Source organism: Helianthus annuus, chromosome 7 (genome assembly GCF_002127325.2).
Source record: "Helianthus annuus cultivar XRQ/B chromosome 7, HanXRQr2.0-SUNRISE, whole genome shotgun sequence".
In the NCBI taxonomy this organism is placed as follows: domain Eukaryota; kingdom Viridiplantae; phylum Streptophyta; class Magnoliopsida; order Asterales; family Asteraceae; genus Helianthus; species Helianthus annuus.
In genome coordinates this window covers 121,902,539-121,974,627 of record NC_035439.2, presented here as the reverse complement: position 1 = coordinate 121,974,627, position 72,089 = coordinate 121,902,539, and the positions used below count along the sequence as shown (strand labels likewise).

The 72,089-nt window shown below is 36.6% G+C and overlaps 1 protein-coding gene and 2 long non-coding RNA genes across 4 annotated transcripts; 1 reads left to right on the top strand and 2 right to left on the bottom strand.

The window, feature by feature from the left end:
- Positions 1 to 28,052: 28,052 nt before the first annotated feature.
- Positions 28,053 to 29,757, bottom strand: LOC110868381 (parthenolide synthase). Its single transcript, XM_022117531.2, has 2 exons — positions 29,096 to 29,757; positions 28,053 to 28,658 (listed from the first exon to the last, which is right to left on the bottom strand). The coding sequence occupies exons 1-2, from the start codon at positions 29,735 to 29,737 to the stop codon at positions 28,053 to 28,055; spliced, it is 1,248 nt and encodes a 415-aa protein (XP_021973223.2). The 5' UTR covers positions 29,738 to 29,757.
- A 7,474-nt stretch (positions 29,758 to 37,231) lies between these two features.
- On the bottom strand, positions 37,232 to 38,683 carry LOC110867288. Of its 2 annotated transcripts, none has more exons than XR_002551485.2 (3): positions 38,556 to 38,683; positions 38,031 to 38,084; positions 37,232 to 37,517 (listed from the first exon to the last, which is right to left on the bottom strand). It is a non-coding gene; the product is annotated as an uncharacterized LOC110867288 (long non-coding RNA). The 2 variants fall into 2 exon arrangements; XR_002551484.2 differs by having other exon boundaries at positions 38,549 to 38,675.
- A 1,964-nt stretch (positions 38,684 to 40,647) lies between these two features.
- On the top strand, positions 40,648 to 41,072 carry LOC118480408. The gene is made up of 2 exons (XR_004862552.1): positions 40,648 to 40,708; positions 40,784 to 41,072. It is a non-coding gene; the product is annotated as an uncharacterized LOC118480408 (long non-coding RNA).
- The last annotated feature ends 31,017 nt before the right edge of the window (positions 41,073 to 72,089 follow it).

The window sequence follows — 72,089 nt, the reverse complement described above, 5'->3', positions numbered from 1 at the left end:
CACCGTGTTGATCTTCTTTGTAGGGTGCTTCTTCTTTGTTTGCTTTCCTTTCTGGCACGAAACACAGACGTCTTGAAGATGGAAATTTTTGAGGGGAACACCATTCACCAATTCATTTGAAACCAAATGATTCATTTTTCGTAAGTGAATGTGACCCATTCGTCTGTGCCAAGAGATAGTGTCTTTTTCTGTGGCTTTGGAAACGAAACAAGTTGCTTGTGCAGACGTAGTAATAGCCTGGCTCATGTCAAGGACGTACAAGTCATTTATCCTTGGAGCCGACAAGAGAATCCATTCTTTTGGAATTTTGAAGCCGGGTTTCAGCACATAACATCCATTAGCATCAAAGTGTACTGAGAACTGCTTATCACAGATTTGAGAAACACTAAGAAGATTGTGATCAAGTTGTTGCACAAAATTGATCTTGTCAAAGCTGACAATCCCGTTCGATATCATTCCTTCACCCGTTATATATCCACCTTTATCTCCAGCAAAAGCAACATAACCTCCTCTAATAGATTTAACGTCGTAGAGAAGCTTCATGTCGCCTGTCATGTGCCTGGATGCCCCACTATCAACAATCCAATGACTATTGATAGTTCCTCCTGAAGCACCCTGCACATGAACTCAAATTATTACTTGGAGATGGGGACCCAAGCCATTGTGGTCTTGGGTCTTCCATTTTCATCAATGACAATAACTTCTTGTCTTTGATGGTTGGTGAATTGTGATGGTCCCCCTGATTCAGTAACCGATTTAGGTTTCCATGTCTGTTTTGTTTTACCAGAGTCTTTCTTTAAAATTTTAACTTCCTGATTGTTTGAAGTTTTAGAATTTTCTGGTTTTACAGCAACAGATTGTTTTTGAACCTCATCGATTTTAATTGCTTTTTCAATCTTTTTGACCTGTTGGCGTTTCTGTTTCTTTTCCCTTTCTTTTACAAGTCGGGGATCTTGTTTTGTGGAAACAGATGGCTTACGATCAGTCTTGCCATGGGGATCATCAACCTTTCCTTTTTGTTTATGAAGATATGGACAATTACGAATAATATGTCCAATGGTTCCACATTCAAAACATGATCTTCGTTCAACAAACCCCGAAGAATCATGTGATCGTCTAGCCGATGATGTTGAACTTTGTGAACCCGAGGTACTAGGCTTTGAACTACTTGGTTCATTTCTTTTCTCGACAATAGCTTTCTTGACAAAATCTAAGTTAGATTGATTTTCAAACTTTTCAATTTTGTCCGTTCCCGTCGATTTCACAAAGTTAACCTTTTTCTTCTTCTTTTGGTTCGGCTTCTTGTCAGCTTGAGCCGGTGCTTTACCTTTGGGTTTGGTGTGATTTTGCTGTGTTGGCACTGTTGGCAATTTCTTGTTGCCAAATTGCTTTCGGATTTCAGCTTTTGGAATAGGAGGACACTGTGTAACTGTAACTTTAGGTCCTGCCTTTCCCAAGAACTTACTCGTCGAATTCTCAAAGACTTTACAGATTAAGGATTGATTAACATTCTTAATGGGAAAATCTTTGTCTGAGTAAATTTTATCATCACCAACTAGAGTGTACAGCAAATTCACACTCTCCGGCTCTTCTGCAGATGAGGACTCAGTTGCAACAGTCTTAGCGGTTTGTACAGGGGGATCACATAGAATGTGATTCTCAAGAGATATGTCCTCATTTTTGGTTACCGCATCAGACTTTGCTGGGACAGCATCATCAGATTCATCATCAGACGAATCAGCATCCTCAATCACAACTGGAGGATCTTGATTCTGTTCAGCACTCACAAATGTATCTGCTGACACATCTGAATCTGAGGATACTTCCTTTTGGTATCCGAGCCCTGCAGCAAACTCCTTAACATCTAGAGGCACAGAAGGTTCAAAGAATACCCTGCCCTCTTCATCAGGCATGGCGTCATAATTATGTCTCACTGGTGGTGGACACTTCTTGTAGCCTATGCATGTGACATCCCTCTTTTCCTTCTGAACATCAATGATGTGATCTAACACATAGCTAGAGCTCAAATAACTGTCTAGCTTGAGTTGGATCGCATCACTTTCGGTTTTCACACAAGCCATCTCTTTTTGCATAATCTCAAGGCGAGATATATACAAATTAATATCAGTTTGTTTTCTTGAAACCATTTTAGTCAGTTCAGTTTTATCTTTCTTTAATGTTTCAATTACTGACTTAAATTCTTTTTCATGGTTTTCATAAAACATATTGGCTTCTGTGCATTTGGAAAGGTCCACAGTCAATTTCTGATTGTGGAGGAAAGTCACATCATACTTTTCTTGCAAAGCGTCATGCTTACTTTGCAAGTCACTCAAATTCTCATTCACAGTAGTATGTTTGTCTTGCAAGTCAAACAAACTAGCTTGTAAAGCATCATGTTTGCCTTGCAACTCAGACATACTTTTCTCCATTTCAGCACATCTAGCATGTAACCTAGTACATTCATCACAATTAACAGCAGTGGGATCATCGACACATACCTGACTTGATGAACCGTCGACATTAGCCATAAAGGCTGAATGGAGAGAAGACGAAGTATAAGCAGCTTGATCCACCAAAATAGATCTTCTTTGAGTTTCTGCTGCAGCTTCCTCCAAAAGCTCATCAAAGTCAGCATCATCCGAAACATTAGATGTCTCACCCACATGATCATCACCAGAATTGGATGATTCTTCATCAACACTTCTGCTGTACCCAGAAGAGTCTTCATCTTCAGACGATTCACCACCACTGGCAGAAGATTCTCCACCACTGGTGTGAACTAGCTCCTTCACAATCTGAGCAAAGCATGCTGTTCCATCAGGAGCATCACCACCCAACTGGATTGACCAGTCACAACCTTCATCTACCTGAACCGCAAGTGCTCGGTTGGTTTGGTTGTTGACGGGTACCATGGTACGATCATTGTTTCTGTTCTGCCGGTTGCCTTGGTTTCTAAAGGGGTTTTGATTCCCGTGCTGGGCTGGCTTGGTGCATTCCCGTTTAAAGTGACCCCTTTCACCACAGTTGAAGCACTTAACGGCCTGCTTATCGAACCCATACTTGGTGTCTCGCTTACTTTCCAAGCTGGTTCTTCCAGTACTCTCCATCCAATCCTTTGCTCTTCTCACAGCACTCGCAAAGGCCCACTTGATGTCCATCAAGTCCATCTCTTCTTTATCAATCTGCCGGTAATCTTCTTGTGTCAGATTAATGTTGCCAATCTGACCTTCTATCAACCCACAGTACGCGCTCACTACAGTGTTAAGCAGCTCCATGTGTTCCTTAGCTACTTCTACACTGATTTTAGAGAAACTTGACGTGTCGAGCTGTACTGTACTAGATTTTGATTGTTGACCTGCAGATGATGTTCCTCCATAACATGCACGTTGTTGTTGAGCAGCAGGAGGAGGTGGAGGTGGTTGGATTGGATTTCCATACATGTCTGTGGTGGGAGGTGGCTTAACAGGAACTTGTATTGGGTTGCCAAAACAATCTGTGCTTGTGATAAACGATGTTTGAAGTGGAGCATGTGGACCGGTTCTTGCAGACGAAGAATTGGAAGTTCCACAATACATCTCTGGATTTTGTGGCAATGGAACTCTCTTCGCCTTTAATGTTTCCTCCTGATCCTTGTTTTCCAAAAGTTGCACGAATTCGTTGATATTAGTGGTTCTCAACACTCCGTTGTACTTCAGGATTTCCAAGAAACTACTCCATTGAGGAGGCAAAGCATCAGCAAACTTCTTCACAACTTCAGCTTGAGTTGTCACAACACTATAATTATCCAATTCAGTAAGCAGATGATAAAATCGGCTTGTCATATCTCCCAAGGACTCCTTATCCATACAAGTGAAACCTTCGAATTCTTTCTTGAGAAGATCATGACGCATTTGACGTGTTGCTGCATTTCCCACTCCTCTGTTTTTCAATCCGTCCCACAACTTCTTTGTTGTCTTGAAGCTGACAAACTGATGGTAGATATCTTTGCTCAACGCCTGAGTGAGAATAGCGTATGCCTTCTTTTCCAGATCATAGGTTTTCTTTTTATCTTCTGGAAGATCAGCAAACGTAGCAGAATCTGAAGCAGCAACTTCTATGGCTTGATCGAAATCTGTGGTGAAACGTATCCACAGTTCCGTATTTTGACCAAGAACATATGTTTTAAATCTCTCAACCCATCCTGGATATTCATTCAAATGCATCAACTTTGGAGGTCGATTCAAACTTCCTGTTTCACTTTCGCTTAGTAGAATACTTTGAATGCTTGGAGTTTGATTCGATACCAAAGCCCATTGATTTCCCTGAGAAGATGTCGATACTGGCGACTCGGCCCATAAAGGAGATGACCTTGTATTCGTGTATTTTCCATCGTCTGGAGCCGGTGTACCCCACCATGAGGGAGTGACATTTGATCTTGTATATTCACCATTATCTGGAGCCGGATTCCACCAACTCGGATTCATGATAGATAAGCAAAATAAATGCTAAGAGATTAATCCGAAAGATATCACGGCCGAAGGATCCTGTTCCGAAAGATCTGAAATCACAGAAACTTGTTAACAATAACCTGACCACAATCGAAAGATCAACACTTGTTCGAAGGATCAACAGTACTCGAAAGATTACTGTTGAATCTCGAACAATGATGTCGAAAGATTCAAGAACTCGAAGGATTCTCCTTTGAAAGATCCTTATCTTTCGAGTTAAATCCCTATCTTTCGGACACTGTCTTTCGAATAGATTCCTTTATCGAAGGATATGTTTCAGACTTCGAAGGATGGGTCGAAGGATGATAATCTTTCGAGCCTTCCTTGATCGAAAGATGATCTTTCGAAGTCGAAGGATATCTTTCGAGAGGTTCTGACACAACTGACGTTGATGTGATAGGTTGGTGAAAAGGTGATGGGTTGGTGAAGGTCAACTTTCGGCAAAAAGGTATGGTCAGACTGTACTACCTTACCAACCTTGATTTTGAAATAAAATATACCCAAAATAGAAGACCCTTATCCAGAACCAGTCACCGGAATAACAACCGGAGATATGACCGGAAATTACAAAGTCACTTAAAACAAGTTTTCAAGTTACCCAACCCACTTATGAACACTCCCGGTAAGTTTAAAACACGTTTTCCAGTTTAAAAGTGTAGAAAAACCAACAAAAACGGGTGTTAAACCAAGTGTTCAAACACACACCAAGAACTTGAAAAAAACCCGGTTTTAAACAAGGTAAAGAGCCAAGCTCTGATACCACTTGTAGGTCCCTTTTTGTCGGAGGATGACGAACCTCAAACCTTGTTATACTAACCCACTAGCGAGTGCGGAATCCAAGCTAGCGAGCAAACCGGGATTAAGCAAGTATAAACACAAACACACACGGGTTCACCGATTAACACAACTTGTATTAATGCAAATGAAGGTTTCGGTTACAAGCACAATGTTTACAAATCTAACATGTAAACTCTCAAAGTGTGTGTGTGAGTTCCGGACAGAAAGCTCTCAAGAAGTCTCTCTCTCTTTCGGTGTGTGCACCTATGTGAACTCTCAGAACTGTCTAACACAACACACTGCATGGGTATTTATACCCAGCTAATGATGTGCAGTCCAAAGGATCCGATAGATGGTCCGAAGGATCATCTATCGAAGACAAGTCACTCGAAAGATCAGCAGGGACCTCGAAAGATCACCTTTCGAGGTCTAGTCATTCGAAGCATATCTTTCGATGAGATCGAAGGATCCACATCATCCTTCGATCTCTTATCCTTCGAGACAGTACATCTTTCAACTTTTACCAACTGTTGTCCAAGTCAAACCGGAGGATGGTTGACTTGGTCAACTTACAACACAAGAACAGGACATCGTTTACATCGTGACCGAATACAGACAAAGTACAGACACAAGTGCACCAACAATCTTCATAAACCACTCTGTACCAACCCGTTTCTTTGTCAAATTCAGTAACTTTCGCGTTAAACAATTTCCTACCGAATGACTTCTGAACCTCCCTACCTTCAAACCACCCACCAAAGGACTCACTCATTTTAGAATCTACGTTATTCTCAACTTTGCAAAGAATAATGTTATCATTTTCACCGGTGCATACAGGAGGCACCCCGTTAATAACCAATGCGGGCTCCCAGGTATCTCATAGATCCCGGATGTTGGAGAGTCTATATGTTGTCTTCTTTGAATGTCGTCTCCATTACATACCCTGCAAAAAGAATAAAAGATAGTAGAGATAAAAAGTTAATAATCCATCTGAGAAAGCCTTGTTTCAAAACTTAATGAAACGTTCCGTCAAATGGTGGAACGAGATGCAATATATCATAGTTATCAAAGGCGGGAAGCGCACTCAAGGCGCTAAGGCTCCGCCTAGGGCTTAGGCGAAAGACGCAAATAAAAAGTAGGCCTAAGAATATAAAAGTGCACTTAAATAAAAAATATCAATAAGATATATTATGTAATGGAAAATAAAAAATAAAATTTATTATGTAATATATATCAGTTTCCTGTAATATGAAGGTTCAACGTCATTGAGAAGCCCTTTTCATAGTTATCAAAGGCGGGAAGCGCACTCAAGGCGCTAAGGCTCCGCCTAGGGCTTAGGCGAAAGACGCAAATAAAAAGTAGGCCTAAGAATATAAAAGTGCACTTAAATAAAAAATATCAATAAGATATATTATGTAATGGAAAATAAAAAATAAAATTTATTATGTAATATATATCAGTTTCCTGTAATATGAAGGTTCAAATGGTGGAACGAGATGCAATATATCATAGTTATCAAAGGCGGGAAGCGCACTCAAGGCGCTAAGGCTCCGCCTAGGGCTTAGGCGAAAGACGCAAATAAAAAGTAGGCCTAAGAATATAAAAGTGCACTTAAATAAAAAATATCAATAAGATATATTATGTAATGGAAAATAAAAAATAAAATTTATTATGTAATATATATCAGTTTCCTGTAATATGAAGGTTCAACGTCATTGAGAAGCCCTTTTCTGTATGGTTGGCACACCGTTTCTTGCCATTCAAATAAATAAATAAATAAATACTGAAAAAATGCAGAACTAAATCAAAGAACAAAAAAAATACTGTTAATGTATTTAGGATAAGAGTAACTTGCTAGCCCACTAAATTAGAGAACAAAAAATGTTGTTAATGTAGTTAGGGTAAGAGTAACTTGCTAGCCCCTGTTGTGTTTGTTTGCTGGATTCTAGTGAAAGTTTTTTAGCCGTGCAAAAAAATATTAGGATAAAAGTAGCTAGCCATGCATTTAGGATATACAGGTTCTGTGAGTAGTAATGACTAATTCAGCATATCCAAATTAAACATTTAGTGATATAATCAGTTGCAAATAGTCCTATAAATACTGCAGATAAGGAGGAATTTACAAATTAAAAAAAGGTATTAACTATAATTTATCACGGATGGAATTAGGTTGCGCTCAAAATACCTAAGAAGTAGGAGCGCATTCAACACGTTTTGCCCAGAAAAATTGCCTAGGCGTCAAAATCAACCGCTTTTGATAACTATACAATACATAAAAGATTTCTTGCAACGTCAAATGTTAAAAAACTCTGCCGCGCATATATGAAACAGGGTAGCATTAGAGAATCCATAATAGAGGTATTTTTAGGTATTTTTAAGGAGAGAGAAAGTGATGTGGAAGAGAGAGGGTGTGAGGTGGAGGAGAGAGAGTGTGGTAATGTATGTGAAGAAAATGAGAAAAAATGGATGGAAGAAAGTAATGTAAGTGTGATGTAGGAGAGAGGAGAGAGAAGATAAGTTTTTGATAGATTTTTTGTTTGTGAGAGGGCAATAGAGAGAAAGTGTTGGGCAGATGTCATGTGGTATCCCAAAAACATCAACTAAATATTTATTATTGTGGATGCTCTTAGTCGATGGCAAATAGCCATCTGTTGGTTCACATAAATTTCAAATATAATCTAGAATGGTACCAAAACGTAAGAAAGTAGGTACATTGTTAGGTATTAAGGCTGTAAAGGGTGATGAAAACGATCACATAGCTATGCAGCTTGCTGCTGTTGACCGAGTTGACCATCAGAACACGCACAAACACAAACACTAAAACAGTAGCGTTCGTCAACTCTGGTCAACATTGACTACTTGAGCAGTCAACAGAAGTCAAACACAAGCCAAACAGCAGCAGTGGCAGTTCGCTGTTGCTGCCGCTGCGTTATTCTTTTGTTTCCTTTTCTTCTAGATAGCTATGATACTCTAAGAGCATTCACATCCTACCCATTAAAATATGTGAGAAGGAGTTTTTATATTATAAAGGGTATAAAAAGAGGTTGTTAGTGGCGGAGAGAGAAAATGTTACTGTTCATCTGTATATTTGGGGGGGGGGACACTGTTTACTTTATATAATTTTTAATATATTTTAAAAGAGGTTGTGAGTGGAAGTGAGAGAAAAGATAATGATAAAAGTATAAAAAAATATTATTTAATTGAAAAGAGAGAGAAAAGATGGTTGTTTTTAGTGTAATTATAGAGTAAAAATTGATGGATAGATTGTGAATGCTCTAATACATATGTCCTACATCAGAATACTGCAGCTAAGAGCATTCATATCCATCCCATCATATTTTCACCCTAAATTACATTAAAAACACTATATTTCCTCTCTTCTTTTCAATTAAATAATATTTTTTATACCTTTATCATTACATTTTCTCTCACAACCACTTTCAAAATATATTAAAAATTATAGGGGGTGAACAGTGCCCCCCCCCCCCAAAATATAACATTAACATTTTCTCTCTCATTTACTCACAACCACTTTTTATACTCTTTATATTTTAAAAACACCACACACAAAATTTGATGCCATGGATATGAATGCTCTAACATAATAAAATAGGCACACAGCTGAATATATAGTTACATATATTTACAGAAAATCGCTTATTAAAAAACCAAGTAGAGAAAACTTGTACCTGCTTCTTTACATACATAAAGCGTTTATGTAACGGTACAATCCGCTCTTTTTCTCTCTCCCGTTACATCTACCCTACCATACACGTTCTTGTATTTCTCACAGTCCTCAATATGGTTCCTGAATCACTAATATGCAGGGTATTGCATACACACACAATATACAAAATATATATCTGCTATCAACTACAGTGATCCACAAAATACATTACATTTAACATATTGTAAGCCAAAACTTAATAAAAAAATTACCGAAAGAAGAAATCGTACGCCCTACCCAATAATTTCTACATTTCAGTTGACCAAAAGAAGATATCAAAGTGCTTATATTGGTAAATAATATACTTTTAAGTTTAAAAAATGGACAGGTTATTTGCATATATTAAGGGGGTGTTTAGGATTGCCTTTTCAACCTGATTATTCAAAACCCATAATCTATTTTCAAAACTCAACCCAAAACACCCTCTAAAGTGATTTATTTATTTGCGTAGAGTTCTTTGTTGAACAACCAACTTATTTTAGGCCAGAAAAAAATGTCGAAATTGCAACAAAATGATCACCTCAATTAATTAATTATCTAAAAAAGTAAAATATGGATGGTTGTCGACACATAAGTATGATTTCATTTTTTTTTTTTGAACTAAGATATTGATTGGTTATACTAGTGGTGTTGGTCAAATTATAAATATTGATTGGATACTGATCTTTGAACTAAGATATTGATTGGTTATACTAGTGGTGTTGGTCAAATTATAAATATTGATTGGATACTGATCAATCACTTTGAATCATTTCTTTTCCGAATATTTTTTATTGCAAAAAAGTTGGTTAAGTAAATAAAGCCAAAAACAAAATGATTATTGTTCATGCATTTTGCTGTCAAGTATTAGATATTGATTGGAGTAATGTACATAACATGTGGCTAATGAAATAAGTTGTCATGACGTACTCACTCACAGAGTTTGTTGGCTTTACTCGGGTTTGTTCGTGGGTTGCGGGTCACAGTTCGTTAGTAGTCAGTTTATTTGCATGGAATAAGCTAATCTTCAAGTGTCACGTTTATGCATGGCTGGATATTTGAAGAAATAGGCATTTATTATTTGGTTTATTTAATAGGATTAATAAGTTAGAATTGGTAAACTAGTTTGACCGAGTATGGAGGTGAACGTTTGAGAAGTAGACGTTGGGTCATACCTTTACCTGTTCTTTAGGTAGAAAAGCATATTTTAATATTCCTTTTTAATTCCCATGTGTTCCCTGATGTAAGTCTATAAATAGACTTCTAGTTTCATGAATAAAGTAAGTCACTTTTCTGCAAGTTTCATATACATTTATTTCTCTTTCATATTTTATAGTTTAAAGCTTACGTACATATAAGAAACAGCAACACCAACACTTCGTATATATTTTGAGTGAGCTTTCAAGAGTGACGAGGGCCTGATATCCAACATTTGGTATCAGAGCTTAGATCGAGTAGAGAGGGGCTACGTTCTGATCTGATCGTCGGAAGGAGTGATCGAAGTTGTCAAGGCTGCAGCGATCAGAAGTTACCGGTGTGCAGTGATCGGAGGCGACGGGTCAGCAGTGACCGGAGGGAGAACTAGGTGATCGCAGGTCAGCGGGTTCGAGGGTTTATGTTCTAGCGGGTCAAGAGGGTAGCGGAGACGAGTCGTGATTAAGGCCAAATCAGCGGGCTTGTTAACCCAGTTGTTGATCGAAGAACGAAGGAGATATTAAGTGACCAGAAGGTAATAATCAAGTGTGTAAAACAGCAGGAGAAAGGTAGCAAAAGGTGTTTGCAGGTAAAACTTTCAGCAGTGTTTTAGTTGATTATTAATCTTTGGTAGAGCAGGATTTTACAACTATGCCTAATACGGAGAATCAAGCTTTGGTCACCGTTAAGGAGAACAACACCCTTTCTCTTCAATGCCCGGTGTTGTCATCCACAAATTATACGGTATGGGCCATGAAAATGCGGGTTATCTTCAATGTTCACGGGGTGTGGGAGCAAATCGAACCCGGAACCACCGTGGATGCGAAGAAGAATCATATTGCAATCGCTCTTTTGTTTCAATCTATTCCCGAGGAACAAACGTTGCAAATAGGGAATCTCAAAACGGCGAAGGATATGTGGGGTGCCATCAAAACCCGTCATTTGGGTGCGGAACGGATTCGAGAAGCAAGACTTCACACTCTCATGGGAGAGTTTGATAATCTGAAAATGAAGGATCAAGAAGTTGTGGATGACTTTGCTAATAGGTTGTCGGGATATGCTTCGCGAGCCGCCTCACTCGGCTCGGAAATAGAGGAAACAAAGGTGGTGAAGAGATTTCTTATGGGGTTACCTAAACGGTTCATTCATATGGTGGCGTCTATAGAGCAGCTTGTAGACTTGAAGACCGTCGGTTTTGATGATGTTGTTGGTCGGCTAAAGGCATATGAGGAACGGGTCAAGGATGAGGAGACTCAAGCCGAGCATCAAAACCAACTCTTGTTTGCAGGTTCGGAAGAAAAGGCAAAAGAAAAGGAGCACAAGTGTGAGCATTGTGGTTGTAGTAAATCGAACCGCGAAGACTATGGGCGTGGCCGAGGTGGAGGTCGGGAGTCCGGGAGAGGTCGAGGAGACGGTCGATTACAACGGGACAAGAGTCGTGTTAAATGTTACAAGTGCAACCAAGTCGGGCATTATATATCGGAGTGTCCAAAGTGGGAGAAAACGGAAGAGCTCAACTTGAACCGATGTGAAGATGATGAACCGACATTGTTGTGAAGAAAGCGGTACGAACAAACACCGATTAAGGGGGTGATTGTTGGCTTTACTCGGGTTTGTTCGTGGGTTGCGGGTCACAGTTCGTTAGTAGTCAGTTTATTTGCATGGAATAAGCTAATCTTCAAGTGTCACGTTTATGCATGGCTGGATATTTGAAGAAATAGGCATTTATTATTTGGTTTATTTAATAGGATTAATAAGTTAGAATTGGTAAACTAGTTTGACCGAGTATGGAGGTGAACGTTTGAGAAGTAGACGTTGGGTCATACCTTTACCTGTTCTTTAGGTAGAAAAGCATATTTTAATATTCCTTTTTAATTCCCATGTGTTCCCTGATGTAAGTCTATAAATAGACTTCTAGTTTCATGAATAAAGTAAGTCACTTTTCTGCAAGTTTCATATACATTTATTTCTCTTTCATATTTTATAGTTTAAAGCTTACGTACATATAAGAAACAGCAACACCAACACTTCGTATATATTTTGAGTGAGCTTTCAAGAGTGACGAGGGCCTGATATCCAACAGAGTTGACGTTGGTGTGGGCAATGTGTGAGATCGCTAGAAACGTTAGTGAAGCAAAAGTTGCAAACTGAATCCGAAACAAAAATAGTTGTATTGGACATCACAAAAGTGACATACTTGAAAATGGCGGTAAAAGAAACATTAAGACTACACTCTCCAGCCCCATTGATGATCCCTCATGAATGCATGAGCCATTGTCAAATTGGCGGTTACGACATCTTACCTGGGACAACCGGTTTAATCAACGCGTGGGGGATAGGATGAGATACAAACATTTGGGGAGAGAATGCGGCTGAGTTCTATCCAGAAAGGTTTGAGAAGTTTGAGGTTGATTTTGAGATGGTCCCGTTTGGGGGGTGGAGGAAGATCGTGTCCAGCAATGAACACGGCTCCTGCAACTGTTGAGTTTGTGTTAGCAAATCTGCTTTACTGGTTTGATTGGGAAGTTCCCGATGGAGTGAAGAATGAAGATTTGAACATGCAAGAAGAGGGTACCTTAGTTCTCCGAAAGAAAGTACCACTTTGCCTTGTGCCTACAAATTATATTTGGGATGATTAATAAGTAATCAGCTTCTTCTTCTTCTTATTTTTTTATTTTTTTTATTTTTATTTTTGTAAAATACCTACTGCTTGAATAAGAAATCCATATATTGAGGTCGGTTGTTTTTATTTGAATGCTAAATGGGTCCGATCGGAAAGCAATGCATAGCTGCCAAAAGATCCACAACGGCCTCTGTAGTCTTTGAGTTTTAGACAACCTCCGGTGTTCTAGAATGAATGGGGAATATAGGTGGTTGTTTGCACTACAAGAAATTGATGGTATGGTAATAGGGCTTCAAACGAACTGAACGAAAACGAATAAGGTCTTATTCATGTTCGTTCGTTAAGGATATAATGTGTTCATGAACGGTTTAGGAACACTTACCAAAAGAGATTTTATGCTTGTGTTCATTCATTAAGGAAAGGTACGTGTTCACGAACACAGAAAAAATTAGCGAAGATGACGATGGCTAGATGTGGATGGTGAGAGGGAACGGGGCTAGACCTTGAAGCTCTAATCGTTGAACGAAAGTCGATAGTATTTTTTGATGTGAATGATGAAAAGGATAGTGAAACGGTGCATAAACAAAGTGGAAATAGGGTTTCTTATTTTATTTATTTGGGTAATGAGATAAATAAGAATTAAAAAATATAAAAAGTTTAGATAAAATAAATAAATCCTAAAAGATCTTTAATGAACAACATAAAACAAATGAACACGAAAGAATGTTGACAAACCAATTACCGAAAGTTCACGAACACATTTGAACAAACGAGATATTTATTCGCGTTCATTCATCATTTAACTAACTAACTAAATGAAATTTCTTCTTCATGTTCACTCACTAATGAAATGAACGAACGTAAACGAAGACACGGGCTTTTCACATTACTAAGTGCTAGAGTGACAACCTCTTATTAAAACGGTGAGAACGCTTCCTGGCCTAACACGTGTCACGCCGCTTAGAAAAGGGCGGAGGGGCTTTTTTGTCCTTTCATCTTCTGCTTTTCCAGTTCCGCTTTTCCCAATATTGTTGGTTTTTAAGATTTCTGGCGTTAACCAAATTCAATATTTAATGGCGTTTAATGGTTTCATCTTATTAACATTTTGGCGTTTATGGCGTTTATTCATATCGTATGCCATTGTAACCCACGGGTCAGGAAATCTATTTGAATGGCGTTTTTCAAGGCGTTTTAAACAAGTTGGCCCATTGTTCTATTATTTCTTATAAACATTTTGGCGTTTTGGTTATCTTGGCGTTTTACAATTGTTGGATTATATTTCAGCCCCAGTAGAAAAAAAAATACAAGCGAAGAAAATAAATTAAAAATCCTAATCGGATCTCTCTTCACAATATTCACTGTCATCAGTCTCTTTGTTCATTAATAGTACAAGAACTAACACCAAAATATGGCGTTTATGTAAAACTTAACAAACCGATCGGTTTGATTTTTTTGCTTGCTCGTCTGTTGAAGTTGTTTTTTTGTGGATGTTTGGGGACATAGATCTATGACGTGTGGGTGGGTTTTTCGCTTTTTCTTCATGTTGATCTTCATCTTTATCACCATCCCAGTCTTCAGTGTCATTGATCTCTTGTCCTCATCCAAGCCTTCTTCAAGAAAAAAAAAATACAAAATGCCATATGACTGGCATTAGTATTTTTGTCACACCCCCAAAATACCACACACGGAAACCCCCAAAAGACGTGTGACGTACCAGGATCTTAGCCACCAATCACATTGAACTCGTAAGTACATTTAAATAAACTTTCATTCATTATCATAAAGTATTACAAAACGTTACATATAATTCGTTGTACACAGTGGAAGCGTAACTCATTTGTTAATTGTTTAATAAACCACGCGTAAGTAAACCATTAGACTTGTGATGCGATTCCTTGTATCTCGACCCATGACCACTCCAACTTCCAGACAGCAAGTTCCAAATGATTTCAACCTATAGACCTGCAAGCATGCAGACAAGTGTGTCAGACGGCGCTGGTGAGTTCAAGGTTTTGTTAACGTGTTTAGATACAAGTTACCAGATTAAAACGTTTCACAGATGCATTGTTGTTAATCACACGCTTACCGCAGATGGCTCCAGATTATTTGCCCTAAACCCCATTGCCTCTATCAAAGCAATGGTCAAGATGGGGGTCACTAGTTCACTCCCGACCTCCTCGGTGCGGTGTGACGGTGCCAAACCTAAGTATCAATATCACATCAGTTTATCGAACCCTATTTCATCAACATTATCCAATGACACCAATCATCGACATAATACAATCGGTTATATAGAGAATGATGTCTAGCAAAAACCCTAGTTCATATTACATTAATCAGTAGATCAATCGGTCTGTACACAAAACATTACATCACGTGTTCATCATCTGGGCATTTAAGTTATTGATTCTAATACACACAGTAACCCCAAACCAACGACTATAATTATAACAATTCCAATCCTGTGGTTAACAATCAAATATTCTAAACAAAGTGTACAAGCAATCCACACCAATAATCACACGAATATACGCATAAGTAAAGAACCGAGATGTTATTTACTAACTAGGCAATGTATAGAACTAGGCACGCGAGATGATCCCTAAGAGAAAAGGCTTCGACGAAGGTGAGGGGGGTCTGCCGTCGCAATATTTGATGGGGGTGATGTTTGTTTAGGGTTTGCAATACAATATTGTATGCTAATACTCCTAGTTTACGTATAAGAAGCAAAAGAGAGGATTTGGGCCGAGTTAATTACAAAATGCCAAGTTGGTTCACATGTGTTGATGGCCCAAAGGTAAAAGCGATCGGCCCAATGTAGTTAGGGATAAAAGCGGCCCAAAAACATAGGTGTAAGATATCTAACGGAGTTATTATACGTTAAGTTCGAGTTTAACAGAATTATAACGGCACAGATTAACATCACTGACCTTAAAAGTTCGGGTTGTCACATCATCCCCAACTTGAAAGAAATTTCGTCCTGAAATTTGACAAGTAATCCAAAATAATAAGATGTTGACTTAAGACGAATGTGGAGATGACTGTGGATTTTCCATGGGTCCCACAACATCCCTAACTTGAAAGGGAATTTCGTCTCGAAATTCGCCAATGACAGCAAAAGTTGGTTCAACCATCTGAACAATTAAGGATATAAGAGCTTTATCAGATCCTTACGTTCCCACATGAACTCCGGTCCACGTCTTGAGTTTCAACGAACTCTCACGATTGTCATACGACTTATGCTATCGAACCTTGACTTCCTAGTCCATGCTTTCGATAGATCCCCTGATACCACTACTAGTCATTAATCTTAGGCTCTAGCAAGGGTATCACAAGCGTTTCACCGGACAAACACTGCCTTAGATCCGAGACACCAATATCATCGCGAACGTTATCCAATTTGTCAGTTAACTCGAGTTTGTGAGCCATGTCGCTGATTCGTTCAAGCAATCCGAATATCCCAACGCATCGTAAACTAAACTTGCCACGTTTTCAATAGCGTACCGCACCCTCCCAGGGTGAAACTTTCGATTATGACACGTTCGCCTACAGCGAACTCCCAGTGTTTCCTGACAGTCACGCGTTGTCGTCAACAATATCTGATCTAGGCAATCTTCAAAAGTTTCGAGTACAAGTCCTGGATCTGTGATTAGGTTGTCACCTACCTTAATCCATCAAGGAGATTAGCGTTACTGTCCATGCAATGCCTCAAACAGAGTTTTCTGAACCGTTGTAATAAACTCAACCAAAGGTAGGTGTCCTTCCAATATTTATTTAGCCAATCACACACATGCTCGCAGCATGTCTACAAGTGTCAGGATGGTTCGTTTACTCTAACCGTTCGTCCTATGATGATAAGTAATGCTCCGGTCTATATGTGAGCCAAGAGGGTTGTGTAATGCCTGTCACAAATCGGGTATAGATCAAAATCAGAGATAACAGGAGTTGGCACCTCATGCCTAGAAGGCCTCCTCTCTCAGAGAAGTGTTCACAGTTGTGAAGACTCGCCAGTTTCCTTGATTGCAAGAAAATGTGTTGGTTACGTGAGACAATCACCAATCACCCAGGTGATACCAGTTTCCGTTTCGAGTTGTAAGCGGACTAGCGACAAAATCCTTGGTAGTCTGTTCCCATTTCCATATGGGTGTTTCTGGTTGCTGATACTCCACCTTGACTTTTCCACAAGTCAACATCATTCACAAACATTGCTAGGTGGGCCTTCATGCCTGTTCACCAGTTGAATATCGAGGCCTGTGCACTTTGCTCAACACAATTTCCCTACAGTTGCCGTATAATGAGATCCACATTCGTTCGTTGAGGTAGCGAATATCGTCCGACCTACCAAAGGTTGCTTCTCCAGTTTGGACAGAGCGAGTCTGATCAAGTAAGTTAGAGTCGATAGTGAGCTGCAAAGCTCGTGTATATTCAAGTTTTACAGTCGTAGTCACCCAAAAATTCCATCCAGCGATGCCATTAACTGATTTAGCTCTTCCGAAACAAGGTACACGGGAGGCCCTTGTGATCGGTCTAAGTAGTGCATTCAGTACCGTCCAAGTAATGCCTCCACTTAAATCCAAGGACTACGGTTTTCACCGCAGGTTGTGTATCGTGCAGTTCCTCTTCGTAACTCCATTACGTAAGGCATCACCTTCTCATGTTGCATCGGCGCGTAACTGGGACTCTGATGCGTACCATCGTGGTATACCACTAGATTATCAGTTCTCTCGGATAGAAGCGATGCTCCGTGCATTGCAGAGTTGGGTTTCAAAAGCTGAAAAGATGTCCTCCTGTTTTGTCTTCCACTAGCACCCTGCTGTGCTAAAGAGGTTACAACGGCGCAATTTTGAAAATCCCTCGATGAATCTGCAATAGTAGCTGGCGAAACCAAGGAATTATTGTATCCCTGCAGAAATCTTTGGTGTCGATCAGTTTCTAACCAAAACAAATCTTAGCGAGATCCGCGGGTATTCCCTATTTCGTTGATTACACGACCAAGAAAGTGTACCTCCCAAACCATGAAGTCACACTTGGGTAGCCTTCGCGTGGAGTTGCTCCTCCCCTAGGAGCCCTCTGATAAGATACGAGTGCTGCTCATGGTGTTCCTTTCTCCTGGAAGTGGTTCCAAGTGCCATCAATAAATACGTTTGACAGCTTGACGAGATGATGCTTACACTTACGATTCATGTGATCCATAAAGCTGCTGGTGTACCGAAAATAATCACTTGGGTCACCAGAAACTTGTATCACAAACATGCTAGACCTACAATGCATAACAGTCCATTACGATAATCTTCGTGGCACGCGGCCTAGTTGGTTTCAGGCCCAACCAACAGATGCAAGCAGCCCAAAACTAATAAACTATATTAAGTGTGCGGCCCAAATCAGTTTACCTAAAACTGAGTATGAGTTAATTAGATCAAGATAATGGCCGACACACTAGTTACAACCACACATGAGCCTGATGTCATGAATTGACGTAATGAGGGAACACGTCATATAACAATAAATGCAATCTGATGATTCTAATAATCATGGCCGACAAATGATGTTCACCATATTATCCTATTGGTCCGCTTGATGTATATCAGTATTGGGCCGAGAGAAGAGTTAATAAAAGTTGTGCGGCCCAGTAACAATTCAGAAAGTGTGCACGTGTGTGTAAGTGGCCCAGCGAAGCCCAGACAGTATGCTAAATGCTTCAGACAATATGCAACGAAACTCCCAGGTTTCGTCATGACCGGCTCCGACGAAACTCCCATGTTTCGTCATTACCAGTTCCGGCGAAACTCCTACGAAACTCCCAGGTTTCGTCGACTCCCAGGTGACGAACATCATCTAGCACAGTTACACATTTCATGTGATCAAACAACAGTTACCGCATTACATTCATTCAAAACCTTGATCATCGTTCTAATCATTAACATGTATCAATATCACATCAGTTTATCGTACCCTATTTCATCAACATTATTCAATGACACCAATCATCGACATAATACAATCTGTTATATACAGAATGATGTGTAGCAAAAACCTTAGTTCATATTACATTAATCAGTAGATCAATCGGTCTGTACACAAAACATTACATCACGTGTTCATCATCTGGGCATTTACGTTATTGATTCTAATACACACAGTAACCCCAAACCAACGACTATCATTATAACAATTCCAATCCTGTGGTTAACAATCAAATATTCTAAACAAAATGAAGCAATCAACACCAATAATCACACGAATATACGTATAAGAAAAGAACCGAGATGTTATTTACTAACCAGGCAATGTATAGAACTAGGCACGCGAGATGATCCCTAAAAGAAAAGGCTTCGACGAAGGTGATGGGGGGTCTGTCGTCGTAATATTTGATGGGGGTGATGTTTGTTTAGGGTTTGCAATACAATATTGTATGCTAATACTCCTAGTTTAGTATAAGAAGCAAAAGAGAGGATTTGGGCCGAGTTAATTACAAAATGCTAAGTTGGTTCACATGTGTTGACGGCCCAAAGGTAAAAGCGATCGGCCCAATGTAGTTAGGGATAAAAGCGGCCCAAAAACATAGGTGTAAGCTATCTAACGGAGTTATTATACGTTAAGTTCGAGTTTACCGGAATTATAACGGCACAGATTAACGTCACTGACCTTGAAAGTTCGGGTTGTCACAATTTTTTTCTTGAATTTTTGTCCATCTCATGCAGCAAAATCTTTTTGAGTTACTCGCCTCCGCTAACAATTCATTCAGTGAAACTTGACGAATAACAATACTGAATATCCAATAAAGCATATTAGCCATCTTTGATTTTTTTTTTGGCGTTTTACAGTGAGTGGTATTTAGTAGTATTGGCGTTTGTTTTTTTTTTTTTTTTTTTTTTGGTTTGATCAAATGGAAGTTGCTGAGATTTATCATTTTATAGGATCTCTTTTTGGCGCCTAAGTTAGGCGGTGCGTTATTATAATAAAGTATTTGTCTTTTCAGTTACTGTTTGTAATTATTGTTTTTGACAGGCTTTATCTCTGAAGTCTGTAACACGTCCCATCTTTCAAGTTTGGCGTTTTAGATTCTAATATAATAAATTTTCCCTATCTTCAGTTTTTCTGATTTGAAGTTACTGTTTCTAGTTACATTTTAAAGTTTGTTTTTTATTTTTTATTTTTTATTTTTTATTTTTTATTTTTTATTTTATTTTATTTTAGGTTTTTTATAATACTTTTTCAAACTAATTTTATTATAGTTTTGGAGTTTTGAGGGGCGTTTAACGGGATGATATCGTTTAAACAAGCATTTTAGCTGTTTTGCGTTTTTATTATATATGGCGTTTTTATTATACAACAATCAATTCAAAAGGAAAATAAAAAAAGAATACATAAAAAAAAGTTTTTTTATAATACTTGTCCAAAGTAATTTTATGATGTTTTGATAAACGCCAAAGGTGTAAGACATTTGCTTTTTTGGCATTTTTATTAGATATGGCGTTGTTATTTAAATAACAATCAACTGAAAAAGAAAATTAAACAAAAAAAAAATTGATCCTCAAATCTTCACTGTCACAAGTCTCTTTAATCTTTTGAAGCATCTTCACTGGCTGTTTCGACTTTCGTATGAAATCAGCCTCTTTTTCTATAGTTTTTGTCCATCTCATGCAGCAAAATGTTATTGAGTTTACACCCTTTCAGCCAAAATGTTATCTTTTTTGGCGTTTTATCGAGAAAAAGAACGCCCCAAAATAAACCTTCTTAAAACTGTAAATTTGATCATGCTAAAATCAATAAAGTGTTGCTGTATGGTGTTGGATAACATTGTTAAACCTCAGTTAAGAAAGATAACTGACAATGTTGTCCACACCATATAGCTACACTTTATTGACAGCAATATATTTGATTTTTGGGTTTTCTGGCATTTATTAGTCGAATGGTATATATTAAATATGGCGTTTGGGGTTTTTGTTTGTGTTTTTTAATTGAAGGTCTGAGTTGTTGTATATATAAGATTTTTTTGGCGGTTTTTTTAGGAGGAATTTTACTATAATTAAGTTTGGCGTTTTATATCTAATGGCGTTTTTTAGAAGAATGTTGTGTGATTTTTGTTTTGGCGTTTTATTTTCATGAGATGGCGTTTTGTTTGGAGTAGTCAAAAGACGCTTTTACCCTTATTGAAGCGCGTCCACGTAATAAAATTGATGTTATTTACGAAAATGGCACCGCGCCAATCTAGTCCATAGATTGTTTTGATCGGACGATTGATAAGCGTTCTCACCGTTCTCACACTTTCTACCGTTTTCTCTAAATCCCGACCCTATATATATATATATATAGGAGAAGGATCCGTTAGGAACCACCCTTTATTGCGAGAACCGCGAGAACCAACGTGAACACAACCAAAAATACCTAAAAATAGCTAAAAACACACAAAAAAAATTATTTTTTTACTTATAATTCGCTATATTTCGTTATAAAAAAATACACATGTGTAATAAACTCGAGAACTAACTAAAAAAAGCCTAAAAAATACCCCTTGATTGTAAAAAAAATTGGTATGTTTTTTAGGCTTTTTAAGTTAGTTTTCAAGTTTTCACAATAAAAGGAATTTTCGCTTGATCTTCCCCTACATATATATATAGGGATAGGTTCGTCTATGAACAACCCCTTGATTTTGAACACTAGTGAACTAATCCTAGCCCTTAATTATCAATACACAAGTGTATACACAAGTGTGAAATCAATGGCTAGGATTTCATGGTGAAAATACACTAGTGTATTTTACGATTTGATGATGTAAATAAATGGTCAAGATTTGTTCACTTAGTTCACAAATACACTATATATATATAGGTGTATATATATATATATATATATATATATATATATATATATATATATATATCTACTGAAAGTATACAGTACAATATGCCTTATCGTATAAGCGTACGAGATTGCTAATTATCAAGTTATATTAATGTCAAAACAGGTTGCATAGCTTCTACATTGCTAATTATGCATTTATTTGAAAATTAGCTTTCTGTTGACTTTTTATAATCAAGTTTGACTCGACAATTGACCTAATTAGAGTGGGAATCAGAGGGTGACCTTTTAAGGGTTTAATGCCCACATAATTACCAACTCATAGGTACTTTTAATTAGAAATTTGACTAGAGCAATTATGATTAATGACGAAGTCAAACCTTAATTACGACGGTTTGACTAAACGCTAATAAACTAAGCAAAAACTAAATTAAAGGAGGTTAAGCATACTTACAATAGTCCTAAGCACAACTAATGATCACTAGGAAAGATGCTTGAGCTCCAGGAACCTCTAAGAAGTGTGTTGTGAAGTTGCAAGTGAATGAGCAATTGAAGATCACAACTTCATGGCCTTATATAGGTTTCTAAATTCAATTTGATCATGCCAAACAAGTCTAGGATTGATTCCAGATCATTACAAGTGTCCCTAGGCCTCCATATACCATCAAACAAGCCCATAGATTCAAAAACAAGCTTCTTAAGTCGGTTAAACGGGCTGGAACAGGCAGCTGGCAAGAATTCTGCATTTGGTGTCCTTAGGCGGCCCGCGTAAGGATCCATAAGGATCTTACGCGCCCCGTGTGGCTACTCTGATCCGGTTACAAAGTTTCATAAATTGCAAATTTCAGTCCCTGGTCCTTCTAAACTTGTTTTTAAGCCCATTTCTTGCACTTTAAACCCCCAAACTTGACTTTTAAGGACTCCAAGTTATAAACCAACTTTGTTTAGTCCCCGGTTATTCATACGTTCACCGAAAAGTCTTAAATTTCAACGTTGACGCTTTTAATCCCTCGTATACGAATATTGTCATAACTTTCTCATACTTAATCGAAACCTTATGAAATTTTTATCACACATTCTCGTGAGTATAATTAACCATTACAAAGCTTCGGGTTTGCTAAAAGATCAATCAGAGGTATACTTTGAACATGTTGACACATTTAGTCCCTGTAGTTTGTAATTCCTCACTTTCTTTCACAATTAGCTTCGTATGATCCATGATTTATTCGTTTAAGGGTATAAACATCTTATAGGGCTATTGAAAGATATATTTATTCTTTGTTGACCTTTTGAATCCTTTTACGCACATAGATTCCCTGTTTGTCAACTTTAGTCCCTCTAATTCAATCCTTTACACGTTTTAAGTCCATGACACGTGTCGATATGATATTGGACATGAATTTTCGAGGTGTTACAAATGGCTATTCTAGAAAAATCATGAATAAAACGTCTATAATATCCTGCCAATCCAATAAAACTCCTTACTTCCGTTAGTGATTCAGGGATTTTCCATTTGGTAATTGCCTCAATCTTTGTGGGATTCACATGAATCCCTTCATGATTAACCAAATGTCCAAGGAATTGCACTTCTTGCAACCAAATTTCACATTTTGAGAATTTAGCATAAAGCTTTTCCTTTCTCAATAATGTCAGGAGTATATGCAACCAGGTATGGTTTACATATCCTTTTCATCATGTCCATAAATGCGGCTGGGGGGTTAGACCAAAGGGCATGACTGTAAATTCATAATGACAATACCTTATTCTGAAAGCAGTTTTAGGAATGTCCTTTCCCTGTACTTTCAATTGATGATATCCTGAGCTTAAGTCGATCTTGGAAAAGAATTGGGCTCCTTGAAGTTGATTGAATAGATCATCGATTCTCGGTAATGGGTACCGATTTTTAATCGTAACCTTATTCAATTCTCGGTAATCAATGCAAATACGCATCGATCCATCTTTCTTCTTGACAAATAACACCAGTGCTCCCCATGGCGATGAGCTACGTTGTATGAAACCTTTCTCTAGCAATTCGTCTAGCTGTTTCTTCAATTTCTGCATCTCCGTTGGTGCTAGTCGATAAGGTGCCTTGGCAATAGGTGCTGTTCCAGGTATCAGGTGAATTCTAAATTCAACCTCACGATCTGGCGGTAATCCAGGTAATTCTTTTGGAAAAACATCTGAGAATTTAGATATGACGGGAATATCTTTCAATTTTTTTCCTTTAGTGTTAATGATTACAGAAATCATATACACCATTCCTCCTTTCCGTGCATAACTTGCAACTTGCATAACAGAGATGACTTTTTTTTCTCGTTGGTTTGTCTTCTTTAATTGTGATCCTTTCACCAGTTGGCGTACATACTTCTATGGACTTTTGATCACAAAAAATACGCGCGTGATTGGCTACCAACCAATCCATTCCTAACACGACATCAAATCCAGCTAGATCCATTGGTAGGGGTTAGCGGTAAAGTTATGGTTTAAAATTTCTATTTTTCCTTCCTGAAGAATTTCTCTTACTTTGGTAGAGTTTCCATTTGCCGTCTCCACCCGACGTCTTGGTGAAGTTTAGTTAATGGTTGATTGAGAAGTTTGTAGAAAGAAGTATTTATAAAACTTGGGTTTGCACCAGAGTCAAATAATACTTTAGCATAAACATCATTAACTAAAAATGTACCGGCAATCACATCCGGAATCATCTTAGCTTCTTCAGCTGTCAGAGCGAATTCTCTGGCATTCTTCTTGGGTCCTTCTGTTGCCTTTGCTATGTTGTTTGCCGCTAGAGTTAGTTTCGGATAGTTCGGTTTGATATAGCTAGCTTCTCTACAGTTGTAGCATATTCGGGCACTAGCTTTTTTCTTACAATCTTCTTCCTTATGTCCTGGTATCTTACAAAAGTTGCAGGACACAACACACTTTCCCGAGTGTTTCTTCTTACAGGACTTGCAGTAGGGTGAAGAGGAAGAACCTGTTCTTTTTCCGCGATAGGAATTACCATAACGTAGTTCTTGGGTAATCTTTTGAGCTATTTATTTTTTGCTTTTCCTCTTGTGTGCGTACCAATTCAAATGTCAGGGTATTGGCAAGTTCCACTGCTTCTTCTATGGCTTGTGGTCTAGATGCCTTGACTATATGTCTGATCTCACTGATTAATCTCCAGATGTAATGGGAGATTAATACTGGTTCTGGTGATGCTAGTGTTGGGACTACCCTTGCATATTCAAAGAAAGTGGTATTATACTCCCCGCAATATACTCCAATCATTCTATGATTTAGGAATTTATTAGAAATCTGTTCCTTTTCATGAGGGGGACAGAATTTCCTTTCAACTATTTCCTTAAAGTTGTTCCATTCCATGTTATAAACCCTGTCACTTCCTCTTGATTGAAGAATGGTATTCCACCACTCTAAAGCTGCATTCTTAAAGAGATTAGAAGCATACATGATCTTATCCTCATATGCACACTTACTTATTTTTAAAACTGCTTCTGTCTTTTCTATACAGCGCAAGGCTGAAATGGCTCCTTCATTGCCTGAGAATTCTATCGGTTTGCATGATAAGAATTCTTTATAAGAACAATCATATGGGATGGTCCTTCTTCTTTTTGGAATTGGAGCTTGGATAAACAGTCTGTGATTTCCATTCACGTTGTGACTTGGCTCAGTGGGTGTTTACTTCCGATTGTGGAATTATTTTCTGCCTTTTTATTAATAGTATTGATAATATAGGGCATGGCATCTATGATTCCTTGAGCTACTATGTGTTCGATAGCACTTTTATCCACTTGGGTTCTGTTATTATTGTTATTCTGGATTTCCTGATTTACTTCGTTTGACATCTGAATTGTAAACAATATCGGGTATTGATATCATAGAATAAGTTAAACAAACAAATACTCAAGCATATTGATCCAAAAGCATCGATCATTGCGACTTTTACTCTTTTCATATAGAGTAAAATGCACGGATAGTCCGTATAGTTTGGTGAAATTTCACCTTTAGTCCCCAACTTTTCAGAATTACACTCTTAGTCCCTGTGGTTTGACAAGTTGTTACTCGGATAGTCCCTAAAGCGGATGAAGGTTACTCGGATAGTCCCTGTGGTTTGACAAGTTGTTACTCGGATAGTCCTTGTCATTTCACACCCACTTAACCAGAAAAACTAACCTCCATCCACTTTGGGGACTATCCGAGTAACAACTTGTCAAATCACAGGGACTAAGAGTGTAATTTTGAAAAGTTGAGGACTAAAGGTGAAATTTCACCAAACCACATGAACTATCCGTGCATTTTACTCTTTCATATATATATATATATATAAATAGTGGAGAGTTCAAATGAGAAGAAAAATTTTGTAAGAATAAAAATAATAAGTTTTAAACCAATAGAAATGCTTCATTTTACTTCATTTAATATGTATATTTAATGTTATTAATAAGGGCATATAGGTAAATTTCTAATTGTAATTAATTAGCTAACTAACTAAACTTGTAACTCACTTTTAAATATATATTATTTCAAGAAAAAATTAATTTAGGGTGAAAGACAATTTTCTACATGTGTAGGATAAATTTTAGTATGTGTATGATAAATTTAGATATGCGTAGGGTAAATTTCGGTAAGTGTAAGATATATGTATGATAAATTTTGAAAATGTGTAAAAAAGGCCTAAAGTGTGAGAATGGTAAGAAAGAATCTCAGTCATTAGATCTTTTGATCTAATGGTTGAGATCAATAGGTACAAAATTGTAAAATATTTTCATTAATTTGGACTGATTTGAAATATCTAGGGGCAATATAGTCTTTTAAACCACTAGAAATTAGGTAATGCACATGTAACTTTCCCCGTCTTTTTTAAACGTCAATAACTTTTTATACGTAACTTTAAAACAAAAAATTACACCATAATAACGAGCGTTTTTTTTATCTTTAATATGAGTACCATATTGTTATACTTATATAGAAAAAAATATGTTTCGATCAGATGTTTAGTCAATGAATGGTGTTATATATTTGCTGAATGGTGTTATATACTTGCTGAATGGTTTATATACTTACTGAATGGTGTTATATACTTGCTGAATGGTGTTATATACTTACTGAATGGTGTTATATACTTGCTGAATGCTGAATGGTGTTATATACTTGCTGAATGGTGTTATATTAGAGAAAAAATATGTTTCGATCTGATTTTTAGTCAATGAATGGTGTTATATACTTGCTGAATGGTGTTATATACTTGCTGAATGGTTTATATACTTACTGAATGGTGTTATATACTTGCTGAATGGTGTTATATACTTACTGAATGGTGTTATATACTTGCTGAATGCTGAATGATGTTATATACTTGTTGAATGGTGTTATATACATGTTGAATGGTGTTATATACTTACTTAGAAACCGTAGCTTGAGCCATGAAGGCATCTGATACGATTTGTTCTCATTTTAGCCCAATTTCTTTCAGTTACCTGTCTTAATTGTGAGGCTTGTTTGCATTGTAAAAATGAAAATTTGCAAGGTTCGCAATAAGAGTGTGTGGATTGAACAGAGGACCAACATAGTGTATGTTTACATAATTTTGTGAAAGAAATCTGGATTAACAAAGACATATATCGGTTAGTACTTAAGTTAATATGAGTTTAGCCATTTATGTTATAGTCTGAGGTTAGAGCTAAAAAAACTACTATCGAACCGGGGGTCTCACTGGAAGCAGCCTCTCTATTCCAACGGGGCAGAGGTAAACCTGTTTACATCTTACGCTTCTCAGACCCTAACTTAGCTTTGCTATTGGTGGAATACACTGAGTATGACGATGAAACACCCCGCTTGCGGTATGCTCATATAATGTATATATGTGTGGGCGCTCGGGGGCAAAAGTGAAAGTGCTCTAATTTTAACGTTCGTGAAAATAACGTTAAAAGGGGGGATGGTTAATCATGCATCATGTGGTAGCGTTGATAGCCGAAAGACAAGGGGTACATGCACTAATCGGCGTTTGTCTCGATTGCTGAGTGTTGTGTGCCTTATGTCCAAGCAGCCTCTTTATTCCTACGAGTTAGAGGTAAGACTGTCTACATCTTACTTTTCTCAGACAGTACATTAGCTTTGCTATTGGAGGGATATAGTGAGTATGATGATGATGAATAGAGCAAATCTTGCGTAGTCAAAATATGAAAGATCATATTCTTTTACCGGCGTAAGCGCGCTTTCATGTCTTCTTTAATTAGTTGATAAATAGAATCATTCTCCATAGAAGATAAGTTAATTAATCTATGAACAAAATCTTTGTCATGGTCACTTCTGCAATGTTATGATTTTGATGTTCATCAACATCATTTATGTATAAGCATTAAGATTACTAAAACATTTCTCTAGCTTGTAGTTCCATTCGCCAAATAAAACACTGAATATATGGATTTCTTATTCAAACACTTAGTTTTATACATACAAACACTTGCTAATCATCCCAATTATACTTTGTGGGCACAAGGCAAAGTGGTACTTTCTTACGGAGAATAAAGGAACCCTCTTCTTGCATGTTCAAATCTTCATTCTTCGCTCCATCAGGAATTTCCCAATCGAACAAGTACAGAAGGTTTGCTAACACAAACTCAACAGTTGCAGGAGCCGAGTTCATTGCTGGACACGATCTTCGTCCACCCCCAAACGGGACCATCTCAAAATCAACGTCAAACTTCTCGAACCTTTCTGGATAGAACTCAGCCGCATTCTCTCCCCAAGTGCTTGGATCTCTTCCTATTCCCCACGCATTGATTAAAGCAGCCGTCCCAGGTAAGACGTCGTAACCGCCAATTTGACAATGGCTCATGCATTCATGTGGGATTAACAATGGGACAGGAGTGTGTAGCCTTAATGTTTCTTTTACCACCTTTTTCAAGTATGTCATTTTTGTTATGTCCAATACATCTACTTTTAATTTTCGTCCTGTGTGGTTTCGGATTTCAGTTTGCAACTTTTGCTTCACTCTAACGCTTCTAGCAATCTCAGACATTGCCCACACCAACGTTACAACAGTCGTATCAACTCCGCCAGTGAATATGTCCTACCAGCTTATTTCATTAGTATCACATGTCCATGTTAGGGGGAATTGATGTTATATGTTATGTACATTACTCCAATGAATATCCTTTACTTGACAGTAAAATGCATAAACAATAAGGAAAAAAAAAAAAAAAAAACGATTCAAAGTGATTTGATTTTGATTAGTATCCAAACAATATTTATTATTTAACCAACACCGCTAATATATCCGATCAACATCTGTTCAGAAAAAAAAAAAAAATAAGAAAATCATATCCATGTTTTACTCTTTTAGGTATAAACTTATAAAGTGATCATTTTGTTGTAATTTCTAAATTGCTAAATGCAACCCCCAACCCCCCCCCCCCCCCCCCCTTCCTCTTTTTAACATAAATAAATCACTTTAATATATGCAAATAACCTATCCATTTTTGAAACTTAAAAGTATATATTATTTACCAATATAACCGATTTGATATCTTCTTTGGTCAACCGATGGACAGAAGTACAATCTTCGGAAGACAACTCAAGTAAAACATGCACAAAATCCTTTTCATCATCAGTTACTTCTGCAATTTGATTCTTATGATCATCGATGATCGACTCCATGTATGCATCTAGATTAGTAAAGCATGTCTCAAGCTTATCGTTCCATCCACTAACATAATCTATAAATCGGCCTGCCCATCGAAAAGAATCCCCGAACAATCCACCCAACATTTCCAGGGCTTCATCAACCAACACTTCCCATGACGGACCCTTAATCGGTTGTTGTCTATAGTTGTTACCAAACGCCACCTTGCACACCACCCCTTTGACCGTTGCTAAAATCAACTTGTTTAGGTTTAGTGCAACGTTTGGTGGATGTGACCCTAATGAACGAACCATGGTTTCAATCTCGGACACCAACACATGATTAAACAATCGAGCTCTTTTGGGACCAAGGAACTCAGACACCAAAATCTTGCGCATCTCCCTTCGGTGATCGCTTTGAGGGGAGAATGCGATGTCCAAGTAGTAGTAAGTTAGCCGCTTCATGCCTTTGGACAATGGACGGGAACAAAATATGTGATCGTGTGTTTTCAAGACTTGTTTGGCCATGGCAGGGGAAGAGATGATAAGGTATGGTTTTGAGCCAATATGGAATAGCATAACTGGACGAGGTTTACCTATTAGTTTGTGCAAGTTTCCAATTATTGGAAGCTTTGGAGGGTTTGGGGGAAGCTTAGGGGATGATATGGATGATCTATTTGATCTTAGTGTGTATAGAAACGTGAAGAACATGAAGAAAACTAGTGCTGTTGTAAGAAGCCATGAAGGGAAGATAGTGAAGATCTCCATGTGGTTGATTTCATGTGCAGATTTAATGGTAATATATAGGTGTATATATAGAGTTTTGATTATTAAGAACTCCAAAATATTTAATAATTTCGAGAAACCAATCAACTTTTATTCATTTATTTGGTATTATTTGAGAGTAGTTTTAGCATATATTATTTATGTTTTGTGATTACAAGTTCATATACGTGTAATAACGAATTTACATGTGTAATATATATATATATATATATATATATATATATATATATATATATATATATATATATATATATATATATATATATATATATATATAGGAGAGGGCTATATAGAAAACCCTTATGTTTTTAGAAAACTCTCGAAACTCAAAACTCCCCCCATTTTTACTCAACCTCCCGACATTTTTTTTTTTGAAAAAAATAACACATGTAATATACAAGTTTTTAAGAGTTTTGGGCAAAAAAAAAAAACAAAAGAGCGCCAAAGGGATGTTTTTAAAAAAAATAAACAATATACATGTTTTTAAGAGTTCAAATGAGAAGAAAGTTTTTGTAAGAAAAAAAAGAACAAATTTCAACCAATAAGAATGGTTTATTTTACTTTATTTAATATAAGTATTTAATGTTATTATAAGGGTACATTGATAAATCTACATAGGTTATTAATTTGTAGTCTTTATCTTTAATAGATAATACATTAAATTTTTTGTAACTTATCTTCAAAATATATATTTTTTTTAAATAAAATAAAATAATTTAAAGTGTAGAATAAATTAGAAGTTGTGTAGGTTAAATTACGAGTTTTGTAAGATAAATTTCAACGTGTATGATCAATTTCGAAATATGTAGGACAACTTTTTGATGTGTGTAGGCAAAAAAAGTTAGTGTGGAGGATAATAGTATTTATGAGTAACTAATTAGTCAAAAATGATAATAAATGAGATAAGTGAAAAACTATTTAATGTTTTACAAAATTACCCTTTGTTCTTTTTCTTCTCAATTAAATTTTCTTATCAAATGAACCTTCCCCTATATATATATATATATATATATATATATATATATATATATATATATATATATATATATATATATATATATATATATATAGGGTAAGGTTATTGTAAAAAAAACAAAAAGTGTGAGAAAGGTAAGAAAGAATCTCAGCCATTAAATCTAAATTAATTGAAAATGGTAAACAAGTAATTTTATCATTAATTCAATTAATTAAAAACTTCCTATAATCGCCACCTTAATTATAGGAAGTATATATAACACCATTCATCAAGTATATAACACCATTCAGTAAGTATATCACCATTCAGCAAGTATATAACATCATTCAGCATTCAGCAAGTATATAACACCATTCAGTAACTATATAACACCATTCAGCAAGTATATAACACAATTCAGTAAGTATATAAACCATTCAGCAAGTATATAACACCATTCAGCAAGTATATAACACCATTCATTGACTAAACATCAGATCGAAACATATTTTTTCTCTAATATAACACCATTCAGCAAGTATATAACACCATTCAGCATTCAGCAAGTATATAACACCATTCAGTAAGTATATAACACCATTCAGCAAGTATATAACACCATTCAGTAAGTATATAAACCATTCAGCAAGTATATAACACCATTCAGCAAGTATATAACACCATTCATTGACTAAACATCTGATCGAAACATATTTTTTTCTATATAAGTATAACAATATGGTACTCATATTAAAGATAAAAAACGCTCGTTATTATGGTGTAATTTTTTTTTTTAAAAAAAAAGTTACGTATAAAAAGTTATTGACGTTTAAAAAAGACGGGGAAAGTTACATGTGCATTACCTAATTTCTAGTGGTTTAAAAGAATATATTGCCCCTAGATATATCAAATCAGTCCAAATTAATGAAAATATTTTACAATTTTGTCGCTATTGATCTCAACCATTAGATCAAAAGATCTAATGACTGAGATTCTTTCTTACCATTCTCACACTTTAAGCCTTTTTTACAGGATCCTCTACCTATATATATATATATATATATAGGGGAAGGTTCATTTGAGAAGAAATTTAATGTGAGAAGAAAAAGAAGAAAGGACATAATGGTAAAACACTAAATAGTTTATAGCTCCTCCCATTAATTATGTTATCTCTCATTAATAAAACAAAAAACATTTTATCCTACACATTTTCAAAATTTATCATACATATATCTTACACTTACCGAAATTTACCCTACGCATATCTAAATTTATCATACACATACTAAAATTTATCCTACACATGTAGAAAATTGTCTTTCACCCTAAATTATTTTTTTCTTGAAATAATATATATTTAAAAGTGAGTTACAAGTTTAGTTAGTTAGCTAATTAATTACAATTAGAAATTTACCTATATGCCCTTATTAATAACGTTAAATATACATATTAAATGAAGTAAAATGAAGCATTTCTATTGGTTTAAAACTTATTATTTTTATTCTTACAAAATTTTTCTTCTCATTTGAACTCTCCACTATATATATATATATATATATATATATATATATATATGCATCTATTACAAATATAACTGGATTTAAAACGTTAGTAATTATGCATCTATATATATATATATATATATATATTGGTGATGATGATGGATCATGAGAAAAGTAGTTTAAATGAGAAAACCAAAAAACTAACTAAAAAAGCCTAAAAAACATACCAAATTTTTTTTTAAATTTTTATAAAAAAATAGCAGGTTTTTATGCATGGAAAAAAATGTTCAAAAAAAATAATAAAAATAATTTTTTTTTTGTATTGCACATGTGCACTATTACGGATATAGTGCACATGTGTAGTACACATATAATGCACATGTGCAGTAAAACAAAACTTTTTTTTTTTTGAAATTTTTTTATATATAAAACTAGCGATTTTTTTATAAAAATTGTAAAAAAAAAAAACAATTTTGATATGTTTTTAGCTTTTTTTTTTTAGGTTTTTTTAGTTAGTTTTCTCATTTATATGTAGTTTCCACATGATCCTCTCCCTATAGGTGATACATATCTATATATAGGGTAATGTCCATGCGAGAACCACATTTATTGCGAGAATCGTGAGAACCAATGTGAACACAACCTAAAATAGCTAAAAAAACCTAAAAAAACTAACCCCCACCCCCCCCCCAAAAAAAAAACCTAACCCCCCCTCTCCCCAAGCTAAAATGCTAAAAACTAAACCCCCAAAAAATCTAAAAAAAAAAAATTAATATTTGTTATGTTAAAATCGCTACTTTTAGGAGCAAAAAAAAATTTGTGTGTTTTTTAGCTATTTTTAGGCATTTTTTGTTGTGTTTACATTGGCTCTCGCGGTTCTCGCAATAAATGGTGGTTCCTAACGGATCTTTGTCCTATGTATATATATATATATATATATATATATATATATATATATATATATATATATATATATATATATATATATATATATCTATACTACTTTAATAAGGATATGTGAAGGACAAGATGGTAATTGAACAAGGTGTTGAAAAAACACTTAATACACAATGTACAACTGTTAAGGCACAAGAAAACACAAACCCTTTTACCCTTTACAAGGGTATACATCTGCCGTCCAAATGTTTTACTTTCTCACACGGATCAACATCGGGACCGTCCATTTGACTTCACACGGATCACCATATGCTTTCTCTCTCAATGCTCACACATCTCACAAAACAACATCAGATCTTCTTCTCTCTCTCTTCTCTCTCTCTTCTCGGCGATCTAGGGTTTCATGAGATCTATCACCAGATCCGTTTGAATCTATCACCAGATCCGTTTCATGAGCAGATCTAGGGTTTCATGAGATCTATCACAAGCTTTATCTGGCAAGGGATCCGTTTAATGTTCTGATGTTGTTGCAATGAGTGTTATATATCTTACCATGTTCTTTTGTGATTCTTACTTTTCTGGTGAAGCGGTTGACGGATGTTCGAACGACGAAATCTGAGGTTTACGAAGGATTTTCGCATGTGTTTTGTGATGAATCGACTCAGGTTAGGTTTATCTTTAATCTTGATGTGGATTTGTTAGTAGATAGATGCGGTTATTTCAAATTAGGTTGAAAGTTTTGTGATATTTGAATTTGTATTTTTGGTGATGATAGTTAGGTTAATTTCAGATATGACATAGTGAAAGGATAAATTGTTTTTGTAGTTTTGATTTTACTTTGTTCTGTTATATTTTGATCTTTTCCTTCATTTTTGGGACTGATATGTGTCATGGTTTTGTGAAAATCTGAGGTTTACGAAGGATTTTCGCATGTGTTTTGTGATGAATCGACTCAGGTTAGGTTCTAAATGTTGATTTATCTTTAATCTTGATGTGGATTTGTTAGTAGATAGATGCGGTTATTTCAAATTATGTTGAAAGTTTTGTGATATTTGAATTTGTATTTTTGGTGATGATAGTTAGGTTAATTTCAGATATGACATAGTGAAAGGATAAATTGTTTTTGTAGTTTTGATTTTACTTTATTCTGTTATATTTTGATCTTTTCCTTCATTTTTGGGACTGATAAGTGTCATGGTTGTGTGATAATTATGATATTTAGGTCATTTAGATATGGAATAGTGAAAAGATAGATTGTTATGTATTTTTGATTTTAGTTTGTTCTGTGGGATGCTCGATGAGCAGATCTAGGGTTTCATGAGATGTATCACGAGCTTTATCTGTCAAGGGATCCACAGATTTGAACAAGGGATCCGTTTGATGTGGATTTGTTAGTAGATGCGGTTATTTCCTACATCCGATGTTTTAGTTAGGATTTACCTTTTTAATTTTTTTTATGTTTACTTGTTTGTTTATATGTCACATGCAGATTAGTAAGACAAAGGTGTTTCTAAGGGCCGGACAGATGGCAGAGTTTGATGGTTGTCGGACTAAGGTCCTAAGTTATACGACCTAGATGGCTTGGATAAGCTGAGCCTGTGAGGGTATGATGCATAAGCTGAGCCTATGAGGCTATGATGCATAAGCTGAGCCTGTCGACTCTATGATGCATAAGCTGAGCTTGTGTTCTTAATATGTCTGAACTGAAACTGTTAAGGCTATGATGCATAAGCTGAGCCTGTGAGGTTACATATGTGTTTCTTGTGCTTAAAACACTTGTACATCATGCTTTAAAGGTTGTTTAAGTTTAGTGGAAAATTACTCTTGTACATCATGCTTTAAAGCGGGGTTACATAACACAATAGACTGTGATGATGATTGTATTTTGAGGGTACATAGAAGATCCGAGTAGCATCTTGGCGGGGCAATATCCAGGTTGCATAGTTCTCACTTTGCAACCGTGTGTTGCAGCCATGGCTTTACCCGTAGTTGTGTTCATCTCTCAATTACATGTCTGAGTCTTCCAGTTGTAAAAGTATTATCACAGATTCACAGATCTAAAAGTACATGTCTGAAAGACAGATGTTGATTTATCTTTAATCTTGATGTGGATTTGTTAGTAGATGCGGTTATTTCAAATTAGGTTGAAAGTTTTGTGATATTTGAATTTGTATTTTTGGTGATGATAGTTAGGTTAATTTCAGATATGACATAGTGAAAGGATAAATTGTTTTTGTAGTTTTGATTTTACTTTATTCTGTTATATTTTGATCTTTTCCTTCATTTTTGGGACTGATAAGTGTCATGGTTTTGTGAAAATCTGAGGTTTACGAAGGATTTTCGCATGTGTTTTGTGATGAATCGACTCAGGTTAGGTTCTAAATGTTGATTTATCTTTAAGGCTATGATGCATAAGCTGAGCCTGTGAGGTTACATATGTGTTTCTTGTGCTTAAAACACTTGTACATCATGCTTTAAAGGTTGTTTAAGTTTAGTGGAAAATTACTCTTGTACATCATGCTTTAAAGCGGGGTTACATAACACAATAGACTGTGATGATGATTGTATTTTGAGGGTACATAGAAGATCCGAGTAGCATCTTGGCGGGGCAATATCCAGGTTGCATAGTTCTCACTTTGCAACCGTGTGTTGCAGCCATGGCTTTACCCGTAGTTGTGTTCATCTCTCAATTACATGTCTGAGTCTTCCAGTTGTAAAAGTATTATCACAGATTCACAGATCTAAAAGTACATGTCTGAAAGACAGCTTGCTTGCTGCAGTCTCTATAAAGTACTATACGATATATCACTTGGATGTTTCCCAAGTGTTCTATGATGCATAAGCTGAGCCTGTGAGGCTATGATGCATAATAGACTGTGATGATGCTCCAGGACAAGATGGTAATTGAACATCCGTCAAGCTCTTCCTCACTGTGATGATGATCAATGGAGAAGATCTGATGTTGTTTTGTGAGATGTGTGAGCATTGAGAGACAAAGCATATGGTGATCCGTGTGAAGTCAAATGGACGGTCCCGATGTTGATCCGTGTGAGAAAGTTAAACAACCTTTAAAGCATGATGTACATCATGCTTTAAAGGTTGTTTAAGTTTAGTGGAAAATTACTCTTGTACATCATGCTTTAAAGCGGGGTTACATAACATAATAGACTGTGATGATGATTGTATGTTGAGGGTACATAGAAGATCCGAGTAGCATCTTGGCGGGGCAATATCCAGGTTGCATAGTTCTCACTTTGCAACCGTGTGTTGCAGCCATGGCTTTACCCGTAGTTGTGTTCATCTCTCAATTTATCCGTGTGAGAAAGTAAAACATTTGGACGGCAGATGTATACCCTTGTAAAGGGTAAAAGGGTTTGTGTTTTCTTGTGCCTTAACAGTTGTACATTGTGCATTAAGTGTTTTTTCAACACCTTGTTCAATTACCATCTTGTCCTTCACATATGTTTGACGGATGTTCGAAGGACGAAAGCTGAGGTTTACGAAGGATTTTCGCATGTGTTTTGTGATGAATCGACTCAGGTTAGGTTCTAAATGTTGATTTATCTTTAATCTTGATGTGGATTTGTTAGTAGATGCGGTTATTTCAAATTAGGTTGAAAGTTTTGTGATATTTGAATTTGTATTTTTGGTGATGATAGTTAGGTTAATTTCAGATATGACATAGTGAAAGGATAAATTGTTTTTGTAGTTTTGATTTTACTTTGTTCTGTTATATTTTGATCTTTTCCTTTAATTTTGGGACTGATAAGTGTCATGGTTTTGTGATAATTATGATATTTAGGTCATTTTTTGTAAGGACCGCTTTTCAAAAATAATAGATTAACTACATAAACAAGATTTTTCGGAGAATTAAAATACCACTTTGACGCTTAAAGAAATTTTTACAAAAATTGGGCATGACCCGTTTGTAAAACGGACATACCCCCTGTTTTTACATAACATACAACGTTTACCTACGACCCAATTTACATAAAACCATTCCAACAAAAGTAACGAGTTTTTAAATCTAAAACATTTCAACAAAGTCTAACAAAGTGGCAAAACATGGACCCAAAAGTATGCATATGAGTTGCGGAAGCGCTTGGTATTATAAGGCTTGAACATGTGCTCGTCCCATAACTCCAAATCGCCTATAGAGGTGCTTTACCTACATTAACATTCACAAATTTAATAAGTTAGTTATCTCATAGAAAATCATAACCATTCGATTTAGCTTTAACCACATAAAACATTCTTACTCTTAAGCATACAACAACCCAATAATTGGGTTAAGCATAACCACTCTCGTAGAGAGTTTGACATACGCATTCGACCCGTGTAGTTGGGTTTAGCATAAACACTCTCGTAGAGAGCTAAGCATACGCATTCGACCCATGAAATTGGGTTTAGCATAAACACTCTCGTAGAGAGCTAAGCATACACATTCAACCCATGAAATTGGGTTTAGCATAAACACTCTCGTAGAGAGCTAAGCATACACATTCGACCCATGAAATTGGGTTAGCATAACTCAACACTACTTTCATTAACATACCCAAATCCACAAGGGATTTGTCGCTTGCTTACTACATCGTCGATCTCGTTATATAAGAATAGCTTTTACAACGAAATTTTATATAAATAGGAAATATAATAAAGACTCGTATGACACGAAGCATACCTCGATCTTGTGCTCCTTCCGCTTGCTTAGTGCTTGTACCTTCTTCTTTCACGCCTACATTAGAACATTCGTTCACTTTATTTAGTTTGTGGCATCATTATACTATTTCCACATAAATTCTTCTTTTAGGCATTTCATCGAACACTTGGTAAGCATCATACATAAGGCACAAGGTACAAGTTTACTAAGCATGTCCCTACTAGCTCATCACAACACAAGAATCATCTTCCTCTAAATTCATATAATTCCCATTCTAAAATCAGTTTATCTAGCATTCGAGCATCACAACAATTTCACATATCAATTAACTCATGATCCTAATTCTCATGAATTTCCTATTAGTAACAAAATCTTTACAAAGTGGGTTTTTCACTACACTTTTTATAGAACATAATTTCAAGCATGATTCCTATTCTAAAAAGCAATCTTAACTCAGATTCATTACATTGGTTACAAGGAATCGAGATTTGGTCTAACCCCTCATTCTAAAAATCATAAATTCAGAAAATCAAGCTTACCACTTACGAAATTGAGGTTAGTTATTCAGATTTATGGACTCATGCACTAGATTATCTTGAGAATTTAGATCCAATTGCTTGTTTTTGCTTGAGCTAGGGTTTCCCCCTTCTCTCTGCTTGTTCGATCGATCCCCCACCAACACCAGTGTGTTGGTTTTTGTTATATTATTATTGTTATTAAAATTTTGTCATAATCACAATTTTAGTCCCTAGGGTTATAAGTGTGGATAGTTATCACACTAATTTTCTTTCTAGTTAACAATTACCAAAATCTTTTGACTTGGTTAATTATTACAATTTATACACCTTTAATAAAACAAGTAAATGAATAGCATATTTTGGGGTGTTACATTTTTGGGGATGATAAGTGTTGTAGTTCAATGAAAATTATGATAGTTAGGTCAATTTTAGATATGGAATAGTGAAAAGATAGATTATTATGTACTTTTGATTTTAGTTTGTTCTGTGGGATGTTTTGATATACTTTTTCATTTCCCAAGTGTTCTATGATGCATAAGCTGAGCCTGTGAGGCTATGATGCATAAGCTGAGCCTGTGAGGCTATGATGCATAAGCTGAGCCTGTCGACTCTATGATGCATAAGCTGAGCTTTGTTCTTAATATGTCTGAACTGAAACTGTTAAGGCTATGATGCATAAGCTGAGCCTGTGAGGTTACATATGTGTTTCTTGTGCTTAAAACACTTGTACATCATGCTTTAAAGGTTGTTTAAGTTTAGTGGAAAATTACTCTTATACATCATGCTTTAAAGCGGGGTTACATAACACAATAGACTGTGATGATGATTGTATTTTGAGGGTACATAGAAGATCCGAGTAGCATCTTGGCGGGGCAATATCCAGGTTGCATAGTTCTCACTTTGCAACCGTGTGTTGCAGCCATGGCTTTACCCGTAGTTGTGTTCATCTCTCAATTACATGTCTGAGTCTTTCAGTTGAGTGTAGTTGAGAGTTTGTAAAGTGTGAGTAGAGTGTAGATATCTCTGAATTATTTATAGAGACTGAAGCAAGCATGCTGTCTTTCAAGCATGGTGTCTTTCAAACAGTGTATGGAAGAGTGTTGATATATTATAGAGACTGCAGCAAGCAAGCTGTCTTTCACACAAAATTAAAGTGTTGCTTTTTCCTGAACTAAATTTAATTAGTTATACCTTTGGTTAACGACTGTCACGATCACTATTATTACAGAACAAGCTCACTCCGATCTTCTGGCAGCCGGAGAAAGTGTATCTGCTTGGAGAGTCTCGGAATCGGCTTTAGTGACGCTGAACGCTGCTTCATTAGAATAAAGGTTTTTATATTTGCAACTTGACAAAATGTGATTTATATTAAATTTATTTTAAGTTAATAGTGTACTGGTTATAACTAATATCAAATCTTTACTAATACTTGATTTCTTTTTATGATGGTTGACTTTGCGAGAACTAACGGAGCTTGTGTTCTTAATATGTCTGAACTGAAAGTGTTTGAGGCTATGATGCATAAGCTGAGTCTGTCAGGTTACATATTTGTTTCTTGTGCTTAAAACACGTGTACATCATGCTTTAAAGGTTGTTTAAGTTTAGTGGCAAATTACTCTTGTTGTGTACTCCGGATTTTGTGTTCTTAATCTGTCTGAACTGAAAGTGTTTGAGGCTGTGATGCGAAAGCTGAGCTTGTGTTCTTAATCTGTCTGAACTAAAAGTGTTGAGTCTATGATGCATAAGCTGAGCTTGTGTTCTTAATCTGTCTGAAGTAAAAGTGTTTTGAGGCTGTGATGCAAAAACTGAGCCTGTGTAATCTATCTGAACTGAAAGTGTTTGAGGCTGTGATGCAAAAACTGAGCCTGTGCAAGGTTCGCTCGGTCCAACAACTCAAGCAAATGTTTTCTTTGCATTTTAGGGGGAACATGTGTGCTTCTCTCCCAGGGCATACAAAACACAGGTTATTGGCGGCAACCCGCCATATTTAACATATAAAAAAACTTTATATGTTAAATTTGGCGGGCTTCCGCCAACAACCTGTGTCTTGTATGCCCTGTGGAGAGAAGCACCCATCTTCCCCCTAAAAAACATAGAAAACATTTGCTTGAGTTGTTGGACCGAGCGAACCTTGCATAATGCGTCAAGGGAAACTATTGGTCGAGCGAGACATTTGTTCAGGTATCCTTATTTCATGATAAAATGATTATGAATAGCTGTGCATAAACTAATCGCAAGTTTGTTTGGTATATGCAGGGTAATAGGGAACAGCAGTGTTCAGCACTGTGTCATTCTTGCTTGGTGCCATCACCTCAGTTGTCTCTGGCTTACCATCCGTGTACTTTACTAAAATTTGATCGGTGCAGTGAGCATGCGAGCGCAACAAGTGCAGCCGCAGCGGCGCGGTGAGGGCAGCCGCAACGAGCGCAGCGGCATGGCTAATAAAAAAATAAAAAAACTGCCACCTCTAAGTAGATATGTATCAGAATGTACAAATTCATATTTATTGTTTTGTTTATGCGTTTAATCGTTTGATTAACGACTCGATTGATTTGTTTGTAACCATTTGTCTGTAAACGAACTTATTTATCTTACTTTAATTTTTGTATTAAGCATCATCTATCGCGCCTTTGCTGACTGACTTTTATAGATCACTACTTTAGGGAGAATGAACAATTATCCAAATATGGAGATACTAAATCTGCTCGAGGTATGATGCTGGTTGAACTTAAGAAACTAATTGAAGGAAATCCTTTATTTTGTGACAAATTTCAGTTCCAAACCTTAGGAATTCAAGATTAAGGACTCTTACAAACCTAAGACTGTTTGGGAAATTTTTGACTATGTTTTGTACATCTTACAATATAGTAGTTAATGTTAGTTATTTGTGAATTTGTATCACAATTTGAACCAACAAAAGCCTAGGTAGTCCGTCTATTTCAGGTAACATAACTAGAATCAAACAATTTTCTTTGTTTTCTCCTGAGTCGCACAATAACCACCAAACGCCATCACGAAACCACCAATCGCCGCAAATCGCTGATTCTCGCCGCTGAAGAAGGCCTCAACCGACCATCACATTCTGCTACACTACCACCATCGTCGACACAAGCCACATTGGAAACTACATCCCCGTAGATAGCCCTAAACTCACCAACTTAAGTGATACCACTCCCGCCGCATCGCGCGGGTAAGTGACTAGTATATATATATATATATATATATATATATATATATATATATATATATATATATATATATATATATATATATATATATATATATATATATATATATATATATATATATATATATATATATATATATATATATATATAGGGGGCCGCTAGAATGAGAACCACCCCGAGTTGTAAGAACCGCGAGAACCACACCCCACGGGGGGGCGTTCACCATGATTTTTTTTTACAACTAGATGTGTGTATTATAAACACAACCGTAAAAAAAATTTTTAAACGCCGCGGCCGAGGGGGTAGTTTTTTACACCACAAGTTTGGTGAAAAAAAAAAGAAAAAAGAAAAAAAATTAAAAACACCAAACTTGTGGTGTAAAAAACTACCCCCTCGGCCGCGGCGTTTAAAATTTTTTTTAGGGTTGTGTTTATAATACACACATCTAGTTGTAAAAAAAAATCATGGTGAACGCCCCCCCGTGGGGTGTGGTTCTCGCGGTTCTTACAACTCGAGGTGGTTCTCATTCTAGCAGCCCCCTATATATATATATATATATATATATATATATATATATATATATATATATATATTAGGCGACATTTTCCAGTATTGCATCTGGTTCTCGTCGTATTTCCAAATGAGTTTTTCCCCGATTTGACGAATTCGGTTTCCTTCCTCAACCAACTCTTCACCGTACTTGCGAAGTTCTGCTACATTCTCATGGTTCATTGGTGGCATTAGGGCTGGCACGGGTTCAGGGTAAAGTGGTTCTGGTTCTCCGTAGGGATATGGGTTATTTAGTAATTCCTAAAGTGCCCAGTTGTTGGCCCACCACTGATCTAAATGGTTCCGTGCTGGAATCCTAGGTATCTCATTTGGATCAAAGGGTGGGATTGGAAGTGGGTTTTCCTGGTTCTGTTCTAGGTTCATGGGCTGGTCAGGGTATAAAGGTAGTAATTGAGGTTCTGTTACTGCTACTTGGTTGAGATCAAATTCTCCTTCTTCAGCTCTAAACATATGGAAGTTGGCTAGTCACCTATCCAATTCTTCTTCCCATACAGGTCTAGCTTCTGGATTTTGGGTATTTTTTCAGCTCTATTGGTTATTGCTTGTTGTTGGATTTTTCTCATTCTTTTTCTCCTTTCTACTTTGGCTCTATTAAACCACCCTCTCTTCTTAGGGGAAAAAGGTTCTTCGGATTTGGCTTTAAAAACAAAGATTTCCTCGGAATCGGCTGTGTATCCGGAGGTTGGCTGGGATGTTCCTTCATTCATTGGAGAATGTGGTAGGTGATGATAAGCGTCTGAAGTACTCTGATTACTCATACTACGAACTTAAAAAATCATCAAAATATAAAAATATCATAATATACATATTTACACAGAATAACACATAAGTTATTTCCTAACACAATTGGTTAGAATTTAGATATTAAAAGAACACCTAAATGGATTAAACCAGAGGCTCTGATACCACCTTTTGTCGCAACCCCGACCCCACCCCGGGAGCGGGAGCCATGAGCACGAGCCGGTGGTATCGGTGTTTATTAATTTGGCAGCGGAAATGAGACATCAGGATCATAGTTAGGAAATAAATTTCAGAGTTTCAAAATACCAAACTTTTATATTAAATAAATGGGATAAAACCTATATTTTATTCATAATATCTTTATAGGGATAAACCCAATTTGCTGAAAACATAAACTTTTTATTTAGGTAACTTTATAGCCATTTTCTTTAAGTCTTCAGTGCTCCATAGCTAGCTCCTAATAGCTTTCACATCTAGTTATCTGAAATGCATTTTTAAATATTTTATCAGCAAGAAATACTGGCGAGTACATTCCATTTTATAAAAACATATTGTTATAACTTCACAGTATTAACAGCGATTATAATGTTTATATCTAACCAAAAACTCCAAGTACTTGTCACTCGACGGATCTGTGACTATGGTCATAGCACACATTGGCTACCCATGTCCAATTGTGAAGGTTATCAAGTGGTGTATACAAACCCCCATAATACTGACAGTATTTTGTAGAATACAAAGACTTAATCACTGTAAGTATAACTGAAAAACATTTAGGGTTTTGTAAAGTAAGTTGATGAAAAGAAGAATGACTCGCAAACTGTGAGAAAAGAAAATGGACTAACATTGTAAACTTATGTTTTTCTACGGGCTTCCTGGTGATATCGATCTCCTGATTATTTTCTTGAGTTTCTATTAAAAACATATAATGCACGCGTGTTAGTAAAATAACCCAAGTCACTTTAGCCATACAACACGAGACAGAACCCCAACGTACTTAGTCAGGCAGAGCCTAGATATGCGTTGTTGGGTCCTATATCAATCGGGTAGGGTAAAGAATTAGTGATCGGGGGTTAAAATACTTACAACAGGGCAGAGCTTTGTGTTTTTAGGGGGTATTTTGGCTATAATATAGACTGAGAGAGAAAAGAGATTGAACGAGGTTGAAATGTTGAAATGTTGAAACGTTGAAATGTCGAATGTCTGCTCAATTTATAGGATTTCCCGAGGTCTCTCGCGCCCCGCGACCCATCCCTTTGTTCTTGTCGCGCCTCGCGAGAGGCACCCTAGCTACGGCTAGGGTTGCCTAGTTACACCGTAGGCTTGCCACATGTCGTGACACGTGGCACAAGGGGTAGCCGGCAAGCAAAGGTCCGTCACGCCCCGCGATCGGCCCCTTCAAACCTGTCGCGGCCCACGACAGATGTAATTTTCTTGATTTTTCATTTATTAAATTAAATAAATGTTACGCGGGTCCAGTTTCTTGTTTACGAAGTGTTTATGGGTGTTTTCGAGGGTTGTTATACATTAACACCACTACACCCCTTTAACCACCGTCTCTGCCATTAAAGAAGTTTGTCAATAGCACCAATAGCACAGCTAAGGTAGGGTTTGAGGAGGGTAAGATGTAGACAGCCTTACCTCTACCCCGTAGGATTAGAGAGGCTGCTTCCAATGAGACCCCCGACTCGATAATATATATATATATATATATATATATATATATATATATATATATATATATATATATATATATATATATATATATATATATATATATATATAGTGAAAATTTTAAATACAAAAGGGTCATAACGTGCGATAGTGCGGAGTGAAAAACTAACGTGCGTAATTAGGGTTTACCCTATGACAACCAACATTTTTTCAGTTAATCCGTATAAATTAATCACTATTTATACATTATTGTTGTACGAATTTGACTTATTTATTTAGTAATTGAGTTCATAAGTCTAGCAAGGTCCTGGTAAATGCATGGGATTGCATTTGGTTTCCATTAAATTTAAAGTTTATCGCTTAGCGATAAATGTGTAAAAAACGGACATTGGTAATAATACGATATACTGTAAAGTGTTAAAATTGTTCCAATATGCCTGGAACACTAAAGTATTGACATTATTAATTGTTGGGTGTGAAAAATAGATTAAAACATGTTGAAAAAACTAAATTATAATATTTACCGTTTTTATCGTTTGGACACTTATAACTTGTACAATTCATCTAACAATGTGCTACTAGTGGGATTTTATTTATCAAGGCTTGTTAGTGCTAGGGATGGAAGTGTAAGAAGATTATTGGAGCTTGTCTTGGATTGGAGCTTCAGAAAACCACTTTTCTTGTACAAATTTGAAAGGTCTTTATCTCTAGTCTTGAACTAGTTGTAAGCATCTTGTTCATCTGTTTTATCTTGATTAAAAGTCTAAAATGTTTAAGTACGTTTTCACCAAGCAAATGATTATTAGTTTTTTTATAAAAATGAACTAATATATGGTTTAAGTAGAATCATAATATGATTAGATGATGGACTTTTGTCATAAAAATCATATTGGTGATTGATGAAATTGTGGTTGGATTAAAGTGTGTTAAAAAGGTTATAGATGTAAATTGTGGTATGATAATTCTTGGTAGATTGATGAACATGGTAATCTAGTGTTTTTGTTCTAAAAATGAATGTATGTTATTTATATTTATAGCAAAAATAATGGGGGTATGTGGATAGTCTTGATATGTCCAAAAAAGTGTAATATTATGCTTAGGTGATTATGTGTTAAATGATGATTATTGTGAAATTATGATGATGTCCATAATAAGTCTTAGTTTTAAATTGCATGATTAAAGGGTGTGCATGCCTGGCTGAAAATTTGGATGGCATGTTGATGATTATTTGGTGTTTGTTTGGAAGATGGAACCTAAGTGTATGTTTGGAATGGTTAAACTTGCATGTTGATAAGTTGGGGTATGTGACACATAGTTTTTCATGAGTTAACATTTAGGATATGTTCATATTGAAAAAGGGATTATTGTACGGTAGATGTTGGTTTTGGCAAAATCAAGTGGGTTCTTGATGCAAGAATCACCAAATGTGGTGATTCTGGGTTTTGATGATCAAGGTTTCATCATCATGGCTTTTGTTAAATAATCATCATGGCTTTTGTTAAATAAACCAATGACTTGGTAATTTGATGAATGGCTAAACTTACATGTTGGGAAGCTGGGCTATGTAACACATTGTTTTGAATGAGTTAACATCTAGGATATGTTCATGTTGAAAAAGGGATGATTGTATGGTAGATGTTGCTTTTCGTAAATTCAAAATATAAAATATTTGTTTGTCGTCATTCGTTTTATTACTTAACTAATTCTTCGAGAAAAAAAATTATCCATTCTCCCGTCCAAACAATAAAGCTTAATATAATACTAGTAGGGTACCCGCGCGATGCGGCGGGGGTTAAACTTTGCATTACGGCACTCGTTTCTAGTAGTTTTCTTATTCATATAATATTTATGGTAGCATTATTGGGGTGGATATATGTCATAAGTATTACACATGTCTAGTAATTATTAAATTATCAATTACTTTAAGAAACCATTGACGCAATAAAGTAACACGAACAAAAAAAATAAGTCTTAAACATAAATACAAGTTATATAAAGTAGTACATGAATAAGGAAATATAAGTCTTAAATATAAAAGTTGAAAACTAAAAGCTCAAGTGTCAAGTACTTTGCATCATGATGAGATCAATTTAGTAATCATACTGCTCAAACATCTCAAGGATGTCATCTATATTGTCACACCACTATTTGTCATCATCGAGATCAACGTTCTCTGAAATTTATTGTATCTCTTCCTGTTTAATTATTACATCCTTTGGATGATGAGTTTCTTCTCTTATCTCCTCTTTAACTGATACATTAGTAGTAGCTAGAGTAGTAGTTTGGGGAGCTGAAAAAAATGTTAAGTATTTTAATTACATTTTTTATCATGTTACTATTATAAATAATATAAAAAACGATGTTCACAGTTAAACATAATATAAAAACAAAAAAAAATCAAACAATATATCATGTTTTAGAAACATACTTACGTGTGTAAAGATCTGAAAGGATGAATATTGAAGCTCCAAAACCACTGAATAATAAATAAGATGAATGTTAAGTGTGAGCATAAAAGAATAAATCAAAGTTATATACAACAGAAAATTGAAATACATTTAAATAAAAAATTTTAAAGAACAAGAAATTTCTTGAAGTGAAAAAAAAATAATGAATTATACTATATATAGAACCTATAAACCAAGGAATTGAATAGCCTGTAGCTTTTTTCAACTAACTAATATTATCTATAAGAGTATTTTTGTACTTATAATCCCTTAAAAAAATGCAACAGAATCTGGTATTCAGTTTTTAAAAATGTATTATGTTTAGATTATGGAGTTTTTTTCCTAAAAGTTTGTTGGTGAAAAACTTATTTACCAAACTTCTAAAAAACGTTTTTATTAAAAAAGGTTTTATGAAAACGAAAATGCTTCTAAAAACGTTTTTATAATTTTTTTGTGAAAAATAAAATTCCATTTTGTTGAATATGGTATTATATAAAGTTTTTTAATACTAACCAATTAGATAAAACAAGTGAGCTTGTTTGATATCAATTTACTACCTGCTAACCCATGTAAGTGTGTGCACCTAACCAAGTAAAACACAAACATACAGAATATGACCAAAGCTCATATCAAACCCGTATGTGCAATGTTTCGAAATTTAATCTAGTCGTCGAAACAAATTGGTGAACAATCTTAATCAAACAAAAATCGGAGTGAAAAGGATTAGAATATTATTAAATTGATACTAATGACAACGTAGAGAGTCTTGAGCATTTAAAATGTGATAGGACACATTGCGTTAATCACTTGTACACTAATGTATCATCTACTTGTACATTTTAATCCGCACAACAATACTAACCAAGACAACTATCGAAATGTCGACAAAAATAAGGTCATTATAGCACCTTTTGATTTTTTTAAAACATTATAGTTTATAAAATATGTCAAGAATATGTAAAATAATTATAAGTTTGTTGTGGAAAGGGATAATTGTAACTAATGATATGCACAAAACGCAACATATAAATTACATCAATTGTGGCATAAAACTAACCCTTTTTAGTACTAATGTTGGAAAAAATATGCTTTTGTCTTCCTTATGTATTTTCAGGATTAAATAAGCTCAAATAAACAAAAGAAGCAAAAATGCAGCTAAATCTAACATAAATACAAGAAAAGGAAAAAACGTGGCATGCCCGGCCTCCCGATAGCATCTTCCCAAGCAAAACAAGAGAACAAAAGGCTGAACACGCCCCGTGCTCAATGAGCACGGGGGCGTGCCCAAGTGTCAGCAGAAAAGACAAAGTGGTAGAAGCTTCCATCGCCCAACACGGGGTCGTGCTCAGCGGGCACGGGGCCGTGGTCAACTAAAAGATTCGCGGAATCCATGCAAATCTTGATAGTACAGATATGCTTCTGCACACGGGGTCGTGCTCAGCGGACACGGGGGCGTGGTCAACTAATGCAGACAAACTGCATTTAATGAAGAAAGAGAGGATGATGGATACGGGGCCGTGCCCGAGCTTCTATTCAGCCTATAAATAGGAGTGCTTGGAGCTCTTGCAACTCATCCCTTGGCACACCACCTCTCTCACACTTCACCCACCACCCACCACCCACCACCATCACAACACAATCATCCACAACCATCATCCATTTTCGATCATAGAGTGTGTGAGTCGTCTCGGGATCCAAGATTGATCGTAAGAGTTCTTGACAATCAAAGGCCATGTTTGCCTAAGTATCTTACATCACTTGGTGAAGACAAGTGTTTAGTGTAATACTTTTTATTTTTAATCTTTTGCACTTTTTAATTGGTTATGTATTAATGACTTTAATAACTAGTTTCTTATGTTGAAGGTGATTCTTCCTTATCGTTTGTCCATGGTGTCTTGGCATTATTTTACTGTCTATATAAAATAAAAGATTTTCACCATTCATATCTCCACGGTCTATATGGAGGTATGTTGGCTACCTGGTCGGGGGTTAAGGGACGGTTTGGTAAGAGTCTTGCCATTGTTCAGTGTATAGATCCTGCAAAGGACCTGGGTCAAATTTAGTAGGACCTCCTTCAATACCCAACGGTATTGGATGGCGGGGGTCCAAAATCTTTGACCCCCTCATAAGTTAAACTACTATTAAAACTTTAACCCCGCTACTTAGGACTGTATCCTTGCTGACTCAGACTACTTAGTCGAGGGTAACGTTGCCTTCAAAAGAGGGGCCTAACACGTTATGCATTAATAAATTAATTAATTATCTTTCAATAATCCGACCCTTTAGGATTGTATCCTTGCTGACTCAAACTACTGGGTTGAGGGTAACGTCACCTTCAAAAGAGGGCCTACTATAATAACTAAGATAATCTCTTAAACAAGTGCAAAAGTGCGAAAATAATCAAAGGTTACACTACACACGAGTTGGATCCAAGTGATTCATCTTGTCTATCTGTTTTTATTTTTATTTTATTTTTCAGCATTTTAGTTAGATTTATTTTTCTAGTTTAAAAACCTTTTTCTAATCTTTTTGATTTGATTAGACGTTGAGGATAAACTGATACTAAAAGCTCTTGTGTTCTTGGACGACCTCGTTATCTTACCAACACTATACTACGTCCACGATGGGTGCACTTGCCCATATGTGTGTTTAGTGTTAGTAAATATCGTGTTTATAAATTTAAAACTTGGCTAAAAAGTGTAAAAAGGGCTTAAAATATACACCTAAAACGTATACACACCAACACGCATCAAGTTTTTGGCGCCGTTGCCGGGGACACAAGGATTTTAAGAAAGTTAGGAATCAGCGGCTTAATCATTTTTTTTATTTTGTTTTATTTTTTTAGGATTTTCTTAATTTTTCAGCTTCTGCAGAACCCAGCACGCGCCGTGCCCGCTGAACACGCCCCGTGCCCAATCATTGGAACTGGCAATCCTGTTTTAAGTCAGACAGTAAGCTGAACACGGGGGCGTGCCCACTCAACACGCCCCCGTGCCCAAGATTCAGTTGCTGAAAACAGAACCGTAAGATCCCGACGGTTGGTAATTTCTGACAAAAACATGAGTGATACTGATGCTTTTTACTTTCGGCACTCTTATGGTACATGGTGTCAAATATGTGGAGGCTCTCATGAAGAATTAAATTGCTTTTTTCTAAATTATAAGCCCCACTATATAGACCCATTGTTTCCCTGTATCCTTAAGAGGGGCGAAAGTAAAAATAATCCCTATCTCTCCCTCGAATGCGCCCAACCGGACATTTTAGGAGAAATGCTTCTTGATGAACTATTTCAACTAGAAGATCTAATTCTTAATTGGTTAAAAGAACTTGAAATGGATTTTATTGCCTTGTCTCAAGACGATACCAAAGAAGAATTGTTGGGATCGTATTCAAACAACTCTAATAATCCCGATGATACCCCCAACTCTAGCGAGGACTTGATCGATAGTCGTCCCTGTGCCGATTGTGTCGTGAAGGACTCTCCATCGACTTCGTTCGGTGCATACATAGACCAGAGTGATTCGGCATACACCTTCTTTAACGAGAGCCCGGGAAAGGGTTGGACTTGTCCACCTACATTTAGCATAGGAATCACCCTCACCGTCAACCTCTTGCGTTCTCGTCTTAATCTAGAGCAATTAAGGTATCTTAGGCACTTTGGGGTTGTTCCGTCCAGTAAGGAACCGCCCGATCCGGATAAGTTCCTTAAAAATAGACAAACTTCATAATCAGCCTTTCGACACGGGGTCGTGCCCAGGCCAACACGCCTCCGTGTCCACCAAAAGATTCCCTTCTGACTTTATGTCAGAATACGGACAAAATGTGTCAGGATCTTGCCTGCACACGGGGCCGTGTCCAGCATGTTGTCGTTTTCTATAAATGCAGCCAAGAATCCTGCACATTTGAACCATCCAGGGACAGAGATTTGAAGGGATCTTCTCTCCTACCATCCTAGGTATGTTCTAAAAGAAGGTTCTAACAACCCATCTTGTCCTTTCCTCTTTCATCCATTGCCTTCTTCTTCATCTTTCTTGCCTCAAACAACTCCATTAAAGCTTATTTTCAAGCTTTATAAAGATGTTTGTTAGATTTTTGTCCAAGGAATCTTGTTAAAAATAAGTTGTACAACATTGTTTTAAGTTATTTCTGGTAAAAAATGCTTCATGAGTTGGAAAGATAATTTGAAACTTCAAGATTCCTTGTTTCAAAAATCTGCAGAAAGGTGAACACGGGGCCGTGCTCATTGAGCACGGGGCCGTGTCCAAGGTACTCTTTCATCAAAATAAGCTATTTCTGGTTTGTTTTCGTAGAATGTCAAGTCAAAATAGTGGAACATCTTCTGCACATTCCAGAAACAGTCGAAGAGAGAGGACGCCTTCAATTGAAGCTACTCTCGTACGCTACGTTATGGCTTTACGAGAAGCTCTTGATGAGATGATTTCGTAGAGGAGGTCCTAATAGACCGTATAAATTATCTTACGGTAGGGCTGGAAAATAGTTTTCAAAAAATTAACCTCTTGCACCAGAGGTTAAACATTCTTGTAACACCTCCCATAGAACCAATCCTCCCTCAAGAGGATTGGAACCTAGCACTTGGAGTCAACAACCCTACCGGATGGGATGACATTCCAGCGGAGCCTCCACTTGAAGATTTACAAGAAGTCTCGGTGGAAGTTGTACCCCCTCAAACCGACGCCAACGAGCCCGCCTTTCTCCTCCCAAGGGAGATAGAGGAATGGCTCGCCGACGTGTGAGGAACCCATGCCCGGAGAAAGAAGTTCTTTAAAGCCGCATCCAACCGAGAGAATTATCTTTTCGGAAATTTTGCTAATTAGAATAACTTTTAGGCTAGAACTTCTTGGTTTAAGCTTCTTGTGTTTCATTTAACTTGCTTATCTAAATTATCAACTTTCTAGGATTATGTAATTCTCTCTATGACTTTAATGAAATGATGGTTTTAGTGTTTGGATGATGTTGTAATGAATAAAACACACTCGGGATGGTGAAGGATAACAAGGGAAACTTGCACCAGCAACCCATGCACGAAAACAGGGCCATCCGGAAGATTTTTCTTCGTTACAGCAAGTCCAACACGGCCCGTGTCCACCCGACACGGCCCGTGCTGCACAATCTGCAGAAAATGCCCAGTTCAGGTAACTAGACACGGGCCGTCTTCACTGAACATGCCCCCGTGTCCAGGCTTCTGTTTCTTTTTACAAACTTCTGTTACTGGCACTTGAACACGGGGCCGTGCCCGGTCACCACGAGGACGTGTCCAGAGTACCAGTAACATAAAATTTTGCTTTTTAACACTCTTTTACACATTCAATCAACCTAAAAACTTATTTTTGGGACACATTGAGGACAATGTGTAATTTAAGTGTGGGGGGATGCTAAAACTTTGAATCTTACAAGTCCTAATTAACAAGCCTTACACAAAACTCTATTGGAACCGCTAATCACCCCAAATTTTTTCAAAAAAAAAAATTATTTTCTTTTTACTTGTCTAGGTTTAATTTGGGAATTTCAAGTTCTAACAAGGTTATATTTTTACAAATTTACAACCGATAGCGTCGTGATAAAAAGAACCAACATAAGAAAATTATGAAACGGCATGACACGCTTAGTTAAAATTTGATTATATATACTTGATCACATAAAAACTCATTCCCACAAAAGTGAGTTTTGAGCCTTTATTGAGCATACAAATACATATCTTTACACTAAATGCTCATTTTTCGTTTCTTGTGTGAATAGCCGCTTGGTTCTTACGACTCTAGAACTTGCCACGACAATGCATTCCCGGTCCTTACCAACTTAAACCCGAGTAAGTAAATGATGGAGGCATTAGGACTAACCCTTTTTCTTTCTACACCATTATTTTTTCTTTTTTTTCCACCTACCCAAAATCCCCCTAGTTAACCCCTTTCAACCTAAACCTTTTCATTTCTTAGCCCAAAACAAACACCCTTTTTACCCACCTAAACCCTTTTTTTTTATTTTAACCCTTTCTTTTAGTAACAAAGCTTGGTTTTTCCTATGACTTTGAAAAATAATGATGATGAAACCAAATAAACAAACAAGTTTATCAAAAATAACTTTGTTTGAAAGAAATGGTTCATCAAAATAAAATAAATTGTCAAAAAATAAAAAGTCTTTCAAAAACCGACGCTTTTTACGCTTTTCGCCCTTTTACTAACCACTAACCCAACCACCCACCTTTAGCCCAAGCCTAACCCTTCACCCAAAAAGTCCTCTTGATATTTACAAAGGTATATAGTTAAAAAGGAGGAGGATTGATTGCTTGGCAAGCTTATGGTAGGAGTAAGTTCCATGGCGATCTCGAGAGATTCACTAAAAATGCACCTTCGGCCGAGTGTTGAGTGATCCCCCGTGAGGTATGTGAATTTGTATATAAATGGAATTTTAAAGAGGCATGTTATACCCTAATAAGTAATTTATCTTATGAAACATTTTTAATAAATCATGACGAATAGGATTGTAAATAAATAAACATAAAAACTTAATAAAGAATCTTGTAAATCCCGACACTCTATGACAAGCCCAAAAACCTTCTCTTCTACTCATTCCATTTGGGAGTGAAAAAGCCACATTATAAAGAGTTTTGCTTGAGGACAAGCAAAGATTCAAATGTGGGGGTATTTGATGTGCAAGTAATGCAAATTATAAATTATATCAATTGTGGCATAAAACTAACCCTTTTTAGTACTAATGTTGGAAAAAGTATGCTTTTGTCTTCCTTTTGTATTTTCAAGATTAAATAAGCTCAAATAAACAAAAGAAGTAAAAAGGCAGCTAAATCTAACATAAATATAAGAAAAGGAACAAACGTGGCATGCCCGGCCTCCCGACAACATCTTCCCAAGCAAAACAAGAGAACAGAAGGCTGAACACGCCCCGTGCTCAATGAGCACGGGGGTGTGCCCAAGTGTCAGCAGAAAAGACAAAGTGGTAGAAGCTTCCATCGCCCAACACGAGGCCGTGGTCAACTATAAGATTCGCGGAATCCAGGAAAATCTTGATAGTATAGATATGCTTCTGCACACGGGGTCGTGCTCAGCGGACACGGGGGCGTGGTCAACTAATGTAGACAAACTGCATTTAATGAAGAAAGAGATCAGGATGGACATGAGGCCGTGCCCAATGGACACGGGGCCGTGCCCGAGCTTCTGTTCAGCCTATAAATATGAGTGCTTGGAGTCTTGCAACTCATCCCTTGGCACACCACCTCTCTCACACTTCACCCACCACCCACCACCATCACAACACCATCATCCACCACCATCATCCATTGTCCATCATAGAGTGTGTGAGTCGTCTCGGGATCCAAGATTGATCGTAAGAGTTCTTGACAATCAAATGCCATGTTTGCCTAAGTCTCTTACATCACTTGGTGAAGACAAGTGTTTAGTGTAATACTTTTTATTTTTAATCTTTTGCACTTTTTAATTGGTTATGTATTAATGACTTTAATAACTAGTTTCTTATGTTGAAGGTGATTCTTCCTTATCGTTTGTCCGTGGTGTCTTGGCATTATTTTACTGTCTATATAACATAAAAGATTTTCACCATTCATATCTCCACGGTCTATATGGAGGTATGTTGGCTACCTGGTCGGGGGTTAAGGGAACGGTTTGGTAAGAGTCTTGCCATTGTTCAGTGTATAGATCCTGCAAAGGACCTGGGCCAAATTTAGTAGGACCTCCTTCAATACCCAACGGTATTGGATGGCGGGGGTCCAAACTCTTTGACCCCCTCATAAGTTAAACTACTATTAAAACTTTAACCCGGCTACTTAGGACTGTATCCTTGCTGACTCAGACTACTTAGTCGAGGGTAACGTCGCATTCAAAAGAGGGGCCTACCACGTTATGCATTAATAACTTAATTAATTATCTTTCAATAATCCGACCTTTTAGGATTGTATCCTTGCTGACTCAAACTATTGGGTTGAGGGTAACGTCACCTTCAAAAGAGGGGCCTACTACAATAACTAAGATAATCTCTTAAACAAGTGCAAAAGTGCGAAAATAATCAAAGGTTACACTACACACGAGTCGGATCCAAGTGATTCATCTTGTCTATCTGTTTTTATTTTTATTTTATTTTTCAGCATTTTAGTTAGATTTATTTTTCTAGTTTAAAAACCTTTTTCTAATCTTTTTGATTTGATTAGACGTTGAGGATAAACCGATACTAAAAGCTCTTGTGTCCTTGGACGACCTCGGTATCTTACCAACACTATACTACGTCCACGATGGGTGCACTTGCCCATATGTGTGTTTAGTGTTAGTAAATATCGTGTTTATAAATTTAAAACTTGGCTAAAAAAGTGTAAAAAGGGCTTAAAATATACACCTAAAACATATACACACCAACACACATCACTAATTAGCCATAATTTTGTTAAATAAAGGGATTTAAGTGTAATAATACAAGGGACTAAAATATAATTAGTGTCTAAAAGACCAAGTTACCCTCATTTTAGAGGTGTTTTTATAAATAAAGAAGGAAGATGTTCTTATTTTTTGGGTATCTTAAAATAGCCCTCCCTCATGCATTATAATATAGTATAGATAAGTTCAGTTTTTTAGTTTAGCTTTAATGTTTATTACTTTATTATTTTTTAATTAAGAAATACAAATTATTAGATTAATATCCAAGAATAATTGCAATATTTTATAATTTCAGCTTGACTATATCTAATTGCAATATCTATTTATTGCAACTTTAGGATATTAACTTATATAACTTCAGTTGACTTGTAAATTTATGATACTAACTTTATTTTGAACTTTATTAATATGGTCCTGCATTATATTAACACCAAAAATAAAGTTCAAATGTAAAATAAACTTTATTAATACGTCTATATCAAATATAACAACTGAAAATAAAAAAAACATAAAAATACTTGATAGATTTCATATTAGACTGCATGAAATCCGTTCCGCTTCTGAATTGACACTCGAGGTATTTTTAATCGGATTTTCCGGTTTGTGCTTGAATCGGCTGTATCTTCTAATTCCTCTTCTTTGTTATTGTCCTTAGAATCGTCTAAATTAATAACCTCACTCCTTTCCATTCAGAGAGTCTCTTGGATTTCTTTCTTTGAGTCTCAAACCGCTGATCCTTAAAAAGGACAAAAATTGAATACAAAAGTTAAAAAAAATAAATAAACATTAAAATTACCTCTTCACTAAATTCACATTCAAGATTAAACTTGTATGGACTAAACATTGCACCATAAGAAATAATATGAACATTTTTATCACCATCATCCTGCAATAAAACACACATATAATAACATAACGAACATGTTAATACAAAAGATATACGCAAAGATAATACTTAAAAACCAGCAAAATCAATACCTTAGAAGCTTGTTCGACAACTGGGTTGTTTAAATTGGCATGTTCATCATGCAACTGAGTATGAAAAATCAAATAAATTAACATTCACATAAAAGTAAATAAAAGAAAACAATTATTCACTACTGCGATATAATAGAACTGACCTTAGAATTTTCAATCTCGCATGCTTGGTTTTTCGCAACAATTAAATTCAGATCTGGATCCATTTTTTAAGTTTGTTTAGCAATAGATACAGGGGTGTCCTGCTATGTATTTATAGTAGTAACTATAGAAGTACATTAGGGTTTAATTTTAGATTTGCCACCCTTTTATTTTGGAAGTTTGTTGTGGTTAGTTTTAAGGTTGTTATAAGATATATCTAAGTATAGATATTAGGCGGTTTTAATAAAATAAAATGTGACACATAATATCTTCATTTTATGTTACGCTACTTTTAATTCTTTTTGTTTTGTTTTGTTTTGTTTTGTTTTTTTTTTGCGTAGATGGAGCCCATCTTTGTAGATTAGACGCATTAGATCACAAGTATTAATTACTTGTACATTAAAGCATTGTTGACTTGTACCTTTTAATCCGTGCTCCGATTTTGAACAAGACAACTATCGAAACGTCGACAAAAATGTGTAGGTCGTCATGCTATCTTTGGATTTTTTTAAACAATATAGTTTATAAGATATGTCAAGAATACGTAAAAAATTATAAGTTTGTTGTGAATGGGTGAATTGTAACTAATTATCTATAATTTTGTTAAAACCTTAGGGATTTAAGTGTAATAAGTTTAGGGGCTAAAAAATAAATAGTGTTTAAAAGACCAAACTACCCTTATTTTAGGGGTCTTTCTATAAATAAAGGGGGGGGGGGAAAGTTCTTATTTTTTGGGTATCTTAAAATACCTCTCCCTCATGCATTATAATATAGTATAGATAAATTAGTATGCCAATGTGGTGATGGTGGAGTGGTAAGAGGGAGGCTTGGTGTTCTAAGGGACCTAAGTTCGATTCCTACCATTCCCATTATTTTCTGCGACACCTGGTGATGATGGGAGACTAGGCGAATATGTGAAGATCGCTGGTTCGATTATTGAACTGAGCGAGTTTTACCTCACCGCACTGTCGTGCCTTCGGGCGAGTGTTCACGGGCTTCGGGCCTGGGTGAGGGTTTTCCCGGCTCAGAGGCGAGTGTATCTCGATGTGGGGAACTTCGCCAGTAGCCCATTTGGAGTATTCGTTGGTCGTTCAAAAACAATATAAACTAGCAGACTTTCGTATGTGATTGGTGTATTTCCGTATAGGGCGTAAGTATAAAATAATGTTTATAATAGTATCGGATCTAATTAAATAAATGTTACAAACATAACGTTACGAGTTACAAAGTTAAGTTGTGGCATGGTATCAGACTATCGGTGGTAACGCTGATTAAAAAGTACTCGCATCGAAACCAAATACTATAAAAATTAATATTGTTATTAAGTTTGATGTTCGAGCGGTATTGGTTTGGTTCGGGAAAAAATATTGTATTAAATATAAAAAGGTTTATTTAAACTTATTTAATTACACAGAAGTTATCTCATGTAACAGAAAAAAAACAGTAATATGCTCAAAGTGATATCTACACGTATTTTACATCTATTTCAAAACCATAAAAAGATCATTGATTCTGTTCTGATAATACCAATACTGGTACCAATGTTCTTTGGTTGTTGTCGGTTTGCTTTCTTAGGGTACCGGTGCTCAATGTAGTTTACCATACTAAAAAATACCTTATTTTGAATAAAACTTTGTTTTCATAGAATATATATCCGGACGTTGAGAAAAAAAATAAAGAGAGCTGCTTATTTAGTTTTTTTCTAAGCTGAAGAACGCGAGTTATTAAAGAAATATAAAATTAAATAATAAGTAAAATATTATAAAAAAATAAATAAGTTAAAGGAGTATATTAGTATAGCATAAATGTTGAAATTGAAACATAAAAAATATCAAAATTAGGATAGGAATGTTCAAATGAAAAAGAAAATATTTCGTAACTATAAGAAGAGAAATAATAAGTTCAAACCAACTCGTGCAATACCCGCGCGTTACGGCGGAAATTCGGCCGGTATCGGTTTGATTTTCTACGGTATCGATGTGGTAGCAACACCTAGTATTGCAACCGAAAATAAAAACCCAAAAAATAAATATTTTACATTAATTGAAAACCATAAAAATAAATATCGGTAATTTTTTGATAGTCCTATTGTTCGGTTGGAATCTATTCACGGTTTGTTACGGAAACGGTACATTACCGACACTCGATATAAACCAAATATGATCAAAAGTAATTATAATTATAAAATAATACATTTGTGTTTCAATCCGTTATACATTACTATTCATGATTCGGTTTTAAGCAAAATTTATAGTGACACATGAAAAAAAATAGCCAGGTTACACTACACAATGAACATAGAATTTTACAAAACATCGTATATTAAAAGTTACTATGAGAAAAACAAAAATACTTAAACTTAATTATATTACTAAAATAATAAAAAGGTATTACTAAATTTACATTGTTACTTTTTATAAAAGAATTCAACCAGACTTTATAATATTATAAATAGCAAATGAAAAAAAAAAAATGTTCGGTTTTCATAACTCTAATTCGACTTATTATTTTAAACTGGTAATTTATATTATAATCTTCTTAACTAAATAAAACAGAAGGATTATGTAATTTTTTTAAGATTACGTGAAAACTACTTGTATTTTTTCATCACTTAAAGGCATAATTGTTCAACCGACTTGAGCACACTTTAGGTTTAAAAGATGGAATGCTAATATGAACATATAAGATAGATAAGTAACAAAAATGAAAAGATAAACAAAAAAAATTAAAATGTCAAAAGTGTGTATCGACCAGTTTATCTTTTCCTCCTTCAACCTCTACAACCAAACACACAGTCTATAAGCATTTACCCCGCCACTTGCAAATTTTCTCACCAATCGTCACTTTCATCTTTTAATTCCCCATCTTTTATAAATACATGAAGGTTCCAACTCAGATGTTGCATGCTCTATAAAAGATAAAATTCTGGTGGTCAAAATGAAAATCAATAAGAATAGACTGGCAATAACAACTTGGTTTTTTATATATATAATAATAAGATCCTTCCTAGGGTGTATATACGTAATAATTTTTATTAAGAAATATCTTTTTTCAAAAAAATAATATAATTCATTATTAAAAAAAATATTTATGTATTATTTTTGCATGAGCCAGATTTTGTAATTAAAGTCAACAACCCAAAACCTTAAATAAAATTATAAAGAATAATAGGCATTGTAACTGTGGGTATTACTATTGATACCGACATTCCCACAACCATAAATTAAATTATAAATAATTGTGGGTATTGCTATTGATACTGACATTTAATAATTAATATTTAATATAGATTATATATGGAGTAGTGATCGATGTCGTAAAGTCGGTCAAAAATAAAGTAATAGTGTCCTATTCACCTTTGACTAGTAAATGGCAAGTAAGGTGTCGAATCCACGGGAATCAGTGGAAAGTGTAAAAGTTTGTTGCTTTAATTATCATCTATTGCTAAACTAATTGCTTTTTTTGCAGTTGTAAGAATGATTGTGAAAACAAAAATAAAATAAATTTGTAAACAGTTATGAGAAAAGGGACGAACCTCCGGGTTTTCAGGTTATGCAGAAAATCGGTTTACTTAGTTACTACCAGTTGGAAATCACATATACATGATCCGTAAAACTTGTTTTGATAAATAATTAACGGACAATATATTTGATTGCAATTATCCACGACCGAAACCGAAAGATTGATGCAAATGAATAGTAATATTAATTACCAAAAAGTCGTAACCGTATGCAAACCAATGTTCAAACATAAACCCTATTTCCGGAGACGGTCACAGGAGAACTAGCCGCTCATGACGTGCGTGCAATCCCCAAAAACTTGGTAGAAGGATGAAGTCATGATTGATCTTGTGAAGGATGTGATATGATGCGATCGTGTGATGTTGAGATGAATTTCCAGCCCCTCACTTGAATTCTTCGCTGCCAATAAATCCCACAAGTCTGATGATAATGTTGATGCTTTTTTACTAGGGTTTTAAAAACCCTCCAAGTCGTCCACTAACAAAAATCACGTGCCCCCCATACAAACAACACGTGCACCCTCCTTTATCTTCGTAGGTTTTTTTTTTTTTTTTTTTTTTTTATGTTATGAAGTTCACCAATTTAATAAACAATCCCTTTATGATGGTGGCTCCCAAAAGTTAAATAATCGCTGCTCATGATTCGTAGGTTCCATCCACACATGCATGTTCTTCATGCAACCTATAATCAACTTTCATATAATTGCAATAATGGCCCCTGAACTTTAATTCTTCATATTTCCTTTAATTCCAAATTATCATTCAACCCGAAACGTTCTCAAATGCTTCCGTTGGCTGCCTTTTCCATTCTCGAATGTTCCACTTTCTCTTTACACATCATAACTTCATCACAATCGCACATTTTATCTGCAAACATACAAGCACTTGCAATAAACTAATTCTAAACATATAATCATATAAAACCGCACAAAACATGTAAGATAAGCACTTAAACATCTGTGTTTCACACTCTCCATCATATCCCCACACTTACCTTTGATTGTCCTCAAGCAAACCGATTCGGAATTACCCACCATAGTAACAACACCTCTAAACCCCTAAACCGATGCAACAATTTAAGTCCCAAGTACCCGATCCATAGACTGACACAATCGAGATTGACAGTCCGACAAGCAATTGATGGAATTTCTAAAACTCTAAGACTTGTCTATTTAAAACTAACATGCTTAGGATTCAAACACATGCTACACGCCCCTCACAATCAACTCTCCTCTCGGTTTAAACATATGAACTAGCGTGTAATGTGCTAGTATGTATAACACTCAAAACCAAACATGCAATCCTGTAATCATATGCTTGTATAACAATCATACCTCCACTGCATCGTATAACACGGCACGCATCAAAAGGACTTTTGGTTTTGGGCTTAGGCTAAGGGTAGGAAGATTTTTGGCTTATATCTTGATTTTTATGTGGCAAACAATCAAACGACCAAACCGTGACAACTTTATTTGCAACACATAATGACTAACACATTCGGGTTGGTTTCTACCCAAGAACATAAATGATATTTTCAACACTTCTGTTTTTTTTTTCTTTTTTTTCTATATATTTTTTTCTTTTCTTTGTTTTTTTTTTCTTTTTTCTTTTTATTCATAATTTGTCATTCTCGGTCGATATCAAAACATTTCACAATAGGTGGACAAACGAATGGTAACTAGGCTCAACAGGGCTACTAAGGGTGATAACTAGGTAAACACAAAACAAACAAACGGTGTACGGGATATCTTAATGCCTTTATCATTTACGTGCACGTATCAAACCACAGTCTCAGCATGCATCAAATCATACAAGTTCTAACACAGAATAACATGCGGCCTGCTCTCATCAAATGAAGTCATAATATAAATCATTCTATCATTCTACAGGCTCAAAATTCTCACCAAAGAAGGGTAAAAAGGCTGTCGACATGTAGCATATGCAATCTAAAGCATGTTACCCTTAAATAGACATCTCTTTTCAATTCTTTTATCATAAAAACACCTGTCAGACCTACTCTCATGAAACTTAAAGGAACAACCATGACAAGGGACTATGTTAGTTTACTTCCGGTAAGGAACCCATTAGTGATTGAAACGTTCGGTTTTCATTTCCATTTAGTTCACTTAAGACCGGTGGGTATGGGGAGGATAGTCTCTTTGGAGACTATCCGCCACGTAGGCGCCACGTAATCACGGGAGGAGGATAGTCTCTTTGGGGACTACCCAAGGGTGTGGGGACTAGCCAAGACTACCCCACCATTAATAATATATTAATATATATATTAATATATATATATATATATATATATATATATATATATATATATATATATAACGTATGAGAGAGAAGTAAATGGGGGCCCACCAACTGAGCAACGTCTTCACCGTCGGAAATCCGACGTCTTTGCCGCGACTGGCCCCTAGGGGGCGGTGTTGGACGATCCTAAAGGGGGGGACGGGCCTCAAGCCGAAGCCCATACCTGGTGGTCTAAGGCGATGAAATTTTTTAAAATTTTCATTTTTTTTCACTTTTCATCGTTTTCAATCATTTTTCAACCTCTTTCAAACTTTGTCCCAAACCTTTCCCTTCCCGGGTTTCCCATCCCCACACTTGGGCGACATTGTCCCCAATGTATAGTGCTTTTAAAACAAAACCCGGAAATACCAACTACCAAACCTCATGAGCGACCGTACCTAACACAATAAGCAAAAACACATTCCCTAAACACAACATAGTTTAACACCACCAAGAACACGAATAAAAATGTAATAATAAAAGTGGAACAGACTCCCCTGGTTTAAAGTGTAGAATCCAAATGCGTCATGTTCCACCACGACCGTATAGCATTCCATTCGCGGTCGTGTCCACACGTCCTCAGGTCAATCTCTGCAATTAGCGTGCATATCATCCTCGTCCAAATGAAGATTGAGTATGGACAGTTTTGACTGAACTCTAATCCGTGCAATGTCCGCAATTTCAACTAGAATGTATTGGGACTTCACCAAACATCCCCACACTTGGACCATTGCATCCCGTAGAGATTAATAACCTGGTAACCTGCTACAATACTCACGAAAAAACCAAACAAATATACACAACTCTACATCCTCAGGCTGCCTCCCGAGAGAGCTAAGTTTATAGGTCTTCAGCCAGACCGTACCTGATATACCCTTATGGTGGTCGAGTTGCACATTTACCTACCGAGTTTCCTGCGTATGCTCGGTAATTGACATTCCAAATTCCTATCTGCTCTCTTGTGCCAACAATATTTGTTGAATCATTACGGAACCAGTGAAATCCACATTTGCCTGCCGAATTTCCACGGTGTGTTCGATAATTGACATGTCGAGTCTTCACATTCTTTCCTATCATGAGTACGTCTGTTGGACCACTGCTTAGCCACTTCAATATACCTTGTCCGAGGTCTTCTCTACTCACCTTTCTCTTGTTCCCACTCGAGCCATCATCCCTGACTTTGTTAGTTGGAGTAATCACAATATGCAACGGTTTGGGATAAACTTGGACTACATCAGCCTCTATTTCTTCGGTAGGTGCTAAGTCTTCATGTGGGTTTAAACATATAACTTCAAGTTCAGGAAGACTTTCAACCACTTCTTCATCTTCATCAACTAAAACAAGTATTTCTTGCATTGCAACAAATGCAGGAATGGATGTGGTATTATCCTCCACAGCCTTCAACGTTGCAATTTGTTCGTCTATTCGATTCGATCGATGGACCATAGCCTCAGTTCTCAACCTGCTCTCCTGTGCCACCTCCATCATAATATCCATGATTTCATCAAGTTTAGAATTTTGATGTTTACCTGGACAATCATTTTGACTTTGGTGTGGCTGATATGAACTCCCTTGGTAATTACCAAGATTACACCATTGATTTCGCATATTAAAATCATTGTATGATGACTCAGAGTAGTCATGGTAACGACCATTATAATCTTCTTGGTATCTTGAGAAGGGCACCACCTCGGATTCGTAATCTTCATAATCCAAATTTTGCTCATACTTGTTGTTGACATTTAACTGATAGTGTCCCTGATATGAAGGTGCCTTGTACCCAGACATCAATTTTTCTTTCCAAAACACTGGGTCTGTCCAAAACACTAGGCAATCTTCATGTATCTGTATTTTCCCACAACAAGGGCATGACTAATGAGCACTATCCATGATCCAAAGATTTCACTTCCTGCACAAACAAACTAAAATACCCGCGTAGAAAACTAACATATAAAAAAAACTAAAAACTACAAGAAATATTTTTGAGTTTTGGTTTTTTTCTATTCTTTTAATTTTTAAAGAAAAACAACCTACTAAACACTAAGCGCACCGACTCCCCGGCAACGGTGCCATTTTGATCGATGTCGTAAGGTCGGTCAAAAATAAAGTAATAGGGTCCTATTCACCTTTTACAAGTAAAGGGCAAGTAGGGTGTCGAATCCACGGGGAATCAGTGGAAAGTGTAAAAGTTTGTTGCTTTAATTATCATCTATTGCTAAACTAATTGCTTTTTTTTTTGCAGTTGTGAGAATGATTGTGAAAACAAAAATAAATTAAAGTTGTAAACAGTTATGAGAAAAGGGACCAACCTCCGGGTTTTCAGGTTATGCAGAAAATCGATTTTCTTAGTTACTATCAGTTGGAAATCACATAGACATGATCCGTAAAACTTGTTTTGATAAATAATTAACGGACAATATATTTGATTACAATGACCCACGATCGAAACCGAAAGATTGATGCAAATGAATAGTAATCCAATTACCAATTTCAGATTTCATAAACATTAACAGATTCAATGAGTAAAGGTTAAAATCAATGACAACTTAGAATTTAATCCCAATTGTTGATAAAACAAACCAAATAATTGATGAACTTGAATGAATATGATAATCAAATACTGTTTAATTGAAACAAGAACAATAAAAACGACTAACCGAATGATTAATCAGTTTCTAATCCAAAAAGTCGTAACCGTATGCAAACCAATGTTCAAACATAAACCCTATTCCCGGAGACGGTCACAGGAGAACTAGCCGCTCATGACGTGCGTGCAATCCCCAAAAGCTTGATAGAAGGATGAAGTCATGATTGATCTTGTGAAGGATGTGATATGATGCGATCATGTGATGTTGAGATGAATTTCCAGCCCCTCACTTGAATTCTTAACTGCCAATAAATCCCACAAGTCGATGATAATGTTGATGCTTTTTTACTAGGGTTTTAAAAACCCTCCAAGTCGTCCACTAACAAAAATCACGTGCCCCACATACAAACAACACGTGCACCCTCCTTTATCTTCGTAGGTTTCTTTTTTTTTTTTTTTATGTTATGAAGTTCACCAATTTAATAAACAATCCCTTTATGAATATGGTGGCTCCCAAAAGTTGAATAATGGCTGCTCATGATTCGTAGGTTCCATCCTCACATGCATGTTCTTCATGCAACATATAATCAACTTTCATATAATTGCAATAATGGCCCCTGAACTTTAATTCTTCATATTTCCTTCAATTCCAAATTATCATTCAACCCGAAACGTTCTCAAATGCTTCCGTTGGCTGCCTTTTCCATTCTCGAATGTTCCACTTTCTCTTTACACATCATAACTTCATCACAATCGCACATTTTACCTGCAAACATACAAGCATTTGCAATAAACAAATTCTAAATATATAATAATATAAAACCGCACAAAACATGTAAGATAAGCACTTAAACATCTGTGTTTCACACTCTCCATCAAGTAGGATCAAATACAAACCACATTTCGTTTACAAACTGTAAAAACCATTTAAAAGTGTCATGTGGCATCCAACAAATTATAGAGAAATGGTAAAATAATAACCAAAATAATATCAATTATATTGAATTCCCTATAATTATGCTAACAAGCAATTAATTCTTTATTTGAATACAAGTACCTTGATGTTGCCGTGACTGTTGCTTCTAATGTTGTTGCTTGAAACGGAACGCTACGATCTTTCACCGACAACATCTTGCCACATACCCGTGTCATGTCCTAGGTGTTACTCATTGTGCTGGCAGCCTCACATTTCTTACCATAGTCAATTGCCATCGCTTATGTCCCGATTAATTCGTAAGAGTTGACTCCCAAAAGTCGCTGACTAGAATTGAGGATTCGATTGGGGTCAATTCGCTGGTGTTAGTTGCCGGTAATCAGGGTCGTCCAAATACGGAGGTCGGTAAAGTACTACGCTCATCTTCTTGTCCACCGATCTAGTAAGTTGATTGAGTGATACACGGTATGTTTCCAGAATGTTGCAGAAGTGATCACACTTCGGGTTTTAAAATGCCAATACAATAAGTTCCAGCAAACAGAGAGAAGTGAGGAAAGTATAGTCTAATCATTTGACGCGGAGGCATCCATCTCAGGGACGTTCGTACAAGCACCTAACATTCTACACAGTTCGCTAGGCGTTCAGATGGGTGTTTAGGTAATACTCGATAGCATCGTGATTCGTAAGAATTTAGAGTGGAGTGAAAAGATCATGTTTGTGTAGGAGACAATCACTGCTTTGACTCCTATAGACTACTGAGTTCTAACATAACATCAATTAATAGAGCGGAATCCTTTTCACACTTGTCAAGTTTCACTGGGACTCACATGCACCTCACATTATTATTATGTGTGCACCCACAATAATAATCCAATTTGCATGTCCATCTCAGCTCCACTTAATTCGTGTTGGAAAGGTCCCCCGAATTCAAGCAATAAAGCAGATGACGCCACAACATAAATCACGAAAGTTCAAGAAAAGTTGCACCCTTAAAACATGTATCGTAGGTTGTCATCGTATAAGTTCATACTGTTGTGCCAAGTGTGCATTCACAGGTAATGTTACCTAATAGCAAATACTAGAGATTCTGTACAATAATAAATAAGAGACGAACCTTGCAGTCTGGAGCTGAGTGTCATGGTCGATTTTGGATCCGTTCGGTTATAGTCTGGTTTTATAAAACGTTTTAAAACCAAGTTCACTATAACCAGTGGCTCTGATACCAAACTGTCACACCCCCAAATTACCACCTAGGGAGTATCCCTGTTAGGCGTGTGACGACTAGTAATGAGCCACCAATTACATTGAATCACATGTTTAAATAAAATTCCATTACTTAATAATACTGAAATTCCCAAACATAAGTTGTTCAAAACCATAAGTTCAGCGGAAGCGTTAATGTATCATACTGTAAATATTATCCAAACAACCACAATGAATAAAAGTCTGATAAATAAGTTTATTAATGTAACCATGACCACTCTCGCCCTCCAGCCAGCAAGTTCCTGCGTTCTAAGCACCTATGGACCTGCGAGCATGTAACACACGTATCAGACAAAGCTGGCGAGTTCACAGTTTTAGAAAACGTTTGTTACCAGTTGTATGTAAAGCAGTTCAATAACCAATGCAAGTAATATTGTTAATATCTCATTTCCGAACAATGACGGCTCCTGAAATACACGACTGCCCTTCCCACGTACTCCTATCTAGTACTGGGCCAGACTGGGTCATTAGTTCACCTCCGTCCTCTACAGGCACGGGGTGAGGGTGCCAAACCTAAGTAGCGCTACTAACTAATACCCGATGAGGGACTTACAAAAGATGATAGGTGAGAATATTAACCAATATACCCGTTTTTACCCAAAGACTTATCCCCCCACGGGATACCCACTGACTGTCCCCAACCACTGGGACGCATGCTCGAATGTAGTGAACTCACCTTTGGTTTGCTCGGTAAGATTCGTTACGTGATCAAGTTGCTCGCAAAAATCCTAACATGGTTACCGTTAACAATCAGTCGGGTATCACATAATCTTATATTCTATACACGTGTTATACAAGTAGCATTGAAATAATATCATGTAAGTCATCGAGTTAAGCGACTTAACAATTTGTCATAGACACCACATATAGCTCTTTACACAAACACGTATACTAGATCCAAGACCCTAACCCGAGTGCCCATCTCGCAAAGCGAAACCCCATGCTAAAGGCCCAACTGGAGTCGTACATAGCCCACACACCATTACTTCATTGCGGCCCAACCCAATTGCTACCCTTTCTGTTCCTTTTTACCCAAGCTTGACCGGCCCAAAATTAATGTTGCGTGACCCAATAACCTGCTGTTTTGATTCTAATCGTGATCCCCGTAAGTCTAACTCAATTAATCAGTTCCCTATATTATAATTACGAGACAACCTAACAATTTATCATACCCATTATCAACATGCATATCATATGTGACACAACCAATCATTACATGTTACTCGGCCAACCATTTAATTCATGAAGCCCGCTTAATTAAATTCGACTGTTGTATCTTTGTCGAATCATACCAACCGCAGCCCGACAAGTGCTATATGGATCCCTTATTTCATTTATACGAGTAACCCAATTAACAAGCCCCAAACTAATAGATCAAGTTATATGTATGTGTGTGTCCGATAGCTACATACAGTGCAAGTAAATAACCCAACTTGTCAAGTAAGTATATCAACATCAGATTCCCATCTTAATCATATATAACCACTACAAGTTCTGTCCAAAGATCCATTATCTCATATATATATCAGACACATTTTTCATTCAATTTTTAATTGAATCTCAATTAATTAATAGGTTAAAAAGGATTGGACCAAATAGTTTGCACATAACTCTTTTGATTGGACCTCCTATGAACTATCACATGCATTCTGATCACTATGATATAAGGGCCGAACACTTAAACCAACCTGATTGGACCGATCTAACATAGCACAAGAATTAAGATATCAAACACTTAATGATCACATGATTGGACCTCATTAGATCTAAGGTGCATGCTTTAACAAGTGCTCATCATTAAAGAATTATGTATATCACATATCCGCACATAAGTAAACTTGATCGATCTAAACAACAAATGATAAATCGTTGATAAATAAGAATTACTAACCAGTAATCCGACTAATTGTGATGCAAACCGAAACAGAAACAGGGGTCTTGCTACTGCCGTTGTTCGATGGGTAATTAGGGTTGATACGTTGCAATTATGAGACAAAGAAAATGGGTACGTATCTTGTATTATAAAGCCTATCATTTACACAATCTGGGCCGGTTGGGTTGGCTTATTTTAATGGTAGTTTGGGCCGATGATTACCCACTATTGTGAGTATAAGTTTGTTATTAGGTAATTAAAGTTACCATCAAATGCCATCTACGGTCGTGATACACTTACAAGACGAATGCGTGAAATCTAGGTCTTTATACAAATCTGTGTGAGTAATGATTGAGGACGAAATAGTGAACTGACAAAACAAAAGTAACAGATTCGGATAATTGATGTTATGTGTCGGCTATGTGCTAGATTCCTATTTACAAGTTAATTAACTATGCTAATGGGTTTCCACCCAAACAGCATACACACAGTGCACAACTATAAAACGTACTAGCACGTTTATCAAAGTCACGGATTGAATAGATAGATTAAAACAGGAACAGAGAAATCACTAAATCGAAGGCACTAACCTTGAAATTTCGGGTTGTCACATCATCCCCAACTTGAAAGAAATTTCGTCCCGAAATTTGATAAGTAAACACGAAAGAGTGAGGTGATAATTAGAATTGTTGCGGATTTTGCTCAGGTGTTACATCATCCCCAACTTGAAAAGGAATCTCGCCCCGAGATTCACCTGTTTTGCTCGACTCTTCTTTATCTTTGGGAAAGAGGTGAGGGTACTTTAGTTTCATCTGATCCTCGCGCTCCCACGTGAACTCCGGTCCACGTCTTGAGTTCCAACGAACCTTAACGATGGGAATACGGCTGTGCTTACGCACTTTGACCTCACGGTCCATGATCTCGATGGGTTCTTCAATAAACTGAAGCTTGTCGTCGATCTTTAACTCTTGAAAAGGTACCGTTAATGGGTCGTCCGCATAACACTTCTTCAACTGCGACACATGGAATACATCGTGAACATTACCCAGTTCAGTAGGTAACTCCAATCTATAAGCCACCTTACCGATGCGCTCTAAAACCTTAAACGGCCCAACATAACGTGGATTCAGCTTGCCACGTTTCCCAAAGCGCACAACCCCTTTCCACGGTGAGACTTTCAACATAACTCGGTCATTCACTTCAAATACTACTTCCTTGGCACGTTTGTCTGCATAGGCTTTCTGACGATCACGAGCAACTGCCATACGTTCTCTGATTTTCACGATTTTCTCTGAAGTTTCGAGTACTATCTCAGGACCTGTGATCTGACTATCACCTACTTCAGCCCAGCAAAGAGGTGAACGACACTTCCTCCCGTACAGTGCCTCAAATGGTGCCGCCTTGATACTGGTGTGGTAGCTGTTATTGTAGGAAAACTCGACCAACGGCAAATGCTTCTCCCACCCCTTTCCAAAATCAATAACGCATGCCCGTAACATATCCTCTAGCGTCTGAATGGTGCGTTCACTCTGACCATCCGTTTGTGGGTGATAGGCCGTGCTCATATCGAGTTGCGAGCCGAACGACTTATGCATAGCCTGCCATAACTCCGAGGTAAAACGGGGATCTCGATCAGAAATAATAGAAGTCGGCACTCCGTGCCTAGAAACCACCTCTTTAAGGTACACTGCTGCGAGTTGCGAATACTTATCTGTCTCCTTAATTTCTAGAAAGTGTGCTGACTTTGTGAGACGGTCGACAATCACCCATATAGTATCGTTCCCAGCCTGCGTTCTCGGTAACCCCGTAACAAAATCCATAGCGATCTGTTCCCATTTCCACATGGGTATCTCCGGTTGCTGAAGTAGACCCGAAGGCTTCTGGTACTCTGCTTTGACCCTCGCGCAAGTCAAGCACTTACTCACATATGTTGCGATGAGGGCTTTCATGTTCGGCCACCAATACAAAACCTTGAGGTCCTGGTACATCTTATCGGACCCTGGATGAATAGAATATCGTGACTTGTGTGCCTCGTCCATCACAAGCTCTCGAAGATCACCAAATAAAGGGACCCATATTCGTTCCATAAAGTAGTAGATACCGTCAGACCGTTGCTCGAACTTCTTCTTGTGTAGACCTCGTAATCCTTCAGCTTCGATGTTGTCTTCCTTTAACGCTTCAATCTGAGCTGTACGGATCCGAGCAGGTAGATCAGAGTGAATGGTAAGCTGTAGGGCACGAATACGCTTTGGTTTTGGTTCTTTGCGGCTAAGAGCATCCGCCACAACGTTAGCTTTACCCGGGTGGTACTTGATGGCACACTCGTAATCATTGAACAACTCTACCCAGCGACGCTGACGCATATTCAACTCTTTCTGGTCGAAGATATGCTGAAGGCTCTTGTGATCAGTATAGATGGTGCATTTCGTGCCGTAGAGATAATGCCTCCAAATCTTCAGTGCAAAGACCACCGCTCCCAACTCTAAGTCGTGTGTCGTGTAGTTTTTCTCGTGTACCTTCAACTGACGAGAAGCATAAGCTATCACCTTCTCGCGTTGCATCAACACGCAACCGAGACCCTGAATTGAAGCATCACAATAAACCACAAAATCCTCGGTACCATCTGGTAGAGATAGAATCGGCGCGCTACATAATTTTTGTTTCAAGAGTTGGAATGCATCCTCCTGTTTCGTTCCCCATGAATAAACTACCTTCTTCTGCGTTAATGAGGTGAGTGGCTGCGCAATCTTCGAGAAATTCTGAATGAAACGACGATAGTACCCTGCTAGACCGAGAAACTGCCGCACCTCCGAAGGATTCTTTGGTGCCGCCCAATTTCTAATGGCGTCGATCTTGGCAGGATCCACATGTATGCCCAACTCATTAACTATGTGCCCCAGAAAATGCACCTCCCGTATCCAAAAATCACAC

Coding starts and splice junctions, on each gene's coding strand:
- LOC110868381 (XM_022117531.2), bottom strand. CDS start 29,737: ATGGCCAAACAAGTCTTGAAAACACACGATCACATATTTTGTTCCCGT. Junction 28,659..29,095: donor ATATCAAATCGGTTATATTG/GTAAATAATATA, acceptor ATAAGCTGGTAG/GACATATTCACTGGCGGAGT.